We start from the raw sequence: 69,904 nt of genomic DNA, 5'->3' as shown, positions 1-69,904 counted from the left end.
TAACCTTGCCTGGTACAGTCTGGGGTTGTAAATTGGCATGGAAATTTAAAGCAGGTTTTGAAAGAACCTAGTGGGGAAACCCCCACTCAATTTCCATTCGGCATGTACCCAAGAATCACAAACAGATGACAATCTTGATGTAAAAGCATGAGGTAGTTTAATGACGGAGCTCCGGGGCCGACATATATCTATCTCCCACAGGAGACAGAGGTGTCGACCACATGGTGGAGCCATAATGGCGGAGCTCCGGGTCGAAATGTATCTCACGCAGGAGACAGTGGTTTTGGAGGCTTGGAAGCTAGGGACTTTTATAGAAAAGGGGTGGGGCTGGGGGAGGAATTGGTGCGGTTTCACATGATTGGTCCATTTAAACATCAACAGACTGTCAGAAGGGCGGGAGATATGGAGGCACCAGGCCAGTCAGGACATGTAAAGACGGGCCTGCCCAGGCATGTCCTGGCCTGTTCTGCTATGTTCTCAGCCCCAGGTTTCAAAGCTCACAAACAACGCTTTGGGCTATTTGACATAAATTACATGAATCACAGGTCTCAAGTTTTATTTCCTTTCAGTTCTTGTTGGTGCACAGCACAAATTAGTTATATATGGGGACAGTAGTTTGGTTTTTGTTTTTTCTTTTGGTTTTATTTTTGTTTGTTTGTTTTTTTCATTTTCAGTAGTCTCTCATGCAGCTTATATGAAGATAATTGTTCTGTTAACTGAATACCACTCTGTAATTGCAAAAAACAAAAACAAAACAAAACAACCAAACAAACAAAAAACCCCAAAACTGTGGCAGTTTGGTTAACATTCTGAATGCTTCTAAGAGTGAATACAATGTCTTTTTATTAAAAAAAAAAAAAAAAAAAAAGACACGTCTGCATTCCCAGCTGCAGATGGTCCTGCAGAGCCTGCACAGTGAGGGAACAACATGCTTTTTTTGAGCCTACCCAGCATCCCAGCTTTCTTGGGTCCCCAAAGATGTTGACACCCGGACAACAGGAAGCAGTCTAAAGACCACAGTAACCCTATTTATGCCTCACCAGTCACCCCTTCCTATTTTCTCACCTTATATAATAAATAAGTGGAAGGGATGTCTGTCAACCAACAACCACCCACATTCCAGAACCAGCCTGCTTTCAGCCTCTCAGTTCCAGAAGCCACATCATCACCAGCCACCAAATGTGACACATTTCTACTGTGGCCACAAGTTGTGTACCCTTATCCAGCTCAGGTCTCCACAGCTGCCTCTTTTTGTCTTCTATCCTCACTTCCCATCCCTGTAAACCTCTCACATGAAGTCTGCTGTGGTGTGTGATCTTTGCAAAACCCCATGGTTCTCTGATCCATGCAAGAACTCTAACAAGCCCCACAGGGTCAGCCCTGAATGTTTCCCCAGCTGGGCAGGTGTCTGTTGGAGCAGGATCTGAAATGGCCTGAAGTCTGAGTAAGAAGGGAAATTGTAAATGTCCAAAGAATAGAAGAGCACTTCTTCCTGTTCCTTTTTAATTCTATGTTTATCTGTCTGTCTGTATATCTATCAACTACCTACCTACCTCTCTACCTACCTCTCCTCAGTCTCTCCAAAGTCAGATTACCCTGCTCTGAGGTAAGAAACTGTCCCTATTTCTCTCCCCATCTCCTCCCTTGCCCTGACTTTATCAGTATCTCCCATGGTTATATCAATAGCATCCTAAAGACAGAGGAATAGGAATGGAGTTGGACCCCACTGTGCTCCCATTCAAACTGTTTTTCCATGGGGCCTCCATCCACAGGCTAGGTCCCTGGCTCAAGTCAGGGGGAGGAACTCACACATCCTTCTCCCTCAGCTCTCACTGAGTGACCCTGCACCAGGAGGCTGTGCTCTTTGCATTTTGTCAACTCCACACCAACTGAGACATATATAAAAAGAGGATCCTGAATTGGGAAAATGCCTCCATCCAGGATGCTTTTGGGAAAGACTATAAGGCATTTTTAAAATTATTATTAATAATCAATAAGGAAGGGCTCAGCCAAAGGAGGTGGTTTTGGCTGGTGATCATGGATTGTATAAGAAAGCAGGCTGAGAAAGCTACAAAGCTATTAGCACTGGTCCTCATGGTCTCTGCTTCAGTTCCTACTTCAATGATAGACTGTGATGTGGAAGTGTAAACTGAAATAAACCCTCTCTTCCTCAAGTTGCTGTTGGTCATGGGTCTTATCACAGCAATGGAAACCCTCACTAAGACACAGGTGCACAAGGGCCTCACTCTGCCCCCTGCAGACACCACCCTCTCCTGCAGCTCAGCTCCTGTCCCTCCCTTGCCCTAGAGCAGCACCACTTTATAGCTCCTGGGGATCTGATGTCCTCTCTGAACCCTGAGGTAGCAGGAATTATCTGACAGGACTCATCTCCATTGGGTGACAGGATCCTGGGGAACCAAGCAGTTCCTCCGCAGGCACTGGTTATAAAGTCCAAGCAGCCAGTGGGACTCAGGCGGGGGTGATGTTTCCGAGCATGCTGCTCCTGCTGCTGGCGGCCGCCCTGGCCCTGAAGGAGACCGGAGCCGGTGAGTGCAGGGTCGGGAGAGAAACAGAACTTTCCAAACAGTCTGCGGGGAGGGGCGGGCGCGGCACCGGGAAGCCGCGTGCCCGCGTCGCCCACCAGACCCTCCGTCTCTTCTCCACCCGCGTCCCGAGCCCCGCTCCCTGCTCCCTTCCTGGCCCCCGCACCCGGCCAGGGTCCCGGGAGGAGATCGGGGTCTCACCGCGCGCCGCCCCCAGGCTCACACTCGATGCGGTATTACCACACTGCCTTGTCCCGGCCCGGCCTCGGGGAGCCCCGGTTCATCTCTGTCGGCTACGTGGACGACACGCAGTTCCTGCGCTTCGACAGCGACACGAAGAATCCGAGATACGAGCCTCGAGTGTCGTGGATGGAGCAGGAGGGGCCGGAGTATTGGGAGCGGGAGACACAGAAAGCCAAGGGCAATGAGCAGAGATTCCGAGTGAGCCTGAGGACCGCGCTGAGCTACTACAACCAGAGCGCGGGCGGTGAGTGAACCCCGGGTCGGAGGTTACGACTCCTCCTCGTCCCCACACCAGGGCTGGAGACTTCACAGGTCCCAAGTCCCAAGCTCAGAAGCAGAACCGCCCAGAGACTTGTTTCCTTTTCCGTTTGGAGGAGTCTGCGGGAGGGCGGGGCGGGGCGGAAGGGCAGGGCTGACTGCTGGGTCCCGCAGGCTCTCACACCTTCCAGTGGTTGTCTGGCTGTGACGTGGGGTCGGACGGGAGCCTCCTCCGCGGGTATCTGCAGTTCGCCTACGACGGCCGCGATTACATCGCCCTGAATGAAGATCTGAAAACGTGGACAGCAGCGGACACGGCGGCGCTGAAAACCCGAAGCAAGTGGGAGAAGGATGGAGCTGCAGAGATGTACAGGGCCTACCTGGAGGGCGAGTGCATGGAGAGGCTCCGCAGATACCTGGAGCGCGGGAATGCGACGCTGCTGCGCACAGGTGCAGGGGCCGCGGGCAGCTCCTCCCTCTGCCCTCGGGCTGGGGCTCAGTCCTGGGGAAGAAGAAACCCTCAGCTGGGGTGATGCCCCTGTCTCAGAGGGGAGACAGTGTCCCTGGGTCTCCTGATCCCTCATCACAGGGACTGCACTGACTCTCCCAGGGCTCAGCCTTCTCCCTGGACAGTGCCCAGGCTGTCTCAGGAGGGAAGGAGAGAATTTCCCTGAGGTAACAACAGCTGCTCCCTTCAGTTCCCCTGCAGCATCTGTCAGCCATGGCCTGTCCCAGGCCGGGTTCTCTGCCGACACCCACTGTGTGTGGACCCTGACTCCTGTCCTGCTGAGTGTGTCAGCCCTTACACCTCAGGACAGGAAGTCGCCTTTACCTGATTGGAGACAGGGACTCCCCTACACTAGGCTTGTTCCTCCAGTTTCTAGAACTTTCCAAAGAATACATTCTCCCAGATCCCTTCCACAACCCAATTCTCTCTATTCCTACAGTGGTGAATGGACACATGAGGCCTTACAGGGTACTCTGGAGGAATATAAAGTATGGAATTTCTTTTTCTTTTTTTCTCTCTCTTGTCTTTTTCTTATTTTGTACTTTCTTTTTTCCTTTCCTTTTCTTTCTTTCTTTCTTTTTTTTTTTTTTTTGAATTATTTTGCTTCTAGTCAGGTTTGTCTGCACTGGAGTGATCCTGTTTCTCCATGCCCTTGTATTATCATTTGTATCAGTCTCCACAGGTGCCACAGTAGATTGCTAACTTGGATAATTATACAAGTTAAATCAGGGTTCTCTTTAAAGGAGAGATTCCTGCGAACTTAAGACTGTTTCCTGTCAGAACTAAACATCCAGAAGCCTCCTGCTCTCCCTCTGTCCCACAAGTTACAGTGCTCCCCCCAGTGAATCAGGACTTGGACTCTCTGAGAGACAGGGTCTTCTAAATTCCAGGGCTGAGTGAGAGGGAAGATCCACACATCCTGTGAGCCCACTGTGTTCCAGTGAGTACTGGATCCTGTGTAACACACCTGTACCTTGTTCTCTAGAGTCAAGGGCCAGGAGTCATTTTCTCTGGCTGAGTGTCAGAGGTTCACCACGTTTCTGCTACACACTTTGCGATGGCTGTTCACTTGGACTGACAGTTAATGTTGGTGAACAAGAGACCACAGTGGTTGCATCTCAGTGGTGGCATCCTTTCAGTAGCATATGGCTCTAATTTCTGATTTTGATATGAACTCAAACACATATTAAATTGCTTATTTTCCGAGAGTGGGTGGGTAGGGGAGTTGGGGGGAGGGTATGGAGGACTTTTGGGATAGCATTGGAAATGTAAATGAGGAAAATACCTAATAAAAATATTAAAAAAATAGTCTTCTTTAGGACACAGCAGCACATACCTGTAATCCTCTTTTTAGGAGGCTTAAGAATCAGGGTCAAACGTTCAGGATCATCCTTAACTACATAGCAAGTTAGAGACCACCCTGGGTCATATGAGAAACCTCTGTCAAAACAAATAATTCAGCAATAGAGCGGGCTTATAAGGAACCCCTCTGTAGGTGTAATTACCATGAGTGAGGAGTTTATTTAGGTAGTGATTAGGCAATTATTCTATACTAAGGTGCCAGAGTGTGAGTCAGTTAGGTTACCGTGTGGTTTTTGGGAGAATAACAACCTTCTGCTTCCTATCATGCATGGGAGAACAAGCACATAATCTTTCATGAAGTGTTCTGAGGTTTAAACATTGTGATGAACACCAGGTCCACACATGGCATCCTCAAAGTCACTTTTCCTAAATCTGTGAAGTTTATTATAGCTACCACCTAATCATTTGACCACAACTAAGTTATTTTTCTTGGTCTGATTTTTACTCTTATAGTGCACATACCAAGTGCAGAATGAAGGATATGAGAAAACCTTGAACTGTGGATGCATGTATGCAACATAGCTATTTAATTTGTTGTAGCCTCAGTAATCTAGCTATCCACATGTACATTTTATGAATCTTAGCACCACCTCCTCATCCTGACATAACTACCTGCGTGCATACATGTGTGTATCCTCATCTTTTCTTTATACTGTTAATCACTCAAGAAATGTAAAGAACAAAGTTCACTCTATACCACAGCATGCACAGTGACAAATGCTATAGGACCTCAAATCTGTTCATTGGTATCCACAAAAAGCAATAGTAGTTTAATTTTTAGAATGTTGGGCTACATTAAGTCTTACATTATGTCACCATAGCTTTACATCATTAATAATCAGAAAATATTTTCTAGTAATTCAAGCAATCAGTATTGTAATATTTTCTGTATTACATTGTTATTGGCAATGAAAGTTTGTGAAAATGGTAAATATTATAGTTGTAATTTGGTGATTTGCTTTTTCAAAAATATTATCAGCTCACTACCCCTTAGAACTCAAATTTGGGCCGGGTGGTGATGGTGCAAAAAAAAAAAAATTACTTATTTTCCATTCCCTCTTCCATTCTTTGACTACCTCTGTCATGCTATTGAACATCACATAAGGATAGCCATGTTTGACCCACTGGCTCATGTGAATTCCCTCTTAGCTTCTGAGTCCTCCAGGAAAATGTGCAGTTCTGTGTTGAAGAGACCAGCGTTGCCTGCAGGTCACTAGTGCCATGACAGTTGACGTGTTCATACAGACACATAGTTCAGTGTAATTACTGATTATCTTTGTCTTCTGTAGATTTCAGTTTGTCATGTTAATTGTGTGATTTCTTAAATCTTCCACACAGATCCCCCAAAGGCACATGTGACCCATCACCCCAGATCTCATGGTGATGTCACCCTGAGGTGCTGGGCCCTGGGCTTCTACCCTGCTGACATCACCCTGACCTGGCAGTTGAATGGGGAGGAGCTGACCCAGGACATGGAGTTTGTGGAGACCAGGCCTGCAGGGGATGGAACCTTCCAGAAGTGGGCAGCTGTGGTGGTGCCTGTTGGGAAGGAGCAGAATTACATATGCCATGTGGAACATGAGGGGCTGTCTGCGCCCCTCACCCTGAGATGGGGTAAGGAGGGTGTTGGTGCAGAGCTGGGGTCAGGGAAAGCTGGAGCCTTCTGCAGACCCTGAGCTGCTCAGGGCTGAGAGCTGGGATCATAGCCCTCACCTTCATTTCCTGTACCTGTCCTTCCCAGATCCTCCTCCACCCACAGACTCCCACATGGTAATCATTGCTGTTCTGGTTGTCCTTGGAGCTGTGATTATCATTGGAGCTGTGGTGGCTTTTGTGCTGAAGAGGAGGAGACACACAGGTAGGAAAGGGCAGGGTCTGAGTTTTCTCTCAGCCTCCTTTAGCAGTGTGCTCTGCTCATTATTGGGAAACACGGCCACACCCCTCATTGCTACTGTCTCCAACTGGGTCAGCTGTCAGTTCTGGGAACTTCCTCGTGTCAAGATCTTCCTTGAACTCTCACAGCTTTTCTTCTCACAGGTGGAAAAGTAAGAGACTACGCTCCGGATCCAAGTTAGTGTAGGGGACAGGATTGTCCTGAGGCCATTAAAGTGAAGCTGGAGATGTTAGGAGCTCTGGGAATCCATAATACTCCTCCAGAGAAATCTTCTGGGAACCTGAGTTGTACTGTGATATGAATACATACATTTACATATGCATATACATTTGTTTTGTTTTACCCTAGACAGGGACAGCCCCCAGAGCGCTCCCGCTCCATGCTGCCCTGAGCTGCAGCTCCTCACACACTGAGAATAAGAATCTGAATGTGACCTTGATTATTAACATCCTGACCTGAGGGTTTATTGCTTGTTGCATTGATGGATTGAGAATACTTGGAGGTTTTTTGTTTGTTTATTTGTTTGTTTATTTGTTTGTTTGTTTGTTTTAAGAAATAAATGGCAGATGAGGAATCTTCCAGAATCTGTGTCACTATGCTGTGTGTATCTGTTGGGAGAGGATGGGACTGTGGGACTAATTGATATTTTATATTGATTGTGTCACCTTTGGCCTCTGCTCTCTCCCTCACTACGAGGCACATGCTGAGAGTCTGTGGTCACAAGGACACAGGGAACACCAGAGCCTTGTCCTGTCCCCAGGATTATGAGCCCTCAGGGCTGGAGAGTCTAGATTCAACTGGGGAAACTTTAATGGGCCCAGTGCACAAGATAAGTCACACTACATTTCCTCCCACCCATTTGGTTTAGCTTCTAATGATGCAGTCATGAAGGTGCTGTTGGCACTCCCTGTAGCCATGCTACTGTTGTGATTTCTGCTTCTTTCTTTCCAGTGTCTGTCCCAGGGTTCTCAGGTGTCTGGTGTGGTCTGACTGCTCATCTCTCAGGAGCACATCCACAGCTGAGATAAGAACATAGCAATGTTGCTTCTCTCTCCTGTCAATGGGTACAGCTTCCTGAACCTGGACTATCTTATCTAAGCACCTTGTGTTCTGGAGTTAACTCCCTGAAGTCTCTTAATCTCCACCCCCAGCTTTGTGGACCTGGGACTTTCATCCCTGACCTGGGCATGCAGGGTGCAGTATTCAGCATAGGCTTTCTTAAAGTCTGCTCATAGGCCTGTTGTTGCTCTGCATTGTGCATAGCTCTGTATTGCGGGAGGGGAAAGTCCTGTTCATAGGCCTGTAACCATTTAAATCATCTAATATTTATAGTACTAGAGACACAGGAGGCAAGAGCTGGAGAGATGGCTGAGCGGTTAAGAGCATGGACTGCTCTTCTAGAGGTCCTGAGTTCAATTCCCAGCAACCACACTGGTTCACAACCATCTATAATGGTTAGATCCCTCTTCTCATGTGTCTGAAGACAGCTACAGTGTACTTATATACATAAATAAATAATTCTTTTTAAAAAAAAAAGACAAGGGAGGCATTTGCTTAGGTAAAACTTGCCAGCTCAGAAAGGAAAGATTATTTTCTAACTATACATGATACACATATTTACAAGCCTAAATCTACAACTAAACTGCCAGCTCTTTAGAAATCTCTTTCTATCTGTGTCATTCTCCTGAGCTAGTCTATCTTTCTCTTGAGCTCCTCCAATACCAAGAGGGCTCCTTAGCTCTCCTTCCTAGATTTCTGTTTTACCTGTGTACTGCCAGATGCTTCTCTGCTGTTCCTACAAACCAAGAAGCGTGGGGGGGGGGCTCTATCAAAGGTCCAACTTGCTTATAAAAGAATTCTAGTCCTCCCATCCACCCTTGGCAGGCTGAACCATGTCACTGTCATGGGATTTTTCTGCTCAGGGATTGCTAGGGTTTTTTCTTTTTTCACCCCCTTTCCCCTGATATCAGGCCCATGGGTTAGAGTGGGAAGTCCTTCCCAGATGCAGCTGACTTTTGCTAAGGTGGCATTTCTGTGGGGCTGCTGGGGATAGGAGGGGACAAGAGAGTTGTTGCCACTGTAGACAGCTCCTGTGGTGTTTCACCAAGGCTGCAGGCTGAAGGGGGAAAGAAGGTGTAACCACACTGGACAGCTCCTGTGAGACCTGTAGGCCAAGGAGATGTGGTGCAGCTGCCCTTTTGACAGGAGCCCCCATTTTGGACAGCTCTTGTGGGACATTTTACTGAGGTGGCCCCTAGACTGGAGCAGAAGGAAGGGCCTGCCGCCATTTTGACAGATTTAGAGTTAGGGACTACAATAAGCCAGGATATGCCCCTTCTCCCTAAGCTGTGTCTTGTCAAATATTAAGCCACAGTGATGGAAAAGGGAACTGTATTGGTTACTTTCCTGTTGCTGTGGTAAAACATTAAGTCCAAGGAAACTTCTAGAAGGTTTATCTGGGGATTAGGGTCCCAAAGAGTTAAGAGGCCTTCAACATAACAACAGCAAACCCCAGGCATAGCAGCAGGAACAGCTGAGAGCTCACACCTCCAACCATGCCCCTAGTGACATACTTCCCCCAGTAAGGCCACACCTCCTAAGCTTCCCCAAAGGGCACCAACCGGGGACTAAGTATTCAAATGACCAAGAATATGGGGCCATCTTATTCAGAGGACCACAGTAACTGACACAGACAGTGACACCCTAGCTCTCAGGGCAAAACGGGATCTTCCAGGTATAGTGCCAGGGAAATGTCATCGATCCCCCAAAACCAGACAGCAGCTGTTCTGATGTAGTCACAGTAGGGCCTTTTTATTTGAGCTAGCTCAGGCCCCGCAGAGTACCACCCTCATGCAGGACAGTTTTGGTGAGGAGGAGCCTGAATATCTATCAGGCAAGGCTTTATCATAAGCAGCAAGTGGGGCGGGGTGAGTGTGCAAGCATCTCATTGGAGAGCTACTGCGGTATTTGACATAATTGGCTGTTGCTGGGAGTCATATCATAAACTTAACTTCTGCTTCCCTCTGTATTGATGGTCATTAGACAGGTGATGGACTTGTAACCTGGAGATGAAGGTCTTCGGGGGGGGGCAGTAACCTGGAGTCACAGCTTTTCTTGGGGGTTAGCCTAGGGTTTGTTGGGAGGTAACTTAGAAACTAATTCTAGGTACAAGGCTGTTAGTTTGCCTGCATTCAAATTCTCTAAAATGGAATCTGAATGTAAAAGGTTTGTCCTCTCACAGGTGGCAGCTGGCACTGACACTGAAACAGGTGGGACCTGGGCAAGAAGGCTTGGTTCTCCAGAGTTGCCCAAGGCAATGCTGGTACCTATGTGGCCAGGAAATGCTTTTTCTGATGTCATGGTGGGCATCTCTTGTATGTGCCAAGTCCAGGAATTAAGGAACTTTCCAAAGGAAATGTTCAAGCCCGATGGTCTCCAAGGGGAGCATAGAGATGGCTCAGAGTGTAAAGGTTCTTGCCACCAAGCTTGGCTCCCTGAGTTTGATCCATGGAAGCCACATGGTGAATGGAGACACCTGACTCCTATAAGTTATCCTCTGAGCTTAACACGGGCATCATGACATGCATATCCCTACACATAATTATTAAATCAGTGGAACAAAATAAAAAAAGGAACCATGATCGTTTCATATTGAAGGACATGGAAACACATATTAATAAGGACACCCATGTATAAGGACATGTATATAAAAGTTGTGTCCAGTATTCCTCCAGACTTACCTATGTCCAAAACCCACATTGTGATGAGAAGCAGCCAGGAGGATAGAAGGGAATCCCATGCAAGGATAATCACGGAGATTTTAAACTCTTTTATGTGTTATGTATTTATATTATTGCTTTATGTGTACCATGTGTGAATGAGGGCCCTCCCCAGTGTGGTGTGTGTTGGGGGCAGGGGGAGTCAGAAGACAACATTGGATACCCAGTTCTGTCTTTCCACGTGGGTTCTAGAGAACTGAACTCAGGTGGTCAGACTTGGTGGCAAGCACCTCTACCTGACACACCTCACCATACCAGGTGGGTGCAACTGCCCTGTTTTTGGAGGTGTTGAGAAATCAAACCCGGAGCCTGCAGTATACAAGGTGGGCACTGAACTTACTGAGCCACATTCCCAATGTTTAAAATCCAGTCAGCTGACAACAGCTCTCTGTTATTGCAAAGGCCCTGTCTAAAACTTTAGGATAAAGATGGAATTAGAGACTATCTGTTGAAAAATACAGATGGGTGGAGTACAAGAAACCTTTTTGGAACACAGCCCTCTGATCTGAGGACCTAAATCTAGGAGACAGAGGCCTGAAGAGGAAATTTCTGGTTTCTTTGGGACTCAGTTGTGTCGTGTGATGTTTTTTTCTGGAAACTCTTACGACAGGATGTTTTTGCTGAAGCAGACTTGTGGTGCTTTTCTGCCTGGAAAAGGGACATGCGATGTTTTGTTAGGGCTTCAGAGATGCCCTCTTGAGAGAACACATGATGTTTGAAAAGGTTATGAATATAATCCAACAGACCACAGACGAAACTGTTCGGCATTGGTTCACCTTGTTACTCTTTGCTGGTCCTCGTTGGGCTTTGCTGATGCTGGTCTTCACAGACGATGCTGTGGCATTGGTTAACCTTGCCTTCTTTGCTGATCGTTTGTCATGACTTTGTAGAGAAACGAACCTAAGAACTTCTGATGCTGTTCTGGCAGCTTCTTCCTGATTCTGCAGACTCAGGCTGATTGGTACAACCTCAAATTGCTTCTGGATTAAACTGCCATTGTTGACTGGTGTGAACTCAATTGCTGATATCCTGACCGTGCAGATTAGACTCTCCCCAAACAACTATTTCTAAACAGGTCCACACCCTCCTTTGCCCTAAAAATCTTTCCTTTCTACTTCCTCTGGTTGGTGGGGAGCTAGAAGAGAGGTTAAAACATTAAGAAAGCTTATTAAAGTAGGTTTGGGAAAATATAAACCTACACAGGGCATCTGGAATGTTCCATGTGTGGGTTATGTTAGCAATGCTGCATTGGTGCTGGAGGACATCAGACGTTTTTGTAGACTGAGCACTGTGGGGACAGATTGGGAAGCTCCTTCTCGTGGACTCTGTGACCCTGAGGAACCCAGGGCTTCTCCTGTTCAAACCTTCTCTGCAGGGTAGTTAGGTGGCTCAGGCCTGAGTGAGGCCCTGTGCTGCAGAGAAAAGAATCACAGAGCGCCAAGGCATATAAATAACGATGTCGTCACTTCCGAGTAAAATTATGGAGCTGCAGAGATTGTTCAGAGGTGAAGAATGCTTACTGCTGTTCCAAAGGACCTGGGTTCAGTTCCCAGCTCTCACCCACTTGTAACTCCAGCCTTAGATGGGATAGGGCGCTCTCTTCTGGCCACCTGGGGCACTCCATGCTTGTGGGTCAAGACTTACTGGAGGCAAAAAACCCATATACATAAAAATATTTTTTAAAAGAATGAAAAGGAAATGATTGAAAGAAGATTTCTGTAAAGAAAGAAGTCTCTGAACAGTATTGGGGGTCAATACATCATGTAGGAACACCTCCAAACCCTACTGCAGGACCCTAGGGTCCCCTGCACTAGATGTACACATTGATCTTAGGGATTCAGCAAGGGAAGGGAGAAATCGACACAACTCCCCCTACAGAGTGGCCCCTGATGCTGCTGGTTTATGGAGCCTGTGTGTTTGTTCATTTATGCTGTTTGTGTTGTATGACTTGTTGTAGCTCAGGTTGACCTTGAATTTTTATTTTATTTTATTTTATTTAAGATTTATTATGTACAGTGTTCTGCCTTCATGTGTCCCTGTCCACCAGAAGAGGGCGCCAGATACTATTATAGATGGTTGTGAGCCATCAAGTGATTTCTGAGAATTCAACTCAGGACCTACAGAAGAGCAGTTAATGCTCTCAACCTCTGAGTCTTCTCTCCAGTCTAGACCTTGAATTCTTGATCCTCCTGCCTCACCTCAGTATGCCGTGGTGTGTATGTTGTGGGTATGTGTGTTTGTCTATGTGTGTCTATGTCACTGTGACTGGAGAATGTGGTGTTGAGTAAAAATGGGGTGAGGAGCCCAAGGTGTAATCTCGCTCAGAAGTTGAGTTTCAGCCCGAAGATCATAAGGACCCGTGAAAACCACAAACCAGAGGATTTGGGGCTGAAAGGAAAATCCCTGGCTGCTTCGGTATGAAGCGGGCATAGGCGACCACAACTCCCTGCCTTCCCCAGCATTCAAAGCTCACAGCCACTTAGGTGATCAGGAACTGGAGCCGCTCCTACTCCTGTGTCCTGCTGCCCCCTGGCGGCCATGAGCCGCATCGCAGCTCCCAAGAATCTTAGGGATGGACTGGGCTCTATGTCAAATGTCCCTCCAGACTGTAGACTGCAGAGTCCAGGAACTGCTGGGCAGCTTCACAAGCCCGCGAAGCTGTCCGGGTCACACTGAGGAAGGGCCACACTAAGAAACCAGGTATCCCCTGCGCAGCCCGCCACAGCACAGCATTAGTTGTTTTTCCTTTTGTGGTTGCTGTTGCCCAGGATTTAACCCAGGGCTTCCTGCCTGCTGACCATGTCCTCACTGAACTACACACCAGCTGAGCTTGATGTGACCACCCAAAGAAAGGGTCCTGGGTTTCTCTGGGAATGCCTTTAATCCCAGCCCTCAGGAGGACAGATCTCTGCATTCTTCAACCATATAGCAAGTTCCAGAACAACCGGGTCTATAAGGTAAAACCAGAAGACTGGGATCCCCAGGTCTGACACCTGGAAGCGGGTGGTGGAGTAGGTGGGAAAGTTGTAATAAGTGAGAAAGAAGCATGGATGCCCTGGGCCTGGTCGGGGTGGACTTAGGCTCCCCAGCCAAGGCCCTGGGAAGTGAATGGGGTAAAGGAAATAACCTCAAATTACTCTTTTTTTCCTTGACAGCATCTTTCATCTGGAATTTCCCCCACGCTGTACATAGGACCTAGGGACGGCTTCCTGCCACTGAGCTGTATCCAAACCTATACTTTTAAGACATGGTCCAGGCTGGCCTTGAACTTACTCTGTAACTGAAGCAGGCTTTCCATCCAGTGCTTCTGGCCCCTAATTAGACAGGGTTACAGGTCTACAAACAAGCCTAGCTTCTGTTCAAGACTTGGTCAAGGTTGCCAGGCTGTAGAAACACACACCTTCAGTCCCAGCACTTGGGAGGTAGAGGCAGGTGGGTCTCTAAGTTCAAGGACAGCCTGGTCTACAGAGTGAGTTCCAGGACAGCCAGGGCTGCACAGAGAAACCCTGTCTCAATACCAAACAACTTGGTCAAGCATGTACCTTCACTCTAGAACCGGTGGGTCATGACCCCTTTGGGGGTCAAACAACCCTTTCACAGGGTTGCTCAGTCCATCAGAGAACACAGATATTTATATTAGTATTCTTTTTTTTTAAAGATTTATTTATTTATTATATGTAAGTACACTGTAGCTGTCCTCAGACACTCCAGAAGAGGGTGCCAGATCTCATTATGGATGGTTGTGAGCCACCATGTGGTTGCTGGGATTTGAACTCTGGACCTCTGGAAGAGCAGTCGGGTGCTCTTACCCACTGAGCCATCTCACCAGCCCTATATTAGTATTCTTAACAGTAGCAAAATTACAATTATGAAGTAACACTGAAAATAACTTTAAGGTTGGGGTCAGCACAAGGAACTGTGTTAAAGCGTCACAGTATTAGGAAGGTTGAGAACCACTGCTCTGGAGTCTGCAAACTTCTTACAGAGGTGTGGCAGAGGGCAGTGGGAAGGGTCTGGGTCACATGAAAAAGACAGAATCTGTTTTGGAGCCAGGTCCACCCCACCTCGATGCATGGCTGCAGGTGTTATAGGCCCTCCATCCTCAAAGGAGCTGTGACAGCCACTTAGGGGCTGTAACAGACAACCTCAGAGTCTGTGTGGATTATTCCCATGGCAGCCCTCAGGACAGCACCCAAAGCTATCACATTCCCAGGCCTTGTGACTCGTGCCACCCTCCTGGAGAGCTACAGTCCCCTCCTGAGCAGCTCTGCCACCCATCAGCGAGAAGCAGCAACAGACCTCAGGGTACTATCCCACCCTCTTCCTGATGCCCACCAGGAACTGACTAGGTCTACAATAAAGACATGCTGGAGAATTCAAAGGCCCAGGGACAAAGGAGAGGACACAGTCCCAGCACTGTAAGTACTTATTATTGCCACAGTGTGAGCCCCGCCACGAGGTGATGTCACTGTTCCAGCAGAGCCTGCAGATCAGCTACAGGGTGGCCTGCACCGCTCTGTCCTAAGAGCTGAGGGTCAGTCATAGCCTGGGGTGGTGGAAGCTCACAGGCTGTGAGTGAACAGCAGAGGAGCTGACCAAACTGGAAATGAAGGTCACCTCACTCAGAAGCCCAGGTGGTGGCCTTGGGTGCACTCTGTTGAGGCAGAGTCCTGGCAATGGAGGCTGAGTGGGGTGTGTGGAAGCCGTGGAGACAAAAGGGATGGGAAAGGGTTCCCAGGTGACAGTGTGTGACCCAGAGAGTCCACGGGAGCTTAGGGCCCCGGCAGGTCTGAATCAGAAGTTCGGCTTGTGTTTCGTCAGCTCTACCATGAGATGATGGATGTTGATGAGTTTGGTCCTGGTCGGGAGTGCGCGGAGCAGGTGCTGAGACAGCACCTGGTGGAAGACATGGTTGAGCTGGGTCAGCTGGGTCAGCGCCCCCTGCACAGAGGAGAGTCAGGGTCAGACTCATGGTGACCTGAGCTGTCAGAGCGTCACCAGAATCTCAGGCACAGATGCTTGTTGGCCTTCAGGGCATTTGTGTGATGTGGAGCCCAGGGGAAAGAGCAAGGAAACAGACAGCCATGGGACACAGGCAAAGGATGGGAGTGGTCGGTCACCTGGATGATGCTGGTTCCATTTCGGAAGTTGGTAAAACTCCATATTACATCCTAACTCAGGGACTCCACTGATATCTTCCAGGAACTACCAAATCCACGGATCAGCTGAGTGACTTGGGCTGACTGCCAGAATGATCTCAGAGCAAGAAGCGAAGGCCTACACCTGCCTTCCTGGCAGACACAACCCCCAGCTGCCCCAGAAACTCCTGTTCCCAGTCAGGACAGGAGTTGTCTGCCTAAGTTGGCTCCTTCGGCAGTACCCAACCCACCACTCAGTGTGACCACAAGACCCTCTGGTTACCCTCGTCTGCCCTTACATAGTGGGGCAGAGTGTCCAGTCCCCCAAGGCGCTGGGGGTCAGTGCTGTGGACACTGTGGACATTCATCTCCAGGATCAGCTCAAACCGAGGCAACAGCAAGGCAAGCGCCTGCTCCCAGTACCTGCAGGCTTAATCAGAGTCAAAGGTCAGCTGACTGGGGTGCAGTCTGCCCAGGGAGCACAGCACCCTTCAGGGTGACGGTGAGTGGGTGTGCCCGACGCCAATGCTGCCCCTGGGACACAGGAATGGGAATAAGAGTGAAGGGCATCAGGTGAGGCAGAGCCCAGAGTCAGGATGGAGTTGTTTGCGTAACATAAAAAGCTGACCGCATCAGGACACCAAGGACCAGAGCTCAGTGACCTGTCCAGGGCAGGGACGTCCCTCTTCACTGCTATGTTGTGGAACCGGAGAACAATGTGGATACAGAGAAAAACCCGTGGTGCTGTCATCTCACTGGCTGAGCTTGGGTCCCCCATCCTGGTGTGTCAGAGCCAAGTAGGACTCCAGGTGTTTCTGTGGCAGACAAATGAATGTTACCTTGTTGTTCAAGTGGCTGTAGGCAAACAGATGCACATTTCTTTGGGGACAAGGCACTGGCCAGGGAGACAAGCTTCTTCCCTGTCCACAGTCACTTCAAGTGGCCTGACCTGCTCACAAGCCACACTTATGTAAGTTCCCCACAGCAAAAGCTGGGGCTGAGCTTGGGATGGGAGCTCCAGGGCCAAGGCTTAGAGAACACTCATTCTCCAGGAGTTGCTGTCTGCCTGTGCAAAGGCCCAGAATTTGGAAGCTCACCAGTGTCATGGAGAGCGGGCAGCCCATGACAGCGTGGAACAGGTCATGTGCAGCCAAGCCAGACAGGATGAAAAATTCACAAATGTAAAGATACTCACGGAAGAATTGCGAGAAGGGCATAGTGCTGGCTGCAGAAGAGGTCCTCGAATGGATACTACCGAGACAGAGAGAGACACGGATGGGTCTCGCACTGACCCCGTGGATGTGGAGACTCAGCACAGCTTAGTAATCAGAGCTCACAAGACCACACACCCAACCTCCAGGCAGGGAGGAGCACCCTGAACAGGCACTGAAGATGGGGCACAGGGCACAAGAAAAGCCCTCCCTACTGACTGCTGCCCCCACATCCACTTCAACTGTTGTCTCCTGACAGTCACGCCCCAGCCAGTCTCCTTCTGCTAACCTCTAAGTCCATGGCCCCAAACTAACACTTAGAGAACTGATCTCTGGCCACAGAGGGGATGCCTCTCATACCCTCTGCTCTCCACACTGGGCAGTATGGGGCACCAGGATGGGGACTCGAGCTCAGCCAGTGAGATGACAGTACCACAGGTGCTCAGGGTAAAGATGGTGTTCCTGCTTCCAAGGGACAGCTTCGAGAACAAGCGTGAACAGCATCGGAGTCAGGGAAAACAATGAGACCAACTGCACCAGGCCCAACAAGCCAAGGCCTGAGGATCCCAGGAAGCTAAATATGGCCGGGACAGTCCTTTCCAAAGCCAGGGCCTTGCTTTACCTGACACCTGTAACAGCCATCAAAGTTTTACAAACCCACTGAAATGAATGTGAAAATCTGTCAGAGTGATGTGTGCTTCTTGGAGAGGAAGCTCTCGCTTCAAAGGTTGAGAACCACACAGTGGGTAAGAAACACAGCCCTGGGCTGGAGAGATGGCTCAGAGGTTAAGAGCACTGACTGCTCTTCCAGAGGCCCTGAGTTCAATTCCCAGGAACCACATGGTGGCTCACAACCATCTATAATGGAATCTGATGCCCTCTTCTGGTGTGTCTGAAGATAACTACAGTGTACTCATATAAATAAAATATTTTAAAAAAATACTTAAAAAAAAAGAATCTGAATGTGAACTTCATTTTCCCATCCTTGACCTGAGGGTTGACTGGCAGGTAAATTTAAGGATTGAGAATTCTTAGACTTTGTGGAGGGCATAACTGGCAGATGGAGAACCTTCCAGAATCTGTGTCACTGTACTGTGTGCATCTGTTGGGACAGGATGAGGCTGTGGGACCTGAGTGTGAACAGGGCTGTACCCAGATGAGCTCTTTGTTGTCCAAGATGGGGTCACCCCCAGCTCTGTCACCTCCAGGCTCTGCTCTCTTCATCACTGTGAAGCACACGCTGAGAGTCTGTGATCACAGGGACACAGGATGGCCAGAGCCTTGTCCTGTCCTCGAGATTATGAGCAGCCCAGGCTGCTGTCTTGACTGTGGCTCTTTACTTTGTGTTCTATGTCTTTTCATTCATCTTTAGTTTGTAAGGAGGACTGGGCCTATTCTTGTTCCTGAGAGTTCTGTCTGTCTGTCTTGTTCTCCTCATGGATGCCCATGTGTGACAGCAATAGGAGGTGTTTTCCCATTCTTGTCTCAACAAGACACAACAAGGGCCCTACTCTCAGGACTCTATGGGCTAAGCAGATGAACTAAACACTCCTGAGCGCCTGCCTCCTTCCAGGGGCCTCTGTGAAGTTCTCCCCATCTTTCCCCAACTAACCCTGGATTGCAGGATCCACACAGAGGAGGGATCCACAGGCTCTCATCTCAGATCTGGTCCTATTGGGTCTGTGCTGTGCCATGTGGGGAAAGAGCAGCTTGCATCAGTCTGGGCTGACCTTTGAGTCAAATCCACCTTCCTCTGCCTCTGCTGGGATTAAAGGCGACCATCTCCGCAACCGCCCAGCATGACAGATTTAAAAGGGGGAATTCTAGAAGAAGAAAAGGGAAGGCAGTATGTGCAAAATGCTAAAGGAGGCCAGAGATCTTGTGATCTCCGAGGTTTCCATTGCTCGGCATAACCGAGAATTAGACATTGTTTTCCTAACCTGTCTGTGTGCAAGCTTACTGGCCTCTGTGTGAAACATTTTAGCGTGTTTATATATCTTTCTCCTAGGAGTTTGAAAATGGTTTGTGATCTGGAGGCGTTGTCTATGTCTGTGTGTCTGTGCCTCTGGTTGTGTGTCATTATCATACCTTACCAAGAAACTAACAGACTTTCAGCTCCTTGGCTGAGCCGTCCTTTCTGCTGGATCTAATAGTGGGGAACTGAAGCTGGATCAGTGGCTCATTCCTGTATTCCCAAGGCCTGGGAGGTTGAGGTGGGCGTTTGCTGGAGTTGAAGGCTGCCCGGGGCTAAAGTCTCAAAACAGAGGGGGAGGGTGGCAAAGCTGCAGTCCTTCTCTGCAGGACCCACAACACCCTTGTGCTACTCAAAATGCTCTGAGGGTTGGGATCAAGTCTGAGGCTGGGTTTGGTGTAGGAGCCTGCAGATTAGCTGGTTAGCCCCCCCCCCCCAATCATAAAATCAGAATCATCTGTACTTCTCCTTGGCTGTGCAGCACAGTGTCCTCTAGGGGGCTGTCTAGCCCCTCCCTTAGTTTTAGCTCCCTTTTCCCTCAGTATTTGTAACTATGTCTGAAAGCTTAATTGATATCAGTAAACCATTGTGAACAGGAGTGGAGTGCTCCTGTACGCATGTGTTAGCCATTGGGATTCAGGATTGAGAAGGGGAAGAGGTTTGCTGTCGAGTAAGGTTCCTGGTTATTTCTTTTTCTTTTTTTTTTTTTTTTTTTTTGGTTTTTCGAGACAGGGTTTCTCTGTATAGCCCTGGCTGTCCTGGAACTCACTTTGTAGACCAGGCTGGCCTCGAACTCAGAAATCCGCCTGCCTCTGCCTCCCGAGTGCTGGGATTAAAGGCGTGAGCCACCACGCCCGGCCCTAAATTTTTATCTGGTTTTTTTTTTTTTTTTTTTGGTTGGTTATTTCTTTCCCCTTGAAATTGGACAAGTCCACGTGTCACAGATCACACATCCAGCACTCACCTAGTGTCACAGCTCACACTCACCTGGTGTCTCAGCTCACACACTCACCTAGTGTCTCAGCTCACATTCACCTACTGTTACAGCTCACACTCAGCTGGTGTCTCAGCTCACACACTCACCTAGTGGGTTGCACATGGTTTGACTTTTATCTCAGGCACCGAGGAAGCAAAGGCTCCAGACCAGGGAGACTGTCTGACAGTTCAGTTAGGAAAGCTTGCTTGTGGTTTGATTGTTGGGTGGCGCCTCACACTTGCTGGCGGCTTTTTGCTTTCTTCATTTGTGTAAGGAAGCTGTGACTTTGGAGTCACACGTGCCTTGTTGTGTAGATCAGCTAGGGCTGTGCAGAGCGATCCTGTCTTAGAGTTTGAGTGGAGGCGGAGAAGCTGAGTGTCCATCCCTTCCTCCATCCCCCTCAGCCCCCTGGTGCTGAGGAGGTCGCTTTGTTTCTTATGGGAGGCACAGGAGTCACTGCAGGCCTGAAAGCTAATAGTTCGTTTACAGTCAACTACAGAATGGACACACTGGTATTGGCAAGGTGGCCCACTGCCTTTAATCTGCACTTGGGTGCCAGACAGGCTGATCTACAAAGTGAGTTCTAGGCCAGCCAGGGCTATACAGTGAGGCCTCGTCTCAAACAAAAGGGATGGGGGAGAATTCTGGGAGACTGGAACATTGTCCTTTCTCCTGGTTGGCAGGTGGCAGTGTTTTTTGGCGGTCTGTCTATCAAGAAGGACGAAGAGGTGCTGAAGAAAAACTGCCCACACATCGTCATGGGGACTCCTGGCCGAATTATAGCCCTGGATCAAATAAGAGCCTGAACCTCAAACACATTAAACACTTTATTTTGGATGAGTGTGACAAGATGCTTGAACAGCTCGGTGAGTGGTGGTGCCCAGGCCGCAGCTCAGGTGGTTTGGGGAGCAGCCCTTTGAGCCAAATGATGTATGTTTGACATAGGAGCACTTGTGTGCAAGGACGACCCTTATCTATCACCCATGACTGATGGCTCTGGGCCTCCTTCTCTTCCCCTGGTGCTCCTTTCTGTAGCAGGGAACAGAATGTGCTGATGCTACAAGTCCTCACCACCACCCTCTCCTTAGGGATGGACCATGTACTGGGTGTTACACAAGAGCAGCAGGTGCCTGCCCTTGTATCCCAGTATAGCATGCGTGATCAGGATTCTTAGGTGTGCAGGTTTCTGGAGTTATATTGTGTAGTTCATCTGGTAAATGTTCACAGGAGATGATGTCTTCTGGTGTTGTAGTGTTGCAAGTGGGGTTAAAAGAAAAATTTCATTAAGAGTTTCATTTGGGAGTGCTAGAGAAATGGCTCGTTAGTTAAGAGCACTTGGCTGCTCTTGCAGAGGACCTCGTTTCATTCCCAGCATCCATATGAAAGCATATAACCCCTATATATAGCTCCGGTTTCCAGGGCTGCCTGAAACCCTCCTTTGGCTTTTTTGAGCACTAGGTGCATTCATGTTGCTTAGATGTACATGGGATGAGTATAAATAATAAAATAATTAGCTCCAGGTGCTAGTTTTGGCACATGCCTTTAATCCAAGCACTTCAAGAGTCTAAGGCAGGCGAGTCTCTGAGTTGGAGGCCCATCTGGTCTACGGAGTCAGTTCAAGGATATCCAGGACTAGACAGAGAAATTTTTGAAAAATCTTTTTTTTTTTTTTTAAGGCTTAACCTGCCTTTAATCCCAAGGGCTACATAGTGAGCCCTTATCTTTAAAAGAGGTGGGGGAGAGAATTGATTTTGTTGGGAGAGTAGAAAAGAGTGTAGCTCTAGAGAAAAGTCTTTACAAATGGCCTTTGACTGTCCCAAGATGGCACACTGGTAGCATTAGATCGGCTGTATCTGTCTCATGGAACAGGGTATGTGAGGCGAGAGGTGAAGGTGGAAGGCACAGTGGACGGGTATAGAGATTAAGTTCTGAGACGGGCATAGGGAGAGCAGCGGGAAAGGGCCTTTAGTGGTGTTTTCTTGGAGACTGTATGTATGTATGTATGTATGTATGTATGTATGTATGTATAGGTCTTCTTGTGTAGCACTAGTTGGACTGGAAATTACATTAGAAACCAGGCTGGCCTCAAACTCAGAGATTTGCTTACCTCTACCTCCTGAGTTCTGGGATTACAGATGTAAGTTTATTATTTTTAAGTGTGTATGTGTGCATGCATGCTTGTGCCCATAGAGGACAGAGGCAGGGAACCACCCTGGAGCTAAGTTACAGGCAGTCGTGGGAGCTGGGAAGCTAATGTGGGTCTCTGTAAGAGCAGCAAGTACCCGGGGCTGCTGGACCTTTGTCCAGCCTCATACTCCATATTTAAGGGCTGCTGTCCCCTGAGCCTCTCGTGAACTTTGTCCCCATTTTGTGGATTCGGTCATATTTCTTGTCTAAACACAGGAGTGGAACTTGACCCCAAGTCTTTTTCTAAGCGCATTCTTTATTCCATGCTGTTACTAGTATACACAGCTCCTGGTCCTCCAGCCTGGGCCTCCTAAATGCTGGGATTACAGGCATGTGCCACGAAGCCTGGCTCATTCCTGAGATCATGGAACTGCCACATCTCTGCAGTGGCTCCCCTCAGAGTTTCATTGGCCTCACCAGACTTATGTCAGAGACTCACTTCTTCTGTGTGTGTGTGTGTGTGTGTGTGTGTGTGTGTGTGTGTGTGTGTGTGTTTTCTCCCCTGCAGACATGCGTCGGGATGTCCAGGAAATTTTTCGCATGACCCCCCAGGAGAAGCAGGTCATGATGTTCAGTGCTACCTTGAGCAAAGAGATCCGCCCAGTCTGCCGCAAGTTCATGCAAGATGTAAATACCCTTCTACCTTCTCTCCCTCCACTCCCCGCCCGCTGCCTCCTCCCCCTCCTCGCCCTCTTCCTCCAGACTCCCTTGTCCTTCAAGCACCAAGAAGGGAGCTTGTGCCCGCCTGGGAGCGACAACTCCTTGAAGAAAAACACAGAGGCAGAGACAGTTAGCGATAGGGTCTGCGCGTGCCAGGGAAACTCCGGAAGACTTGGTCGGGTTAACGTGAGAGCGGGTAGTGTTTGACATTTTTTAATCACGACATTTTGAACCTCTTCTCCCTTTGGGGGTAGGGCAAAATTTTGTGCCCTACCACCCTCCCATCGTCTCCTACACACCCCCTTCAGCCACGCAGCCTCCGGGTGGCACGGAGCGTTCAGCTGGAGCCTCTGCTCACCGAAACTCTACATGTCAGTGGCAGGAGAGCGAGAGAGGGACAGTCAGGTGCAGGGCCTGTCCAGAAGAAGAACAAACAAACAGCACCATGAATCGGCCCTTCCCAACCTCCAGGAGCGGGGGCCTTTGGCACCTCAGCCCCCAGTCCCCTCCTCCTCCCCGCCCATACCTCCTTGCGCCCATCGGAGCCTTGGTTGATGTGAGCTGGCAGCAGAGAAGCACTGAGGCACGATGGCAGAAGGCAGACCTGCGAGCAGCGGATGGCAGCCGCGGAGGCCACGGGAGCCTGACCAGATGCTGAGGACCAATCCAGCCTCTTTTTCTGTTCCCGGTTTTTTCCTGAACCTAATGTGCTGTACCCCATTTTCCCCATACTTGTTGGGGGAGGAAGTGTCCTGAGTGGGGTGGTGGATTTTTTTTCTCTCATTTTTTTTAAGTTGAGGGTTATGGGAACTGTCGAATGGGAAGCTGTACTGACAAGCGACCACATGGGTATCAGAGCCGAGACTGAGCAGTGGGTCCTTCCACCTCTCCTGGGCCCTTCCCTTGAGAAGATGATGGCTTTCTCTTGGGCTGGGCTTGGGGCAGAATTAGGCAGCTGTGGGACTTATTTGAGGAGCCTGTCTTCCAGAAGAGGTTTCTGTGACCCCACCTTGGTCCCTGGCTCTGTGTGGAGAGTGGGAAGTCCAGCCTGGGGTTAACTGTCGCAGTGTTTGCTCCTTCCTTCCCTTCAAGGGTTAGGGGTGGGGACGCTTATTTTTATCTTTTATGAAATGTAAGGCGGTTTCCTTTCCATTGCTTTTTCACCTTTGATGCTAAAAGATTGTTGTATTAGAACTGAAGAGAAAAACTGCAGCCAAGCTATAAATCTCACAGCAGCTGCCAGGAAGGAGATGGAGAGAGGAAGAGAAGCCATGCCCTTTAGTTAGGAGTTAGTTAGAAAGCAGGCAGGCTCAGTGATGGAGGTGTGAGGGCATCTGAGGGGTTGGGGACTCAGGGTCAGGTCAGGAGGAGCTGCTTAGGGTATTGCCTGGTACCAGGAGAGGTGAGGAGAGGGCAGGCTGTGCTGAGTTAGGGCTCAGAGAGGCGGCCTGGCCTGGCCTGGCCTGCCTGACCGTGGCAGCTGTGGGTGAGGGAGGCTGCAGTCTTGTTGTCTGGGACCATTGTCCCTGACCCCACAAATGTAGATGGTTTTGACTGAATTCAGAGGCCATTCTCTTCTAAAGCTGATCTGGTGGCTCAGAGCAGGGTGTCTCTCACCTTGAGCCGTGTTTGCTCCTCTTTGATGGCATTTTATAGAATGTACTACCTCAGCCACCTGGGAGCTGGGGTCAGTGAGCTGCTGATGCCTGGCTATTATAGTGTCCATTGCAACCTTCTGGTCTTGAGGACATTTGCTAAAGGACAGCTAAGTAGGGCAGTTGTCCCTGTCATGTTCTGGTGACATTGCTGCCTCTCCTGGGTGTTCTGGCATGCTCTCCCCTTGAGCACCATACCCTGTTATCTTTCCTCCATTTCCACCTGGCAACTGGCACCTTGCTCTGTGCAGAGCTCCCATCTCTAATCATTGTCAATTGGGCTTAAAAGTCAATTGATGTGGGTGCTACCAGATCTAGCTGGAAAGAGACCTCAGCACAGAGTCTTCTTTGTGGTGGGGAGGGGTTTTCAGTCTTCTCTCTCCTCCCCATCCTTCCATGGGGTGTTTTGGAGATCAGCGTCCTCCACCCCCCCCAGGTTTAACCCCCCCACTCTGCCCTCCTCCTGCCCCCACCCCTCCTCCCCCTCAGCCTATGGAGATCTTCGTGGATGACGAGACCAAGTTGACGCTGCACGGGTTGCAGCAATACTACGTGAAACTGAAGGACAACGAGAAGAACCGGAAGCTCTTTGATCTTCTCGATGTCCTCGAGTTCAACCAGGTCAGTATCGAGGGTCTGTGTAGGTGAGAGCACTGCAGCTGTGTCTCCAGCTGTGGCAGAAGCCTGTGTAGAAGTAGCCTGTGGTTGACGGGCCGTGTAGGTAAGGAGGTGAATCGGTGGATGGAGCAAGTCCCAAGTGGAAGATGAAGTTGGGTAAGAGCTGAGGTAGAGTACTTGATGACGTCAGTAAGTGGAGCAGAGCTCTGCAGGCACCTGGCACTTCCCTAAGAGCGTGGCAGCCTGTGCTAGGCCACTGTAGAGCTGTGGGGCTCTTGGTGTTGGAAGAGGATCGTTTGGTTCTCTAGACTGTAGTTCTCATTCTTAACATGTTGAGAGGTGGCCTCACCCTGTGTGCTGGTCTTATGGGTTTGAGGTCTTGTATCCATGCAGCTCAGAGGCCAGGATGTTCAGAAATTAAGGTCTAGGATGTACATGCAGTCAGGTTGAAGGGCAGAAAAAAAAAAACCATTTGTGAAGGGATATTTGGTCTCCTTTAGAAATTCTGCCAGGTCTGGGAGGTGGTAGCACATGCCTTTCAACCCAGCATTCAGGAGGCAGAGGCTGGCAGCTCTTTAGTCTACAGAGTGCGATGCAGGATGCCAGGACTACACGGAGAGGGGCTGCCTTGAAAAGCAAAAAAACCAAAGTTCTGCTAGATGTGTTAGCAGACATCTTTAATCCTGAGCAGTGGGCAGAGACTGGTGGATCTCTGTGAGTACAAGTGGGGTCAGCCTGGTCTCATGTTTCAGGACTAGGGCTAATAGAGAAACCCTGTCTCAAGCTTTCTGCTCTCCAGAGAATGCACATTGAGTTCATAGCACCTGTCCATGTAACTGGCCCCAGGTCATCAACAAACACTCCTGTAAGTGCACCTGGCAGACACCCACAAAACCACACACACAGAAATCTTCAGAACTCCAAAGGTCAGATTTCTGGGACTGGGGAAGTGGCTCAGAAGTTAAGAGAACTTTTGTTTTTCCAGCAGTTCCCAAGTTAATTTCTCAATACCTATGTCAGCTCCCAGTCATGTAGTTACAGTGGCGGAAGAAGATGGTCCAGTGTCCTCTGCTGGCCCTCCAGGCACCAGGTGCACATGCACAAGCGTGTGCAGGCAAAACCCACACAACTTGAACTTAAAAATCAAGACTGGTAAGCTGGTGCATACATCACGCCCGTGCTCCCTCAGGTGGTGATCTTTGTGAAGTCCGTGCAGCGCTGCATCGCCCTGGCCCAGCTTCTAGTGGAACAGAACTTCCCAGCCATTGCTATTCACCGTGGAATGCCCCAGGAGGAGAGGTGGGTTGGAGGCGTGCACGTGTGTGTTGTGTGTGTGTCCATCTGGGTCCTGTCCTGTGGAGGAGGCAGTGTGGAGAGAAGAGAGTCTCAACCCTCTCATTTACTCTCTCACAAAGGCTCTCTCGGTATCAGCAGTTCAAGGATTTTCAGCGGAGGATTCTTGTGGCTACCAACCTGTTTGGCCGAGGCATGGACATTGAGCGTGTGAACATTGCTTTCAACTATGACATGCCAGAGGACTCGGACACCTACCTGCACAGGGTAAGCTGCCCGCTCACCCCACTGCCCGTGTGTGCTGAGCACCCTCCTCTCCACTGTCTTCCCTGGGAGGCTTGCAGTCTAACCCTTCTCCTTCCAGGTGGCCAGAGCGGGCCGGTTTGGCACCAAGGGCTTGGCCATCACATTTGTGTCAGACGAGAACGATGCCAAGATCCTGAATGACGTTCAGGACCGTTTCGAGGTCAACATCAGTGAGCTGCCCGATGAGATTGACATTTCCTCCTACAGTGAGTACCACCTATACATGTGTGTGCGTGTGTGTGTGTGCATGTGTGTGCGTTTCCCATTTTGTATCTTACTGTGACTGTTTTTTCTCCAGTTGAGCAGACACGGTAGAGGACTCACCTGTTCAGTCTGCTGTAGAAGAGGTCACGGGTCAGGAGGAGACACTACCGCCCCACCCGACACCGACACCTCTGCCCACCCTATCTATGCTTCTCTCTGTGTCACCACCACTCCTAAACCTAGTCCTGATTTATCAGAGTTGTTTGTTTGTTTTTGTTTTTTAACAAAACTAAGAATGAAACAACTGTGTCTGTGGTGTCTGTAAGTGCTCAGTTTATGGCTTGAACCAGGGTCATTCTGAGGGCTGTGAGCCGGGTTGTGGGGCAGCGTCATTGTCTTCTTTCTAAGTTGGCTGTGGACAGGGAGGCTGGGACACTGCTGGGGCTGGGAGGTAACAAGCCCCACATCCTGGTACCTCAGCTCCTTCAGCTGAGTTTCTTGTACCTCCCGGGTATCTAAGCGGGGCCTGGCAGGCCCTGCCTGAGCATGTGCGCACACACACACACACACACCTGGCAGTTTAGCTGTGTAAAGAGCCTGGAGTCCCTAGCTGGGATTAAGTGTCAACCAGGGCAGGGGCTGGAAGCCTTGGGAAGCTGTGGAGAGGTCTGGCCTGCCTTCCCTTTCTGTTTTTGGTCTGAGGCTCAGAAGGTCATAGGTGAAGCCCAGGCAGCTTCTTTTTTTTTTTTTTAAGATTTATTTATTATATGTAAGTACACTGTAGCTGTCTTCAGACACTCCAGAAGAGGGCGCCAGATCTCGTTGTGGATGGTTGTGAGCCACCATGTGGTTGCTGGGATTTGAACTCTGGACCTTCGGAAGAGGAGTCGGGTGCTCTTACCCACTGAGCCATCTCACCAGCCCCCAGGCAGCTTCTTACCTCAGACGTGCATCTGAGGTAGAGCAGGCCTGTTGCAGGATTATCTTGGGGTTCTTGGCAGTGGAGGGGCAGAGGTGGGAGTAACAGACCTGAGCTGCTGCTCCCTGGAACCGCAACCGCCTCTCTGGAGACCTTGATTGCACTTCTGGGTCAGGCATTGCTAAGGCACCCGGCCCATGGGCCCCCTGCCCGCTCTGACCTGAGAGAGGCTGGAACTTGTGTTGCTGGCTTGAGATCTCAGATCCACACAACTGTAGTTGCACTGCCAGCCTCAGCACAATTGGGTGTTGTGAGGGAGGCCATGTGGGTGGGCGTGCCTCAGAAGGGGTGGGTGGTATTACTCCAGGTCACTTGGGGGGATACCCATTTCTTCAGAAAGACATGCCCCAGAGCACAGGCTTCTCTGGGGAAGAGCAGTTGCCTCTGCTCTAAGGTATGAGCAAAAGTCTCATTCATACCTTCTGTGCCCCTGCCTGTACCTCTCTATGCCTCCCTGGGTTAGCAAAGAGGAGGATGGTCTCTGCACCGAAGAGCTTCCCCACAGTCAGGGTCTCATCAGGCGGAACTATACATACAGCCAAATACATACAAATGCTTCAGTCTCCGTTTCGTTCTTTGTTTTTATTTTCAGAATAGTTTATTAAGTTTTGACAGTATCTATCTAAATGCACTAAGTGTGCATTGCCTATGGTGGCCAGCAGAGGGTGCTGGGTCCCGAGGAGCAGGTTACCAGGATCTGTGAGCAAGTGCTTCTGCCTCTTAGCCCTCTGCTCCTGAGATCCTCATTTCTGAAGAGATCTGGCCACCACATCCTGGTGGGAAGGGATGGATGTTCACAGAGAAAGCCAGAAGACTTGCTAGGTTTCCCTACTCAAGACAATTACCATTAGGGTTCCCTTTGCCCAGTCCCATGTGCTGGATGGTTTTATATGTCAACTTGACACAAACTATGTCCATCACAGGAGGGAGCCTTACTTAAGACAATTCCTCCATAGGACTGGGCTGCAGGCACACCTTTAATCCCAGCACTTGGGAGGCAGAGGCAGGTGGATCTCTGAGTTCAAAGCCAGCCTGGTCTGCCAGAGCTGTCAGACAGAGAAACTCAATCCTGTCTCACAGTGGTGGGGGTTGGGGGAGCAGGCTGAACAAGCCAGTAAGCAGCCCTCTTCCATGGCCTTCACATCAGATCCTGCCGCTAGTTTCCTGCCGCTAGGTTCCTTCCGTGTTTTGACTTCCTTCCATGAGGAACAGTGATGTGGGAGTATAAGCCAAATAAACTCTCTCGTCCCCAAGATTCCTTGGTCATGGTGTTTACCACAGCAACAGAAACCCTGTGACTTGTCACTGTGAGGTTGGTCCTCACACAGTACAGTCTCCTCTAGCAAGCAAGAGGCCGATGTCTAACAGGAGAGTCCAAGATTCAAATCCTATAATCGGTGCAACCCTTTAACTCTTCCAAAACACCAAAACAGCTGCTGCCCTCTTCCAACTATCTCTAGAAACGTTCTTGCAGGTGGCAGCTGCCGTAGGAGCTAATGAGCCCCCAGGTCTATCTAAAAAAGAACCAGATGGTGAGGCTGGAGAGGTCGCTCAGTGGTTAAGAGCACTGGCAGCTCTTGCAGAGGACATGAGTTTGGTTCATAGCACACACGTGGTAGCTCACAATCATCTGTAATTCCAGTTCCAGGGGAGGGATCTGTCACCTTGTTATGGCCTCCATGGGCACTCCACACACATGGTGCACAGACATATATACAGACAAAATGCTCATACATAAGGTGAGATTTAAAGTCTCAAAAAAAAAAAAAAAAGATTCAGTGTTTTCTGTGGGTAATGTTGCTCCGAGGATACAGCATGCATATGGTGCACAGATGTGCATGCAAGCAAAACACATACGTAGAAATAAATCAGAGGTTGGAGATGGCTCAGTAGTTAAGAGCACTGGCTGATCTTCTAGAGGAGCCAGGTTCAATCCCCAGCACCCACATAGCAGCTTACAACTGTCGGCAACTCCAGTTCCAGAGACTCCCACACCCTCACACAGACACACATGTAGGCAAAACCTCAATGCACATGAAATAAAAATAATTATAAAACATACTTATTGAGTACCACGTAGTAGATTGAGGCATCTAAGAGGCTGCATGTCTCCCTGGAGGCAAGAGCTAACAGTGCCGATGGGCTTTTATTCTTTTCATTTACACTCTTTTATTACACACTGGAAGGTCGGACAGACCTGCTCACTTCAGCACCCTGCCACTTAAACAGAACCCCCTTCTGGCAGAAGCCTGGTCCAAGTCTGGTGAACGTTTACAAGGAAAGCAGGCAGTCAGCAACTGAGCATTATTCACAAGCATTAACTCTCAGATACAAACTGACAGTCGCTTTATCCTGGGAGCCTCCCTGGGACCATCCAGTGACGTGTGTGTGTCTGTGTGTGTGTGATTGAGTGTGAGTGTGTGTGTGAGAGAGAAAAAGTGTGTGTGTGTGAGAGAGAAAAAGTGTGTGTGTGTGAGAGAGGGAGAGTGTGTGTGTGATTGAGTGTAAGTGTGTGTGAGAGAGAAAAAGTGTGTGTGAGTGTGTGTATGAGAGAGAGTGTGAGAGAGTATGTGTGTGACTGAGTGTGAGTGTGTATGAGAGAGAAAGAGTGTGTGTGAGTGTGTGTACGTGCACACCAGCTCTTGTCTCTGCTCTTTGGAACAGTCCTGAGTTGTCTTGTGTTCACAATGACCTGGGAAACGTGCTCAGAACCCTGGGCCACTGAGAAGAATCTAAGCCATGTTATTTGACAGCAACTGAGATGCAAGCAAGCTTTGCAGTAGTTTGTTAGCATGGCAGCTGGGTTTTCAATGCTCTGCCACATTAATTAGTTAATTAATTAACACATCAGCTCCTGCCACTAGGTTTCTTCCGTGTTTTGACTTCCTTCAATGAGGAACAGTGATGTGGAAGTATAAGCCAAATAAACTCTCTCGTCCCCAAGATTCCTTGGTCATGGTGTTTACCACAGCAATAGAAACCCTGTGACATGTCACTTAATCTGAGTTCAAGTCTCAGCAACCACATGGTGGCTCACAACCATCTATAATGCAATTTGATGCCCTCTTGTGGTGTGTCTGAAGATAGCTACAGTGTATTCATATGCATAAAATAAGTAAATAAATTTAAAAAGATGTAGAACTCTCTTTCTGCTCCTCCAGTGCCACGCCTGCCTGGATACTGCCTTGATGATAATGGACTGAACCTCTGAACCTGAAAGCCAGCCCCAATTAAATGTTGTTCTCATAAGAGTTTCCTTGGTCATAGTGTCTGTTCACAGCTGTAAAACCCTAAGTAAGACAGTTACTTACGGGAGTAGGGGGTAACTCAAAGGCAGCTGAAAAGCCAGCCCATTCAACCCAGGGACCCAGGAACTCTGAGAAACTCGTTTGGCCCGCTGGGCTGCTCAGAATCCTCCAGAGGTAACTCTGGGAGCCGACGCTTGTGGACCAGGCCAGTTTCTCTTTCTCAGAAACCTGCTTGTTTACATCCTGAGTCCAGCTTTCTCCCTCACCTCCTGGGGGAGGTCTCAATTCTCCGATGTCCAAAAAGCTGCAAGCTCTGGGAAGATGGTGCTTTAGAGGCAAGCTGGCCGCGCTTCCGTGCTTCACGGCCATTGTTACCCTCAAAGCTTGAGGGCGGCTGCAATACCGATCAGGATATGTGGTTGCAGTTCCACAGATAGCCTGCAGGCGGCTCTCCTGGTCTATGAAACTATGAGTACACCCACGTGATTTGAACAAGACAAGGAAAACAGGAAACCACACTGTTGTCAAAAAGTGTGCCTCTTTCACAACACTTTCGAAATTGTTACAAGCCATCTGGGAAATTCTAGGACAGCGATGACAGTCTTTAAAGAATTTTTAAAAAAAGATTTATGTATTTGTTATACACTGTAGCTGTCTTCAGACACACCAGAAGAGGACATCAGATCTCATTACAGATGGTTGTGAGCCACCATGTGGTTGCTGGGATTTGAACTCAGGACCTCTGGAAAAGCAGTCAGTCCAGAACAACTGGAGCTACACAAAACCTTGAAAATAAATAAATGTGTGTGTGTGTGTGTATAAAACCATATTCAAAAATTTATCAGTATGTGTGTTTGCTTAACTCAGATCCTCTGGAAGGGCAGTCAGTGCCCTTAACCGCTGAGCCATCTCTCTACAACTCTCTACACCTTCATTTGAAGACCGATAGGGGAAGACCTAGTGTGGTTAGGAGGAGGCTCTCATTGCCCATCCCCACCGTGACACACTTCCTCCAACAAAGCCACGCCCACTCCAGCAAAGCCGCACTTCCTCATAGTGCCACATCCTGGGTCGGCCTTATTCAAACTATCGCAGTTCTCATTACTTGTACTTCTGGTAACCCAGCAAAATCTCACTGGCTCACCAAGGTGGACTTTGGTGCCACTGTTACTTTTGTCTGCCGTGGGTTCACATTTTGAGGCGAGAAGAGGGGTGTCAAGTCTACCATGACAATCCCATCACAAGACACGGGTGCACAATCGAATTTAGCAAGTTGTAAGCAGGGAAAACAGCAGGAGGGGCTGGTGGGTTACAAGGGAGCTGTTCAGATCAGCCCTACCTTTGCTGATAGTTACTCTGATGCGGAAACACTCTAAAGGAGGTGCCGGATGCTCAGGGACCCTTACCGTACCACACCGGTGCCCACAAGACTCACCCTGCATCTGTAGATGCACACAGAAATGCCCCTCCACTTACAAGGATTCAGAGAACACCCCAGAAACAGTAGCTGTACTACTTTAAATTAAGCCTGGTGATTAGTGCAACCCGGCTTGTTGCCTGTAGACTGTGCCGACTGGACAGACTAGGATGAGTGAAGATGTCGGCCAGCATGAGGCAGACCCTCCGCATCCATTCATGAATATGCACTATTAATTGGCTTAGACATGGCTCCTTATATCAACCAGGCAATCACAGCCTCTGTTTGATTTACTTAAAGGTGGAAAGGATTCCTTCTCTCTTCTCTCCCAGCAGCCAGAGAGACCCTTTGTTCTATTAAACACCATGTTACATACACCTGCCTCGCTATGATCCACAACACCCAATCCAGGTCTTTATATTCAAATCTTGCCCCCACAGGGACCCTAGAATGACTCCATACACCAACAGGGAGAGCACCTCAACTACTAACAGGGGTTGACACTTTATCCACTATAATTAGGACAGGAAGAAAGCGCACCTTAAAAACTATAGGTAAAGAACCTGGTGTAGCTGTTTTGCCCTTCCCTCTCCCAGACATCCAGTGTCTCCTGGGAAACCACACCCCTTTTGCTAATAGTCTCATCGGCTTCCTGGGACAGACAGACAACCATTATTCCAAAGATAAATTCCTGCAGCCACACCAGTCTTTAGGTGCCCCCCCCTCCACTGTGTTTTTGGTCTGCTATCCCATGGCCCCCAGACTTTTCACGGATGGAGAGCGACAGGGTGGGTGCTGTCTACATAGTATACCAAAGAGACACCAGCTCTGAGTCACATTTTCCCCCCCTCACAGATAAATCTCCCAATTTAGAGAACTGTATTCCATCTTCCTGGTCTTAACAAACCTGAAAGAACCAGCTCATCTTTATCCAGACACCACTTATACAGTCAGCTTACTCCCATGGCTAGCCTGCTCCTAGGTCAGACTTGGTAGTGACCCTTTTCCCCAACGAATAAGATTTCAAAAATGCTTTAACCTAGAACATATCCTATTGTAATCATCCATGTGTAGTCACACTCAGCACAGCTCAGCAGACCCCTCTCTGATAGCAACACAACAGCCGGTAAGATTGCTACAGTGGGGCCTTTACTCTGTTACCCTCACTGCTAAAGAACTCCCCTCAGCTCACCCATATTAACCTGAAAGGCTACAGCTCAAATTCCCCAGTAACCCCACTAAATACCTCAAACACATCCTCGGAACTTTCTCCTCCTGTGCCTCCCTAATTTGCACCCCTGATACACAACAATTGGGCACCAAGGCCAGAGACCCTAAGGCTAATGCCATCTTGCAAGAGTGATGTAGAGAGTTCTCCTTGCCTCCTGGGATTGAAGGCATGTTATACCTTGCCTGGACCTAAGCTTTTCACAGCCACTATGCCTCAAGATCTCCATGCCAAGATCCAGATCAGAAGCCTGAGTCTTCCATCCTCAAAATCTAGATCACAGACCAGAAGCCCCTGCTCCCTCTGTCTCCAGTTCTCCTTTGCCAACTCCAGAGGTCCAACTCCAGAGTGCAGAGGTCAGTAAGGAACCTGAGCCTGGGGAGAGATCAGATGACAAAGAGTCAGCAGCTCTCTTGGCCTCTGCACCCATGAGCCCCACCAAACGCCGAGTCCTGAACCATTACCTTACCCTCCGAAGCTCTGGATGGGTCCCAGATGGACGAGGTCAATGGATAAAGGATGAAAATGTTGAGTTTGACTCTGATGAGGAAGAGCCCCCCCCCCGATCTCCCCTTGGACTAACAATAATAACCCCTTTCCCCATTTGTCCTACAAATAAACCACAGTGGGTCCTGGGAGCACAATTAAAAAAAAAAGAGTGATGTCACCCACATTCCATCCATTTGGTACACAGAAATTTGTAATCATTACCATTGATACCTATTCCTATAAAAAAAAAAACTAATTAATCGCATGTTCTCCACTTTTGCTTTTACAGGGGTCCTTCTCCATATCAAAGATGATACTGGACCACCATTCAACAGCCATCAATTCTAAAATTATTGTCCACCGTACTGGTATCCCTCACAACCCTCAGGGCCAAGCTGTTATTGAAAGTACAAACCAAATACTTAAAAAGTTAATTAAATACAAAGCTTCCTACCACCAACACTGAATTAAACCTGGCATTATTCACACTGAATGTGTTCAATGTCTATGCCACCCAAGACAAACCTCCCATTGTTGTCACTGGACTCAACCACCACCTATGCTACCCATCCTGGTCAGATGAAGGACCCACTTGACAGGTGCTGGAGTGGACAGATTTCCTATTAACAGTAGGAAGGAGATTTGTTCGTATCTTTCCAGAGGACCAACCTCATCCTGTCTGGGTACGACCGACGACACCCCTCCAGTCAGATGGCATGCCTGGGGATCACAGAGAAAGCAAAGAGGAGACCGTGCAGGCCCCCGAGGCCACACAAGCAGGTCACCTGGGCGGACATTCACTTCCTCATTGACACAGCTCCCTGTTGCTGTTCTCCCCACCCCCAGCCCCTCAAGGCTCCTTCTCTGTCATTCCCATCGCTGTTTTTACCCTTCCTGACGCCATGCTTCAGCTAACCCCACTCCTCCTAACACTATGCTCTGCCTGTTTAACGTCAGGGAAACATCTGGGAAGAACCAGGCATCCGGACTGGAGACTGCACACTAGCAGGACATCAGAAACCCGTTATGATTCCTATCCACCCAATCGCCTCTTCCAGTGCTCATTCCCTTGCTTGCTTTCCTTGGCAATCAGACCCATCATGCATTAAGGACGGTAATACCTATGGAGGATGTCCCTATTGGTCCTGTAAGTTAAAAATGGGGGTGCGTGGGACACCCCACACTACAGATATACACCACGTTTGGATAAACATTGGAGAACCTTGGAACGAACCATGGAGAATGGGCTGATTCATAAAATTTATGTTCCCTTTGATACCAAACCCTCTTCCCAGTGAACAAGGGGGTCTACAGTGCTGAGACAATGACCTAGGTCCACCGGGACAATCTCAGGACTGAGAATGAAGATCCTTCTACATAAAACACAGCCATCTGGAGCTACAAAGGCTTCATATGGGAAGAAACACGAGGAGTCTGAGACTAAGCCCGAGGCTGAGAAGACAGGTCCTGAGGGAAGAGGCAAAGTCTCCTCCTTACAGATGAGAGTCCTGCACTCAGGCTTGGCAGTGTGAGCCGCCCACTCAGGTGAACAGAGCCTGGTCTCTGTGGGGTCCCTGTGGGGCTTACAGCCAGCGCCTCTGCTTTAAAGAGAAGCCTCTCTACACTGCATCCCTAAGCGCTTGTACCGCCATTGTATTCCCGGAAGTGGCTTTTCTTCTAGAAGACTCTAGGGTGTGACTTCTGAAGAGAAGAAGGAAGAGGAAGGATGGAGGTTAGGAAACAGTGAGTCGGGCCTGTGGGTCTCTCCTGGTGTCCTGGCAGCTTCTGGGTCAGAACTCGGAGACACCATGACGAACTGCGCTCTGTCCCCAGCACAGGGTTCAGGCAAAGTCTTAGTCTCCAGGCAGTGAGGTCAGGGGTGGAGAAGCCCAGGTCTGGGGATTCCCCATCTCCTCAGTTTCACTTCTGCTCCTAACCTGGGTCAGGTCCTTCTGCAGGGACACTGATGACGCGCTGGCAGGTCTCACTATCATTGGGTGGCGAGATCCCAGGAGCCAATCAGCGTCACCGCGGACGCTGGTTATACGGTCCACGCAGCCCGCGGGACTCAGACACCAGGGATCCCAGATGGGGGCGATGGCGCCGCGCACGCTGCTCCTGCTGCTGGCGGCCGCCCTGGCCCCTACTCAGACCCGAGCGGGTGAGTGCGGGGTCGGGAGGGAAACGGCCTCTGAGGGGAGGGGGGCGGCACCGGGGAAGCCGCGTCCCCGCGTGGCCCACCGGACCCTCCGCCCCTTCTCCACCCGCGTCCCGAGCCCAGCTCCCCTCCCGGCCCGCGCAGCCGCCCGGGGTCTGGTGAGGAGATCGGGGTCTCACCGCGCGCCGCCCCCAGGCCCACACTCGCTGAGGTATTTCTACACCGCCGTGTCCCGGCCGGGCCTCCGGGAGCCCCGGTTCATCTCTGTCGGCTACGTGGACAACACGGAGTTCGTGCGCTTCGACAGCGACGCGGAGAATCCGAGGATGGAGCCGCGGGCGCGGTGGATGGAGCAGGAGGGGCCGGGGTATTGGGAGGAGCAGACACAGATCGCTAAGGGCAATGAGCAGAGTTTCCGAGTGAGCCTGAGGAACCTGCTCGGCTACTACAACCAGAGCGCGGGCGGTGAGTGACCCCGGTCGGAGGTCACGGCCCCTCCACGTCCCGACACAGGGACGCTGACGTCCCGGGTCCCAAGTCCGAGGTTCGGAAACAGAACCGACCCGGGACCGGTTTCCCTTTCAGTTTGAGGAGGCCGCGGGCGGGCGGGGCCGGGCCGGGTGGGCGGGGCTGACCGCGGGCTCCCGCAGGCTCTCACACGATCCAGGCGATGTATGGCTGTGAGGTGGGGTCCGACGGGCGCCTCCTCCGCGGGTATGAGCAGTCCGCATACGACGGCAGCGATTACATCGCCCTGAACGAAGACCTGAAAACGTGGACGGCGGCGGACACGGCGGCGCAGATCTCCCGACGCAAGTGGGAGCAGGCTGGTGAAGCAGAGAGACACAGGGCCTACCTGGAGGGCACGTGCGTGGAGTGGCTCCGCAGATACCTGGAGCGCGGGAATGCGACGCTGCTGCGCACAGGTGCAGGGGCCGCGGGCAGCTCCTCCCTCTGCCCTCGGGCTGGGGCTCAGTCCTGGGGAAGAAGAAACCCTCAGCTGGGGTGATGCCCCTGTCTCAGAGGGGAGAGAGTGTCCCTGGGTCTCCTGATCCCTCATCACAGGGACTGCACTGACTCTCCCAGGGCTCAGCCTTCTCCCTGGACAGTGCCCAGGCTGTCTCAGGAGGGAAGGAGAGAATTTCCCTGAGGTAACAACAGCTGCTCCTTCAGTTCCCCTGTAGCCTCTGTCAGCCATGGCCTCTCCCAGGCCGGGTTCTCTGCCCACACCCACTGAGTGTGGACACTGACTCCTGTCCTGCTGAGTGTGTCAGCCCTTACACCTCAGGACCGGAAGTTGCCTTTACCTGATAAGAGACATGGACTCCCCTACACCAGGCTGGTTGCCCCAGTTTCTAGAACTTTCCAAAGAATACATTCTCACAGATCCCTCCCTATCTGTGGGGTTTGCACCCTTTTGACAACCTAATTCTCTCTATTCCTACAGTGGTGAATGGTCACATGAGCCCTTATGGGGTACCCTGGAGGAATATAAATCATGGAATTTCATTTTTTTTCTCTCTCTCTCTTTCTCTTTTTTTTTTTTTTTCCGATTTTTTTGAGACAGGGTTTTTCTGTATAGCCCTGGCTGTCCTGGAACTCACTTTGTAGACCAGGTTGTCCTCAAATCTGCCTGCCTCTGCCTCCTGAGTGCTGGGATTATGGACTGCCCGGCCTTTCTTTTTTCTTTACTTTTTTTTTTTTTTTTTTTGAAGCCTTATTTTGTTTCTAGTCAGTTTTTGTCTGCCCTGGAGTGATCCTGTTTCTCCATGCCCTTGTATTATCATTTGTATCAGTCTCCACAGGTGCCAGAGGAGACTGCTAACCTGGATAATTAGGCAAGTTAAATCAGGGTTCTAATTAAAAGAGAGATTCTTGTGAACTTAGACTGTTTCCTGTCGGAACTAAACATCCAGAAGCCTCCTGCTCTTCCTCTGCCCCCACAAGTTACAGTGCTACCCCCTAGTGAATCAAGACTTGGACTCTCAGACAGACAGGGTCTTCTGCAACCCAGGGCTGGAGTGAGAGGGAAGATCCACACACCCTGTGAGCCCACTGTGTTCCAGTGAGTGCTGCACTGGGGTCCACAGCACACTCCAGGGATCCTGTGTGACACACCTGTACCTTGTCCTCCAGAGACAGGGGCAGGGAGTCATTTTCTCTGGCCACAGACTTTGTGATGGCTGTTCACTCGGACTGACAGTTAATGCTGGTCAGCAAGATGACCACAGTGGTTGAGTCTCAGTGGTGGAACCCTTCCAGTAGCATATGCCCCTAATTTTGATATGAACTCAAACACATATTAAATTACTTATTTTCCATTCCCTATTCCATTCTGTGACTATCTCTCTCATGCTATTGAACATCACATAAGGATGACCATGTTCACCCACTGGCTCATGTGGATTCCCTCTTAGCTTCTTAGTCCTAAAAGAAAATGTGCAGTTCTGTGCTGAGGGGACCAGCTCTGCTTTTGGTCACTAGTGCAATGACAGTGTAGTGTCAAACAGACACAGAGTTCACTGTCATCATTGATTTAATTGAGTCTTGTGTAGATTTCAGTTTGTCTTGTTAATTGTGGAATTTCTTAAATCTTCCACACAGATTCCCCAAAGGCACATGTGACCCATCACCCCAGATCTGAAGTTGAAATCACTCTGAGGTGCTGGGCCCTGGGCTTCTACCCTGCTGACATCACCCTGACCTGGCAGTTGAATGGGGAGGAGCTGACCCAGGACATGGAGCTTGTGGAGACCAGGCCTTCAGGAGATGGAACCTTCCAGAAGTGGGCATCTGTGGTGGTGCCTCTTGGGAAGGAGCAGAATTACACATGCCATGTGTACCATGAGGGGCTGCCAGAGCCCCTCACCCTGAGATGGGGTAAGGAGGGTGTGGGTGCAGAGCTGGGGTCAGGGAAAGCTGGAGCCTTCTGCAGACCCTGAGCTGGTCAGGGCTGAAAGCTGGGGTCATGACCCTCACCTTCATTTTCTGTCCTTGTCCTTCTCAGAGCCTCCTCCATCCACTGACTCTTACATGGTGATCATTGCTGTCCTTGGAGCTGTGATCATCATCATTGTTGCTGTGGTGGCTTTTATGATGAAGAGGAGGAGAAACACAGGTAGGAAAGGGCAGGGTCCGAGTTTTCTCTCAGCCTCCTTTAGAAGTGTGCTCTGCTCATTAATGGGGAACACAGCCACACCCCACATTGTTACTGTCTCTAACTGGGTCTGCTGTCAGTTCTGGGAACTTCCAGTGTCAAGATCTTCCTTGAACTCTCACAGCTTTTCTTCTCACAGGTGGAAAAGGAGGGAACTATGCTCTGGCTCCAGGTTAGTGTTGGGGACAGGATTGTCCTGGGGACATTGGAGTGAAGTTGGAGATGATGGGAGCTCTGGGAATCCATAATAGCTCCTCCAGAGAAATCTTCTAGGTGCCTGAGTTGTGCCATGAAATGAATACATACATGTACATATGCATATATATTTGTTTTGTTTTACCCTAGGCTCCCAGACCTCTGATGAGTCTCTCCCAGATTGTAAAGGTGACACTCTAGGGTCTGATTGGGAGGGGCAATGTGGACATGATTGGGTTTCAGGAACTCCTAGAATCTCCTGTGAGTGAGCTGTGGGTTATTGGAATGTTATCTTCACAGTGATGGTTCAAGACCCTCATTCTCTACCATGAAGACAGCTGCCTGGTGTGGACTTGGTGACAAACAATGTCTTCACATATCTCCTGTGACATCCAGAGCCCTCAGTTTTCTTTAGTCAAGTGTCTGATGTTCCCTGTGAGCCTATGGGCTCAATGTGAAGAATGGTGGAGCGCAGTCCACACCTGCACACCAGGACCCTGTCCCTGCACTGCCCTGTGTTCCCTTCCTTAGCCAACCTTGCTGGTTCAGCCAAACACTGGTGGACATCTGCATCCTGTCAGCTCCATGCTACCCTGACCTGCAACTCCTCACTTCCACACTGAGAATAATAATTTGAATGTGGGATGCTGGAGAGATGGCTCAGCGCTGACTGCTCTTCCAAAGGTCCCGAGTTCAAATCCCAGCAACCACATGGTGGCTCACAACCATCTGTAATGGGATCTAACACCCTCTTTTGGAGTGTCTGAACGCAGCTACAGTGTACTTACATATAATAATAAATAAATAAGTCTTTAAAAAATAATTTGAATGTGACCTTGATTTTTAACATCTTGAGCTAGGGCTGATTTCTTGTTAATTTCATGGATTGAGAATACTTAGAGGTTTTTTTGTTTGTTTGTTTGTTTGATTTGGTTTTTTGAAGAAATAAATGGCAGATGAAGAAACTTCCAGAATCTGGGTCACTATGCTGTGTGTATCTGTTGGGCCAGGATCTGACTGTGGCAGCTGAGCGTGAACAGGGCTGTGCCCAGGTGGGCTCAGTCTGTTTTGACCTGTGATGGGGCCACACCTCGGCTCTGTCACCTCTGGGCTCTGTTCTCTCCATCACTATGAGGCACATGCTGAGAGTTTGTGGTCACAAAGACACAGGGAAGGCCTGAGCCTTACCCTGTCCCCAGAATTATGATCCCCCAGGGCTACAGATCAGAGACTCAACTAGGGATCCTTTAATGTGCCAGTTGCAGAAGACAATTCAACCATTTCCTCTCACCCATTCGTTTTAGCTACAAATGATGCCATGTTGAAGCTTCCCTGGGCTCTCCCTGTCCTATGCTACTGTGGTGGTTTCTGCTGCTTCTCTCCAGCTTCTCTTCCAGGGTTCTCAGGTGTAGGATGTGATTTTTTTGTTAAACTCTCAGGTGCACATCCTCAGGTGAGATAATTGGCTTAGATTTTTCTAAACCCATTTTTAATAAGGGTTCTTAAATGCTTAACTTCATTTATAGCCCACCACCCACCAGAAGTAGAGAAAAAGGAAGAATATGAGGATATGGGATTAGTTCACCTGTTTAGAAATGGTTCTTTGAAGCAAATCCAATCTGCATTGCCTGATATCAGTTCACAAGAATCAGCAATAGCAGTTCGATGCAGAAGCAGCCAAGAGACTCAGCTCTTTGCTGTTTAGAAGTAGTTTCTTGGGACAATTTCAATCTCCAATTGTCAGGATACCAGCAGTCCAGGTCTGCAGTGTCAGGATAGCAAACCCAAATCATTGGCTGTGGCAGGACCCAGCAGAAACTGCCAGGCCTCCACAAAATCAGCCTGAGTCAGCAGGAATGACCAGGAGAAGTTCTCTGCCCTGACTCTCCACAAAGTGAAGATCAATGAAGATGAAGACTTGAGACCAAGTAGCATTGCAAAGCTAGCTATGCAAGCCCACCATTTTGTCCCATTTTACTCCCTCCAATGATCAAAGTGTCCTCACACGAGTCTTGCTTTCCACGGGACTTGCCTCAAGAAAACACCACGTAAGTCTGTCTTAGCAAAACTCCACTTGAGTCTGTATCAGCTCACATATCCAGAGACTTTCACTTCACTCTGCCAATCATCCTGCTGCAGAAGCAGCAAGAAGCCAAGAGCATCACCAGAAGGTTTTTGGTGCGTTTCTCTCTATGGAGTCACAAGCACTGATGACCAATAAATAATGGTAAAGCTTACTAATATCATGCAGCCTCCTCTACTGTCTGTTGTGACTTATTTATGCTCCTTCTAAACATCATGTGTCCTTTCTCATGTCCAGTTTAGCAAAACAGACTTTCACCTGTGTCTGCTTCAGCAAAACAGCATTTGACAGAACTGACTTTCCACAGAAACCAGAAGTTCCCGCTTCAAGAACAGCAATGTTTCTCTCCTCTGTAACTTGGGTACTGCCCCCTGAAACTTTTTAAAAAAAAAGATTTATTTATTATTTTATGTGTGTACATTGCTGTCTTTAGACACACCAGAAGAGGGCATCAGATCCTATTATAGATGATTGTGAGCCATGTGGGTGCTGAGAATTGAACTCAGGACCTCTGGAAGGGCAGTCAGTGTTCTTAACCACTGAGCCATCTCTCCAGCTCCCCCTGCCCCACTGAAACGTTTATACTCCTCCATTATCTTCTCTTTTAACAGCTGTGTTCTGGAGTTAACTCCCTGAACTCTCATAATCTCTGTTCCCAGCTCCGTGAACCTGTTTCCTGCAGCCCTGACTTGGGCATGCTGGATGCATATTCAACATAGTCTGTCTTAGAGCCCTGTTCATAGCCTGTTATTTCTCTGCATTGTGGATGGCTCTGTATTACAGGAGAGCAAAGTCCTGCTCAGAGGCCTGTAACCATTTAAATTATGCAATATTTATACCAATAAGGACACAGGAGGTATAAACTGAGGTATAAACCTGCCATCTCAACGAGGAAACTTTATTTTCCTAACTATATGGGAGATACCTATTACAAGCCTGATTCTCCACCTAAACTGCCAGCTCTTTAGAAATCTCTTTCTATCTGTGTCAATCTTATCATGCTACTCAACCTTCCTCTTGATCTCCTCCAAACCCAAGAGGGATCTTTAGCTCTGATTCCTAGATTTCTGTTTTACCTGTGTCCTGACAGATGCTTCTCTGTTGTTCCTGCAAAGCCAAAGAGGAAATGCCCATCACTTACCCGGAGCTCCTTCCATATTAGCTCTTCCAAGCTGAGAGAGACAGAGAAAGAGAGAGAGACAGACAGACAGAGACAGAAAGAGAGAGCTCTGTCAAAGGTCCAATTGCTTATAAAAGAAGTCTAGCTTCTCCCATCCACCCTTAGCAGGCTGAGCCATGTCACTGTCGTGGAGTTTTTCTAATCAGGGATTGCTAGTTTTTTTTCCACCACATTTTCTTTAGCATGGGTCCCTTGGGTTAGAGTGGGAAGTCCTTTCCATATGCAGCTGGCTTTTGCTGAGGTGCATTTGTGTGGGGCTGCTGGGGACAGGAGAGGTGTTGGCACTGTGGACAGCTCCTGCCCTGTTTCGCCAAGGCTGCAGGCTGCAGCCCAAAATAGGGGTCGCCACCATGGACAGCTCCTGTGAGCCCTGCTGAAGGAGATGTCCTACAGCCACCACTTTAAAAGGAACCTCCATTTTTCTGGCTCCCCTGGGATGTTTTACTGAGGTAGCTGCTAGGCTGGAGCAGGAAGCAAGGGTCTGCCGCCACTTTGACAGACTCAGTGTTAGGGGCTACAATAGCCAGGATAAGTCCCTTCTCCCTACGCTGTGTCTTGTCAGATATTAAGCCACAGTGATGGAAAAGGGAACTCCATTGGTTATTTTTCTGTTCCTGTGATGAAACAGGAAGTCCAAGGAAACTTCTAAAAGGTTTACCTGGGGATTAGGGTCCCAAAGAGTTAAGAGGCCATCAACATCACAACAGCAAACACCAGGCACGGCAGCAGGAACAGCTGAGCGCTCACACCTCCAACCATGCCCCCAGTGACATAAATCCTCCAGTAAGGACACACCACCTAAGCTTCCCCAAACAGCACCAACTAGGAACTAAATATTCAAGTGACCAAGAATATGGGGCCATCTTATTCAAAGGACCACAGTAACTAACACAGACCATGACACCCTAGCTCTCAGGGCAAAAACGGGATCTTCCAGGTATAGTGCCAGGGAAATGTCATCGATCCCCCAAAACCAGACAGCAGCTGATCTGATGTAATCACAGGAGGGCCTTTTTTTATTTGAGCTAGCTCAGCCCATTGTACATCGTCATGCAGGACAATTTTGGTGATGAGGAGTCCTGAATATCTATCAGGACAAGACCTTACAGTAAGCAGTGTGTGTGTGTGTTTGGGGTGGTGAGTGTGCAAGCATCTCGTTGGAGAGCTACTGTGGCATTTAACATCATTGGTTGGTGCTGGGAATCATATCGTTAACTTAATGTTTGCTGCCCAGTGTATTGGTGGTCGTTAGACTGAGGATGGGCTTGTAACCTCGAGATGCAGGTCTTCTGGGGGGTGTAACCTGGAGTCACAGCTTTTCTTGGGGGTTAGCACAGAGACTGGAGCTAGGCTCAGGTTTTGTTGGGAAGTAACTTTGAAACTAATTCTAGGTACCAGGCTGTTAGTTTGCCTGCATTCAAGTTCTCTAAAATGGAATCTGAATTTAAAAGATTTGGTCTCTCACAGGTGGCAGCTGGCTGGCACTGACACAGGTGGGACCTGAGCAAGAAGGCTTGGTTCTCCAGAGTTTGCCCAAGGCAATGCTGGTACCTATCTGGCCAGGAAATGCTTTTTCTAACGTCATGGTGGGCATCTCTTGTATGTGCCAAGTCCAGGAATGAAGGAACTTTCCAAAGGAAATGTTCAAACCTAAAGGTCCCCAAGGGGACCATAGAGATGACTCAGAGAGTAAAGGTTCTTGCCACCAAGCTTGGCTTCCTGAGTTTGATCCATGGAAGCCACATGGTAAATGGAGACACCTGACTCTGTAAGTTGTGCTCTGAGCTTCACATGGGCATCATGACATGCACATCCCTACACATAATTATTAAATCAGTACAATAAAGATAGAAATGAACCGTGGGGGGCTGGTGAGATGGCTCAGTGGGTAAGAGCACCCGACTGCTCTTCCGAAGGTCCAGAGTTCAAATCCCAGCAACCACATGGTGGCTCACAACCATCCGTAACGAGATCTGGCACCCTCTTCTGGAGTGTCTGAAGACAGCTGCAGTGTACTTACATATAATAAATAAATAAATCTTTAAAAAAAAAAAGAAATGAACCGTGAAGATTTCATATTGAAGGACATGGAAACACATATGTAATAAGGACACCTATGTATAAGGACACATATGTCGAAGTTGTGCCCAGTTTTCCTCCAGAATTACTTGTGTCTAAAACCCCCACTGTGATGAGAAGCAGCCAAGAGGACTGAAGGGCATCCCATGCAAGGATAATCACAGAGATTTTAAACTCTTTTATGTGTTATGTATTTATACTATTCCTTTATGTGTACAGTGTGTGAATGAGGCCACTCCCCAGCTGTGGTGTGTGTAGAGGGCAGGGGAAGTCAGAAGACAAACTTGGGTATCCAGTTCTCTCTCTACGTGGTTTCTGGGGGACTGAACTCAGGTGGTCAGACTCAGTGGCAAGCACCTCTACCTGAGTCACCTCAGCATCTCCAGTGGGTGCCACCACCCTGTTTTTGGAGGTGTTGAGAAACCAAACCCGGGACCTGAAGTATAAAAGGTGGGCACTCAAGTCACTGAGCCACATTCCCAATGTTTGAATACCAGCCAGCAGACAACAGCTCTCTGTTATTTCAAAGGCCCTGTCTAAAGCTTTAGGATAAAGATGGGATTAGAGACCATCTGTTAAAAAAATAGAGATGGGCTGCATACAAGAAGCACTTTTGGAACACAGCCCTCTGATCTGAGGGCCTAACTCTAGGAGAACCAGGCCTGAAGCGGAAACGTCTGCTTTCTTTGGCACTCAGTTGTGTCGTGTGATATTTTTTTCTGGAAACTGTCTTATGACAGGATGTTTTTGATGAAGCAGACTTGTGGTGCTTTTCTGTACTCTGCCTGGGAAATGAGCATGCAATGTTTTGCTAGAGCTTCAGAGATGCCGTCTTGAGAGAACACATGCTGTCTGAAAAGGGTATAAATAAAACCCATAGACTGCGGACTATGTGTGTGGCATTGGCTCACCTTGCCACTCTTTGCTGGTCTTCCTTGGTTGGGCTTTGCTGATGTTGGTCTTCACAGATGATGCTGTGACATTGGTTACACTTGCCTTCTTGCTGATCATTTGTCATGAGTTTGTAAGAGAAATGAACAAAAGAACTTTGGGTGGTTTTCTGGCAGGTTCTTCCTGCTTCTGCAGACTCAGGCTGATTGGTACAACCTCAAAGTTTCTTCTGGATTAAACTGCCATTGTTGACTGGTGTGAACTCAACTGCTGATATCCTGACAATGCAGATTTGACTCTCCTCAGAGAGCTGTTTCCAAACAGGTCCACACCCTCCTTTGCCCTATTAATCTTTCCTTTCTATTTTCTCTGGTTGGTGGTGAGCTACAAGAGAGGTTAAAACACTTAAGTAACCTTATTAATTTGGGTTTGGGAAAATATAAACCTAGACAGGGCACCTGGAATGTTCCATGTGTGGGTTATGTTAGCAATGCTGCATTGGTGCTGGAGGACAACAGACGTTTTTGTAGACTGTGCACTCTGGGGACACATTGGGAAGCTCCTTCTCTTGGACTCTGTGACCCTGAGGAACCCAGGGCTTCTCCTGTTCAAACTTTCTCTGCAGGGTAGTTAGGTGGCTCAGGCCTGAGTGAGGCCCTGTGGCTGCAGAGAAAAGAATCACCGAGAGCCAAGGCATATAAATAGCGATGGGGTCACTTCCGAGTAAAATTATGGAGCTGCAGAGATTGTTCAGAGGTGAAGAATGCTTACTGCTGTTCCACAGGACCTGGGTTCAGTTCCAGTTCTCACCCACTTGTAACTCCAGCCTTAGATAGGATAGCGTGCCCTCTTCTGGCCACCTGGGCCACTCCATGGATGTGGCACACAGATATACATGGAGGTAAAACACTCATCTACATAAAAATATTTTTTAAAAGAATGAAAAAGAAATGAAGGGAAATAAGGTTTCTGTAAAGAGATCCCTGCACAGTATTGGGGGTCACTACATCATGTAGGAACAGCTTCAAACCCTACTGCAGGACTGTAGGGACCTCTGCACTAGATATACACACTGATCTTAGGGATTCAGCAAGGGAAGGGAGAAATCGACACAACTCCCCCTACAGAGTGGCCCCTGATGCTATTGGTCTATGGACCCTGTGTGTTTGTTCATTTATGCTGTTTGTGTTGTATGCCTTGTTGTAGCTCAGGTTGACCCTGAATTCTTTATCTTATTTTATTTTATTTTATTTAAGATTTATTATGGGGGCTGGTGAGATGGCTCAGTGGGTAAGAGCACCCGACTGCTCTTCCGAAGGTCCAGAGTTCAAATCCCAGCAACCACATGGTGGCTCACAACCATCCGCAACGAGATCTGGCGCCCTCTTCTGGAGTGTCTGAAGACAGCTACAGTGTACTTACATATAATAAATAAATCTTTAAAAAAAAAAAAAGATTTATTATGTACACAGTGTTCTGCCTGCATGTGTCCTTGTCAACCAGAAGAGGGCGCCAGATATTATTATAGATGGTTGTGAGCCACCACGTGATTACTGAGAATTCAGTTTAGGTCGTAGGGAAGAGCAGTTAATGCTCTCAACCTGAGTCATCTCTCCAGTCCCGACATTGAATTCTTGATCCTCTTGCATCACCTCAGTGTGCCGTGGTGTGTGTTTGTGTGTGTGTGTGTGTGTGTGTTTCTTTGTGTGTCTATTTCACTGTGTCTGGAGACTGTGTTGTTGAGTAACACTCCTGTGAGGAGCCCGAGATGTAATCTCACTAGAAGTTGTGTTTTAGCCCGAAGATCATAAGGACCCGTGAAAACCACCAAACAGAGGATTCGGAGCTGATCGGAAAATACTTGGCTGCTTTGGTATGAAGATGGCATATGCGACCACAACTCCCTGCCTTCCCCAGCATTCAAAGCATTCAAAGTTCACAGCCACTTAGGTGATCAGGAACTGGAGCCACTCCTACTCCTGTGTCCTGCTGCCCCCTGGTGGCGCTAAGTCGGCATCGCAGCTCCGAAGAATCTTGGGGATGGACTGGGCTCTATGTCAAATGTCCCTCCAGATGCAGGCTGCAGAGTCCAGGAAGTGCAGGCCAACTTTACAAGCCCGCGAAGCTGTCCGGGTCACACTGAAGAAGGGCCACACTAAGAAACAGGGTATCCCCTGCAGTGTCCGCCGCAGCAGAGCATTAGTTGTTTTTCCTTTTGTGGTTGGTGTTGCCCAGGATTTACCCCAGGGCTTCCTGCCTGCTGACCATGTCCTCACTGAACTACACACTGGCTGAGCATAATGTGGCCACCCAAAGAAAGGGTCCTGGGTTTCTCTGGGAATGCCTTTAATCCCAGCCCTCAGGAGAACAGATCTCTGCATTCTTCAACCACATAGCAAGTTCCAGAACACCCGAGGCTATAAGGTAAAACCAGAAGACTGGGATCCCCAGGACTGACACCTGGAAGGGAGTGGTGGAGTAGCTGGGAAAGTTGTAACAAGTGAGAAAGGAGCATGGATGCCCGGGGCTGGGCCTGGGTGGACTTAGGCCCCCCAGCCAAGGCCCTGGGAAGTGAATGGGGTAAAGGAAATAACCTCAAATTACTCTTTTTTTCCTTGACAGTGTCTTTCACCTGGAATTTCCCCCATGCTGTAGATGGGACTTAGAGACAGCTTCCTGCCACTGAGCTGTATCCAAGCCTATACTTTTAAGACATGGTCCAGGCTGGCCTTGAACTTACTCTGTAACTGAAGCAGGCTTTCCATCCAGTACCTCAGGTCCCCAATTAGCCAGAGTTACAGGCCTACAAACCAGCCTAGCTTTTGTTCAAGACTTGGTCAAAGTTGCCAGGCTGTGGAGATAAACACCTTTAATCCCAGCACTTGGGAGGCAGAGGCAGGTGGGTCTCTAAGTTCGAGGCCAGCCTAGTCTACAGAGTGAGTTCCAGGACAACCAGGGTTGCACAGAGAAACCCTGTCTCAAAATACAAACAACTTGGTCAAGGTGTACCTTCACTCTAGAACCTGTGGGCAATGACCCCTTTGGGGGGTCAAACAACCCTTTCACAGGGGTTGCTTAAGTCTATCATAAAACACAGACATTTATTAGTTTTCTTAACAGTAGCAAAATCGCAGTTATGAAGTAACAATGAAAATAACTTTAAGGTTGGGGTCAGCACAAGGAACTGTGTTAAAGCATCACAGTATTAGGAAGGTTGAGAACCACTGATCTGCAAACTCCGAACAGAGGTGGGGCAGAGGGCATTGGGAAGGGACTGGGTCACATGAAAATGACAGAATCTGTTTTGTAGCCAGGTACACCCCTAACTCGATGCATGGCTGCAGGTGTTACAGGCCCTCCACCCTCAAAGAAGCTGTGACAGCCACTTAGAGGTTGACACAGACAATCTCAGAGTCTGTGTGGATTATTCTCATGGTATCCCTCAGGACAGCACCCAAAGCTACCACATTCCCAGGCCTAGCAGCAAGTGTAACCCTCCTGTAGAGCTACAGTCCCCTCCTGAGCAACTATGCCACCCTGGAGCCAGAAGCAGCAACAGACCTCGGGTACTATCCCATCATCTTCCTGATGCCCACCAGGAACTGACTAGGTCTACAATAAAGACATGCTGGAGAATTCAAAGGCCCAGGTACAAAGGAGAGGACACAGTCCCAGCACTGTAAGTACTTATTATTGCACAGAGTGAGCCCCACCAGTAGGTGCTGTCACTGTTCCAGCAGAGCCCACAGATCAGCTACAGGGTGGCCTGCACCGCTCTGTCCTAAGAGCTGAGGGTCAGTCAGAGCCTGGGGCGGTGGAAGCTCACAGGCTGTGAGTGAACAGCAGAGGAGCTGACCAGACTGGAAATGAAGGTCACCTCACTCAGAAGCAGGGAGTGGCCTTGGGTGCATTCTGTTGAGGCAGAGTCCTGGCAATGGAGGCTGAGAGGGGTGTGTGGAAGCCATGGAGATGAAAGAGATGGGAAAGGGGTCCCAGGTGACAGTGTGTGACCCAGAGAGTTCATGGGAGCTTAGGGCCCCAGCGGGTCTGAATCAGAAGTTCAACTTGTGTTTCTTCAGCTCCACCATGAGGTGATGGATGTTGATGAGTTTGCCCCTGGCCGGGAGCACAGGGAGCTGGGGCTGGGACAGCACCTGGTGGAAGCCATGGTTGAGCTGTATCAGCTAGGTCAGCACCCCCTGCACAGAGGAGAGTCAGGGTCAGACTCATGGTGACCTGAGCTGTCAGAGCTTCACCAGAATCTCAGGCACAGATGCTTGTTGGCCTTCAGGGTGATCCTGTGATGCGGAGCCCAGGGGAAAGAGCGAGGAAACTGACAACCATGGGACACAGGCAAACGGTAGGAGTGGCCAGTCACCTGGATGATGCTGGTTCCATTTCAGAAGTTGGTAAAACTCCTCATTACATCCTGACTTAGGGACTCTATTGACGCCTTCCAGGAACTACCAAAGCCACGGATCTACTGAGTGACTCGGAGAATCACCAGAGCAAAAGGTGTGTCAGAGAGCAATCAGGGTTGGTGACCCAGCAAGGCCTGCCCAGGGCCGCCCACCAAAATGATCTCAGAGCAAGAAGGGAAGGCCTACACCTGCCTGCCTGGCAGACACAACTCCCAGCTGTCCCTGAAACTCCTGTCCCCAGTCAAATCAGGAGTTGTCTGCCTAAGTTGACTCCTTTGGCAGTACCCAACCCACCACTCAGTGTGACCACAAGACACACATGTTACCCTCGCCTGCCCTTACATAGTGGGGCCGAGTGTCCAGTCCCCCAAGGCGCTGGGGGTCAGCGCTGCGGACACTCTGGACATTCATCTCCAGGATCAGCTCAAACCGAGGCCACAGCAAGGCAAGCGCCTGCTCCCAGTACCTGCAGGCTTAATCAGAATCAAAGGTCAGCTGGCTGGGGTGCAGTCTGCCCAGGGAGCACAGCACCCTTCAGGGTGACGGTGAGTGGGTGTGCCCGATGCCAATGCTGCCCCTGGGACACACAAATGGGAATAAGGGTGAAGGGCATCAGGTGAGGAAGAGCCCAGAGAAAGGATGGAGTTGTTTGCGTAAGATAAATAGCTGACCGCCTCTAGGCACTAAGGACCAGAGCTCAGTGACCTGTCCAGGGCAGGGACGTCCCTCTTTGCTGCAATGTTGCAGAACTGGAGAACAATGTGGATACAAAGTAAACAGCAATGGCATTGTAGCAGTACAAATCAATGTTACCTTGTTATTCAAGTAGCTATAGGCAAACAGATGTACATTTCTTTGGGGACAAAGCACAGGCCAGGGAGACCGGCTTCTTCCCTGTCCAGAGGCACTTCAAGTGGCCTGACCTGCTCATGAGCCACACTTATGTAAGTTCCCCACAGCAGAAGCTGGGGCTGAGCTTGGGATGGGAGCTCCAGAGCAAAGGCTTAGAGAACACTCATTCTCCAGGAGTTGCTGTCTACCTGTGCAAAGGCCCAGAATTCAGAAGCTCACCAGCGTCATGGAGACCACGAGGCCCATGACAGCATGGAACAGGTCATGTGCAACCCAGCCAGACACGATGAAAATTTCACAGGTGAAAAGATATTCACGGCAAGAATTGTCGAGGAGGGCATAGTGCTGGCTGCGGAAGAGCACTTTGAATGGATACTACTGAGACAGAGAGAGACACGGATGGGTCTCTCACTGACCCTGTGGATGTGAAGACTCAGCACAGCTTAGTAATCAGAGCTCAGAAGACCACACACCCAACCTACAGGCAGGGAGGAGAAACCTGAACAGGCACTGAAGATGGGGCACAGGTCATAAGAAAAGCCAACCCCACTGACTTCTACCCCACATCCACTGCAACTGTTGCCTCCCAACAGTCAAGCCCCAGCCAATCTCCATCTGCCTGTCTCTAAGTCCATGGCTCCTAACTTCCTGCACTCAGGCCAGGGACCTCCAAACTAACCCTCAGGGAACTGATGCCTGGCCACAGAGGTGTTGCCTCCTATACCCTCTGCTCTCCATGCTGGGCTGGCACAGGATGACCAGAGCTTTGTCCTGTCCACAGGATTATGAGCAGCCCAGGCTGCTGTCTTGACTGTGGCCCTTTACATTGTCTTCTGTGTCTATTTCTTTTATCTTTAGTTTGTATTGAGGATTGGGTCTATTTGAGTTCCTGTGAGTGCTTCCTGTCTGGTTCTCCTCAGGATGTCCATGTGTTACAGCACTAGGAGGTGATTTCCCATTCTTGTCCCCACCAGACACAACAAGGGCCCTGCTCTCAGGACACTGTGGTCTACACAGGTCAACTAAACTCTCCTGAGCTCCTGCCTCTTTCCAGGTGCCTCCATGGAGTTCTCCCCATCTTTCCCATCTTTCCCCAGCTAACCCTGGGTTGTAGGATCCACACAGAGGAGGGATCCACAGGCTCTCATCTCAGATCTGGTCCTGTTGGGTTTGTGCTGTGCTCATGGCCCCTCTCCTTTCCTGACTCTGAGGATCCTAGTGCTGCCTCCAGAGAAGATTCAAGGGTTGATGGGATGAGTCTACTTTAGACTTATGTTTATTGTAAAAGCTGGTCCAGGGACTGGAGAGATGGCCCAGGGCAGAGTCAAACTGTGCTGCCCTTTGACTCTTAAGAGGAGGTTTCTCTTTCCACACTGTTAGTGACATTGGCTAGCTGTGATCTGACAGTCACAAGGAAAACATGGTAGAAATAAACAACACATATTCTCTACATGTTTTCTCCTTCTTTCCATGGGATGAAGATCCTGTCTCACCTTGTGTGAGACCTTTGCTTCCTCTGTCCAGTGTCCACAGTGTTCACTATGCACAGGGCTGGGGTACTCAGGGGCAGACTCAGCTATCAGATGCACAGATTCACTGTCCTAATGCCTTGGTCTCTCATCCCCTCAGCTCAGCTCCTCTGTCATCTCTCACCAACACAGGGGTGAACGCAGGGCAGTGGGGAGAGGGAGAAACTAAATCACATCTATTACATTACCCTGTTCTCAGCGTTCTCCATGTAACTGTTGAATAATAGTTCATCTCTTACTGCAGTTGATGTAGCAACCTTTTCATAGGAGCGTGTACACAGTAACACACAGAGTGCAGACAGGGTTGACTGCTGTGCAGGGTTCAGATACAGGCTCCCAGAGGATTCTTTTTCCCAGCAGAGAAAGAAACAACTGTATAGAAGCAGTATGTGGAAGCACACATGTTTGTTCATATGTGGACTCAAGATTTAAATGTGTTAGACTGGAACAGCAAGGGGACCACTTCGGGAGGGGCCACAGGAGAGGCAAGACAGGGAGATTAGAGAAAGTGAAATGACCAGAGGGCCATGATTTACATGTGTGTATGTGCCACAATATAGCTGAGCATAGAGGTGTGTGCCTCTGACCCCAGAACTGCATAGGGGGATCCAGAATGTAAGGGGTTCAAACACAGCCTCAGCTATATAGTTAGTCTGAAGGCTGCCTGAGCTCATGAGACCCCATCCCAATCAAAGGGACTACAGAGGATGCCTGAACCTAGAGATGTGGGAGCTGGCATCCTTTGTCATGCTCTCTGTGTTGTGAAGATGCTGGAGGATATGAAGACAGTGTGGGCAGAGAAAGAGCACCGTGCTGCTGATGCACACATCACCATCATGGCCTTAAGGTGCCACACACCTGCTTGTGTCCTTGGCCTTGATGCTGATCTCCCTGCTGCTGCTGATAGGTGCTGGACATTTTGTGTGATTTCAATGATGATCTGAATTCAGCTTTCCACAGGAATTGTTGGGAGACACAGCATCCCAGGAAGGGGATCATGAGCCTTCAGGGTCTCAAACAGGAGAGCATCCTGCAGTCTCCAAACAGAATAGCATCCCATCACCTGCCAAGGACAGCTCGTGAGAAAGGACACTGAAGCCAGACAGAGCATCCTATCAGGAAACAGGATTAGGCCATTAAGGTCCTGTCTTTAATGACTTGACTCTAAAATATCCCAAGTCCCTGATGAATATTTATAATTAGATTTAGAATCAAATATTCACACAAAGGCCATATACACATAAATGGAATTAAAGTTAAAGTGGACCATTATTCATCTGAAATATTTGTGTTGTTTGGTCTTAGCCCACAATTCTGTAAGTTTGTAAATTTCTCAGACATGAATAAAATTTTATTAGTCGAAAAAAGATAGCCTTTTCCTTGACATTGTGATTTTTCAGGAATTGGATTGCAGCCCATTCCTGTCAACCAGGTGACACTCCTGTCATTGCCCCAGCTCATTTACATGTGAATTTGCATGTCAGGGTCTCATTAGGCCAACAACTGTTCACTGTCAGTGATAAGGTTTTTCTGCCATTAACAAAGTATCTTCAAGGGGCTGCAAATATGACCCCCAGGTAAGAACATTTGCTGTTCCTCCAGGGAGTGATGGTTGTGATCCAAGCACCCGGACTCCTTGAGGATGGGAGAGGGAGATCCACAACAGCCTGTAACTCCAACTCTACCTCTGACATCCCCTCCTGGTTTCCTAGGACACTGGACACTCATGGGGCTGCCTATCCAGTCCAAGCAGTGTGGCTGAAGGCACAAGATACCACCAAAGCAGCCCCTAAGGGTTGCTGAAAGAAATCAGAGCTGGTGAAACCATTCAAAGATGTGGTGCACTTTGCTGGAATTTGAACACTAGGAAGCCCAGTTACAAATGCACATCATGGGGCCTAGCAAAACACAGGAGTGGATGCTCACAGTCAGCTATTGGATGTATCACAGGGCTCCCAATGGAGAAGCTAGAGAAAGTACCCAAGGAGCTAAAGGGATCTGCAACCCTATAGTTGGAACAACATGATGAACTAACCAGTACCCCGGAGCTCTTGTCTCTAGCTGCATATGTATCGAAAGATGGCCTAGTCGGCCATCAATGGAAAGAGAGGCCCATTGGACTTGTAAACTTTATATGCCCCAATATAGGGGAATGCCAGGGCCAAAAGAATGGGAATGGGTGGGTAGGGAAGTGGGGGGCGCTATGGGGGAACTTTTGGGATAGCATTGGAAATGTAATTGAGGAAAATATGTAATAAAAAATATTAAAAATTAAAAAAAATAATAAAATTACTAGCACATCTTAAAAAAAAACAAATGCACATCATCCAGTTATTATAATTATTAGCTATTATTAGCCTAGATCGGGCAGATTTAGCACTATATTAACTTATTCCCTAGCTATAAGACCACTTGTTACTTGTACCTTCTCCTGGCCTCATGGTTCTCATGCATGATGACCTCCTCCTCCTCCCCCTCCTCCTCCTCTTTCTCCTCTTCCTCTTCCTTCTCCTCCTCCTCTTCCTTGTCTTCCTTCTCCTCCTCTTCCTCTTCCTCCTCCTCCTCCTCTCCTCCTCTCCTCCAACTTCTTCTCCTTCTCCTCCTCTTCAGTCTTCTCTCTTGAACCTTTCATTTTCTTCTGCCTCTGGGAGGTAGGATGCTCCCTACCTGCCACTATTTCAAACCTCCAGTCCCACCTTTCCCTTCCACTGCCCAACCGCAGGCTCCAGCCTTTACTGAGCAGTTAAACTGGGGAGCAGGATCACATGAGATCACCTGAGTACATGATGGACTGCTCACTGGCTGCAAACCCTCTTGAGGAAGCAGAATTAACATCAGAATACAAACAGCATCAGGACAGCCCACAGCAGGACACTAAGCTTGTTTTCTGCACAGTCCCTCTGCTGTTAGACAGAGGAGCTGGTGAGCACTCCTTCAGGAGAGGCTGCATCCCCACACTCCTGGGACACCTCTGGCCCTGCCTGGGGAATGCAGGCACATAGGACCACCATGGAGAAGTGTTGGGAAGAAGAGGACTGGCTCCTGAGCTCACACTCACAGCTAACCCAGCACATTCCACAGAAGCTGTGCATGTGCACTAGGCTTACAGGGCAGAGATCTTATGGATAAATGTTTGCCTGCTCCATCAGGGACCCATGCATCAAGGGATAAAGATACCTTAGGGTCTCATATTCTGCTTTCAGGTCACCCTGGGTCCACTCCTGCCACAGAGAAGGCTAGAAAATGATTCAGGCTTTGTCAGAGGAGTCCTGACACCAGCTGACATTACTGCCTTCCCAGGATGATCTGTGTCACTGAGCAAGAAGACCACTTCCCAGAGTCAGTTTGCAGGTAACGCAGTGGGGATCGGACTTCCACTCCAGCACAATCATGTCTATTATGTCCTATAATGGAGGGGCTGTCATGGCCATGAAGGGAAAGAACTGTGTGGCCATTGCTGCAGACAGGCGTTTCAGGATCCAGGCCCAGATGGTGGCCACAAACTTCCAGAAGATCTTTCCCATGGGTGACAGCCTCTACATTGGCCTGGCCGGCGTGGCCACTGATATCACAGTTACCCAGTGTCTCAAATTCCGACTGAACCTGTATGAGCTGAAAGAAGGTCGGCAGATCAAGCCTTACACCCTCGTGAGCATGGTGGCCAACCTCCTGTATGAGAAGCAGTTTGGTCCCTACTACACAGAGCCTGTCATTGCTGGCCTGGACCCGAAGAACTTCAAGCCCTTCATTTGCTCTCTGGACCTCATTGGCTGTCCCATGGTGACTGATGACTTTGTAGTCAGTGGTACCTGCTCTGAACAAATGTATGAGATGTGTGAGTCTCTCTGGGAACCCAACATGAATCCAGAACACCTGTTTGAAACCATTTCTCAGGCCATGCTGAACACAGTGAACTGGGATGCCGTGTCAGACATGTGTGTCATTGTCCACATAATTGAGAAAGAAAGATCACCACCAGGACGCTGAAGGCCTGGATGGACTAACCTGTGCTCTGGTCCCATCTCCCTTTCGTTGTTTTTCATTTAATGAAACTGCCTTTCTTTCATGGAAAAAAAAGAGCACTTCCTTCTGTGTACCACAAGATGGGGAGTCCCAAAGGACAGAGACATGGGACCCCCTCCACACTCTTCCACCTCAGTCTGGACTGATGGTGGCAGATGCTGCTGCTTAATTCTTGACATTCTGAGGTCTTTGAATAATAATGGCCCCTGTAGGCTCACATATTTGAAGACAGTTGCCAGGGAGTGTGGCACTTTGCAAGGATTAGAAGACCTGTGTGGAGTGGCCTTGATACAGGAAGTGTTTCACTGAAAACAGTCTTTGAGGTTTAAAATCCCATGCCATCCCAGGCTTGGTCTGTCTGCTGCCCATAGATCAGGATGAGCTCCCAGCTACTGCTCCAGCCCCATGCCTGCCTGCCTGCTTGCTGCCATGCTCTCCACTATGATGAGAAAGGATTAAGCCACTGAAACCTTAAGTAAGCCCCAATTAAAGGTTTTGTATTTAAGAACTGCCTTGGTCATGGTGGCCCTGAAAAGCAATAGAACAGTGTCTAAGACTCATCATTTCCTAGTCTCTGTCATCTATGTCCCCATCCATCCAGCAGTCACCTCACCTAGAAGCAAGATGGACCCTAATGCTCATTAAGACCAGACCCAAGGCACCATCCCTGTCCCTCTGCTGATGTCACTCTCCAGCTCAGCTCTGACTCCTCAGAGCAGACCAACCCTGTGGTAAACCTAGAACCACCCACATTCCAGAACCAGGGGTCTCCCAGCCTGCCCCCAGACACTCAGCACCATCAGCTTAGTCTTTACCAGCCACAAATGGGACACATTACCACTGTTGCCTGCACCCACTTTCTCTTCCATTCTGCTCAGAGGCAGCCTTTTTTATAGGACCCTCCATATACAGTAAATCTCACTCCTGAGGTCTGTTGGGGGGAGTGATCTTTGAGGCATTCCTTGGCTCTCTGATTGCCACAAAAATCCCAAAAGCTAACATTGGAGCCGTGGTTTGGTAGGCTGTCCTCAGGCCTGTGTACACTTATGAGGACCAAGCTACCTGTGACTCTATCCCTTATCTCCATTCCACCCACAGCAGACCCATCCACCTTCTGGCCCTCCATCATTCCCAGCACCTGGTGAGTGACCCCTCTCAGTTGGCCCCAGTGCTTCCCTGAGTCTTGGTACTCTAGGAGGTGGAGGTACCCATCCCTGCTCTGGACCTTTTCCCCTGGGTTGGGTTTTATTTTGAACTATATTTTTTCTGCTACCTGCTGTCTCTATTCTCCCTGAGCCTGTACATTGTGAGTTTCCATGGGGAATGTGAATGGTTCTAGGATTACCAACAAGGCTGGTCTGCTCTGAAGAGTCAGAGCAGAAGTAAAAAGATTTCTTAGACCTATAGAAATTCCCTCTACATGAAATTGGTTTTACAAACCATTCTCTCTACCTCTGTGGAACCAGGTTTTATTATCACATCTTGGCCTCATTGCAAATGAATGGGCAAAAATTTGGTGCAATTGATTTCCAACATTCCCCAAATAATAGCACCTGCCACTACACATAGAAGTGATCCCAAATATCTTACGTCTAAACTTTCTCCACTCTGTACTTTCTCTATTTTCCACTCCTAAAAATATTTTATCTCTACAATTTCTCTGTATTCTGATCTGAAAAAAAATCTCTTTAAGACTATGGTGTAAACTATATGTGAATTTGTAAAATCATTGGGTATAGTTTAAAACTGATAAATTATATAACAAAATTTGGCCTTAAACTTAAAACTGAAGGGTTATAATTAATATTCATAACAGGTAACCTTAATTTGCTGCAATGCAGTGTATTTGATTCAACTCTATGTGTTGAATCAAATAAATTGGACTCAACTTTTTCTATTGCCAAAAAATCTAGGAGAGATATCAATGGCCAAAATGGGGAGCCCCAAGGGATAGGGTTTGGGCAGGGTGTTGCTTTTCCCCTTCCAGGTGAATAAAAGCATCCAACTAAGGAATCTGGAGACCACTGGGCAAATGAAATGTCTGAAGGAAAAGATGGTTCATCAAGAGAAAATGTCCCAAGGAAAGGGGTCAACTGGCTAAGTGGTATCGCCTACCTCTATCTTGTCTCTTTGGCCCTCTACAAACAAAAGTGGCAAATTGTCTTTATATGATCTCAATTAAACATTAAACCTTGATTTTATAATTAGAGCTTGGGTCTCTCCTTCTCTAAACCCACACATGATTGTTAAAGGAAAAACCAATATCTCCATCTCATATCAGAAGAAGCACTTTGTATTGGATAGAGAAAAACAAAAAATAAGGGACTGTTCTATTGCCACCAATCTCATAATCTTTTGGTTTTCAGTTTCTCTCTAACACTTTTCTTAGGGTATGAATATTACATCAAAGTCTATAAAAACATTGTACATACACAAACTCTCTGTCATCATACCAGTAGTCATACAGGGTAGGAACTAATTTTAAAAATGACTTTCATTTTGCTTTCTGTGTGTGTTTCCAGGTTTCAGTCTGAAGCAAGTAACTAGAAACAAGGTTTGCGTACCACGAATGTACTTAAGCGATTGTGGTTCTAAAACCTTTCTGAGATGTGCTGACAATAGCATTTAAAATGAATAGAGTTTTAGAATTCCTAAAAGTAATCTTTTAGGTTTCCAAGAAGAAGGATGACACGGCCCACTGACTGCAAATTCACCTGGACTGTGCTAACACTAACTACTGGGTTTAACTGCCCCATGCCTCTTCTGCTGCCAGGTCCTGTGCAAACAGTGGACACCTTTGGGTTGACTGCTATGTTCTACATAGACAGGATTGCTGCTAAAGTGGCAAACACCACCCAATGATCAGCTTCAGACTACAAACTGCTCAGGATATTCAAATTCCTGAGTTCATAGGAAACTGACATGGACATTGTATAGAACCCTGAACTCAAAAATACAGAGTCCTGAGACTGCAAATTCAACCAAGCTGGACATTGTGGGAAGCTTGGCAGAAAGAGCTTCATTATTGAAAACAGTTTTACTGTGTTACACTTAAAATCTTTTTTAATATATAGACAAGAAAAGGGAGTTACTGGAATAATATATGGATAATAGGAAACAGGGGTAAATTATTCAATCTTTTCTTATATACAACTTTGTATATTGATACACAATTATTATATATTGCTACAAAATTATATTAGCTTACAATGGCTTAGATCTTTCTATATGGAAACAAAATTGAGGTTGTATTTGATTACATTGGGATAGATCTTTGTATATTGATACAAAATTAATGTTGTAGTTGCTCATATCCATATAGATCTTGTATATTGGTACAAAGTAAGGTTATATTTTGGTTACAACATACTATGTATCAACTACATAGTAGTAAGGTACCTATGTAATTCTTATACTGCATGGGAAGTACTCCTCCTTTTGAAAGCTCCCATTTCAAAGTGTTTTTCAAAAGTTTAAAATGCAAGTTAACATTCAGTTAATCAAATCTTGTTTGTTTGGTTTTGTAAGGTACTAGTCTTCAAAAACCTCAGATATCTACAAAATATAGCAATTAAAGATGTTTTATTTATTTAAGGCTTTCTTTTAGTCTTTCTTTCTTTCTTTCTTTCTTTCTCTCTCTCTCTTTCTTTCTTTCTCTTTCTTTCTTTCTTTCTTTCTTTCTTTCTTTCTTTCTTTCTTTCTTTCTTTCTTTCTTTCTTTCTTTCTTTCTTTCTTTCTTCCTTCCTTCCTTCCTTCCTTCCTTCCTTCCTTCCTTCCTTCCTTCCTTCCTTTTTTTCTTTCTTTAATGAGATGAGTCAGCTTCTGGCAGCACACCCATACTACTTCAAAGAAGTTGATGAAAATTGAAGAACTTCCTTATGGAGTTTGCTTCAAATATGGCAAGCTGCAACTGGGCAAGAAAATGCCCTTGCTTCAACTGCAGACAGAACACTGTCCAAACTGGACAAAGAAAGAACAGGAGGTCAAGTGCTGAACTCTGCCAGGACTACATAGAGATGAAGACCCTCATGCTTCCTGCTTTGAAGAACAATCTGTCAGATGTTCTGGGCCAGTAGCCTGGAAACATGGATGCCCCAAACTTCCAGAGGAAGCCTGGTGACTGTCCAGGCAGCCAGCAGTCTCTGTCATTTTTACAGTTTTAGAAGTTGCTTGTTCTGCACTTCCTGTCTATGTTGATAACATTCGTTCCCCTCAGGTCTCTGATGGGGTTCACTCTCACAGTTAAACCTAAATTGTTTAAGATTTAAGAAAATGTTTTAAGGTTTAAAAAGAGGTTTTTAGGTTGCTAAATATAAGTTATGACAGAAAGTGTTTTGAATTGCACTCAACAAGATTAGATAGATAGTGGAATACTTTCTCCAAACTTGCCAAATACAAAAGGACTGGACATGTGAATGTGATTCTTAGCAGATAGCAGGATTTAGTTTATTGATATTAGAGAAATAGTTATTATTCAGACAAAAGGGAAAAATGTGGCAGGATATTTAATTGCATTGTGTAGCCCAAGATTCTGAACTTGGAACAGGAAAATCTGTTTCTGCTTGTGGAGTTGCACAGCCCTAACAGACACCTTTAAGCCAAGAGTTTTCTGTAAACAATATTAATTAAACTCAACCATAGGTCAAGAGGCACAGCATGCAACCAGTTGACAGGGTGAACATAGGAAACACAGGAAATAGAAAGGAGGAAGATTGAGTTGGAGGGAATTGAAAACAGTGTGGAGGAGAAAAAAGTGGAGGAGGAGGAGGATGAGGAGGAAGAGGAGGAGGAGGAGGAGGAGGAGGAGGAGGAAAAAGAAGAGGCCTTCTGAGACCTTGGTGGAGTAGAAAGGACTTTTCTCTGCCTCACTGAGCCAGCAGGTTTTCACCCCAGCATGTGGCCCATTCGTCTTCATTGGTAAAACTGAGTGACTGGGATTTTGTTTTTAAAACAACAGACCATAAAAAGAGATGTTTCAAGACAGCGACTATGTGTCTCTCCTTCATCTTGGCTGAAGACATCATCAGTATGTAAGTTGCCATAGGACTGGCAGCCGTCCTTACTAAGGTTAAAGAGTAGATGCCGTGTGAGTTCATTAACATCATCACTTCACCACATGTCACCAAATAATAACCAACACATGTCACCAAGTAAAACGTTTTTGTCCTCATGAGATTTCTGTATGTCATTCTATCTCTTTGAAGACTAAAGAAGTACCCACAACTCTCAAGTATTTCTGATTGGTATAAATTTTATATGAAGATATAAATTTAAGGTTACATTTGTTACAACAAACTGCATATGTGATCCAACTCTGGTTTAGAATATACTGTATGCGATAATAAAAATTTAATTTTATAAGGATCTTCTTGAATTAGCACACACTGATATAAGATGGATGCCTATCCCCCTATGTCTTTGCTAACTGCTCAACACCCAGGTGCTATAAAATGTAGATAAGCACAACACATGTTTGATGAATAAGGAGTGCATTTTATTCTAAAATCTTATATTATGAGCATATGAGCATTGTATGCATTCATGTCTTTGTGATTGTGTCAGATCCCTGGAACTATAGTTACAGACCATTGTGAGCTGCAGTGTGGTTGCTGGGAATTGAACCTGGATCCTCTGGAAGAGCAGGCAGTGCTCTTCACTTCTGAGCCATCTCCCCAGCCAGTTATGTTTCAATAAGTAATACTGATTATTAAATTCTATATTTATAAGACATAATCAACTTCACAGCAATAATTGTCTAGCTTTTTGTCCTTGCTCATCTTGTTAAGGTTTGTATATTTTGAGAAACTGAGTTATACAAAAACTTGTTATTCTATAATGGTAAACTATAAAAGACACCAGTCTCTTATGGCTAAAGTTTAAGGCATTTATGTTTAATTTAGATGATAAAGGATATTCAACTGAAAATACTAAGGCTCAAACTTAACAGAGATAAAGTTATAAAATATTGGGGCTGGAGAGATGGCTCACTGGTTAAGAGCACTGATTGGTCTTTCAGAGGTCCTGAGTTCAATTCTCAGCAACCACATGGTGGCTCACAACTATCAGTAATGGAATCTGATGCCCTCTTCTGGTGTGTCTGGACAGCTACAGTATATTCATATGAATAAAATAAAAAAATCCTTTTAAAAAATCTTAATCTTATGTAAGTTACTGACTTACTGTACACTGTGGAGGACAATTAAAACATGCAAGTTAAGATCAGGAACAAGGTTTGTTTAACCTCCGGTGTGTTTCCTAAGTTAAGCCTAAAACAAGTTACTAGAAACAAGGAAAGTTTGTTCAGTGTAGCTATCCTTAGCAGCTAACAGTCCTCAAAACTTTTCAGAGATCTGCTGAATATGGCATTTAAAATGATGGAAAAAGCTTACTATGACAGAAACCCCAGCTACTGAAGTGACCCCCAGGTCTTCACAGATGATGATGGGGTAGAGAAGAACTGCACTTTCAGCTTGCTTTAAAGGTGACAAAGCCAGCCACTGGGTGAAAACCTGCCCTTCATCTTGTCTGTCAACAGGACCCTGGACAAACTGTGGACAACTGGGGAGTTGATTGTCTTGCTTTGCTTAGACAAGGTAGGCTGGTCCCCTAGGGTCCTCCTCCACTCTTTGGAACTTCTGAATTGGGCAGGGAAAACTGATGCTGCCTTGGGTCCTCTGTCCCCAGTGAAATCAAGACTACCACAGTGGAACCTTCAGTGGTTGTCTAGGTAACAAATAAGTCTGTCATTTTTAATAGATTTAGAAGCTGCTTGGTACTTCCTGCTTAGTCAGGTGAAATTCATCGTTCCCAGATCTCTGGTGGTGTGGACTAGGGAGAGCTTTGTCAGTTTCTCAGCAAGCAACAGCACAGGCTTCAGGTGCTTCTCAGTTCTCTGCATGTGTAAAACTCATGGACACTTTCCTAGAGTTGCTACTGGGTCTCCACACTGATCACATTGTTACCAGATTCTAAGAAGAGATGAACTCCCAACAAAGATCTCAATGTAACTTTTTACTATTTGTTTATGTAAAGGAAGTTGTTTTACAGTGTCTGCTCTCAGGAACCAACCACCTGTGTCTTGTGGTGAATAACTGGATGGAAAAAACTGTAAACTGTATGTAACTTCTAAGGATATGAGAGGTTAAGTACGTTGCAATAATCTTGAAAGTGAGCTTTGAGATCTGTGAATGTGACTTATAAAGGCCATAAAAAGTGCTTTAAATGCAATTTATAAAGGTCTAAGGAGTCTCTTTCCTTTCTGCCTCTGCCATGCCATCCAAACTGAGGAAGACCTGGAAACTCCGGGGCCACCTGAGCTGAGGCCATGGTTGCATCTGGAAAACACATTGAGCACCCAGGAGGCCACAGGAACGCTGGAGGCATGCATCTCCTCAGGATGAACTTCCACAAGTGTCACCCAGGTCACTCAGGCAAAGTTGGTGTGAGGCATTACCACCTGAAGAGGAACCAGAGCTTCTGCCCAACTGTCAGCTTGGATAAATTGTGGACGTTGGTCAGCGAGCAGACATGGTTCAATGCAGCTAAAACCAAGCCTGGAGCTGCTCCCATCACTGATGTTGTGTGATCAGGCTACCACACAGTTCTGGGGAAGGGAAAGCTCCCAAAGCAATCCTTCTCCTCCCTTGCCCTGACTTTATCAGTCTCTCCCATGGTTATGTCAACAGCATCAACCAACAGGCAAGGGAACAACAGGTCCTTAGGATGGAGAGGCAGGAATGGAGTTGGCTCCCATTCCTTGCATTCCAACTGTTTTACCATGGGGCCTCCATCCACAGGGTAGGTCCCTGGCTCAGCTCAGGGGGAAGAACTCACTCATCCTCCTCCCTCAGCTCTCACTGAGTGACCCTGCACCAGGAGGCTGTGCTGTTTGCATTTTGTCAACTCCACACAAACTGAGACATATATAAGAAGAGGATCCTGAATTGAAAAATTACATCCATCCAGGACGCTTTTGGGAAACTCTATAAGGCATTTTAAAAATTATTATTAATGATCAGTATGGAAGGGCTCAGCCCACTCTAGGTGTTCTTGGCTGGTGATCAGGGATTGTATAAGAAAGCAGGCTGAGCAAGCCATGAGCTACAAAGCTATTAGCACTGGTCCCCAAGGTCTCTTCTTCACTTCCTCCTTTAGAATCCTCTCAAGGTCCTGCTGTGAATCTCTTCAATGATAGACTGTGATGTGGAAGTGTAAACTGAAAGAAATCCTTTCTTCCTCAAGTTGCTGTTGGTCATGGGGTCTTATCACAGCAATGGAAACCCTCACAGGTGCACAAGGGCCTCACTCTGCTCCCTGCAGACACCACCCTCTCCTGCAGCTCAGCTCCTGCCCCTCCCTTGCCCTGGAGCAGCACCACTTTATAGCTCCTGGGGATCTGATGCCCTCTCTGACCCCCTGAGATAGCAGGAATTATCTGGCAGGACTCATTTCCATTGGGTGGCAGAATCCTGGGAAACCAACCAGCTCTGCTGTCCCTGGTTGTAAAGTCCGCGCAGCCCGAGGGCCTCAGATGCCTTGTGTTTCAGATGGAGAAATGACGCTGCGAATGCTGCTCCTGCTGCTGGCAGCCTCCCTGAAACTGACTGAGACCAGCTCGGGTCAGTGCCGGGTCGGGAGGGAAACAGCGTCTGCGGGGAGGGGCGGGGGTGGCAACGGGGAAGTCGCGTCTCCGCGTCGCCCACCAGACCCTCCGCCCCTTCTCCACCGGGTCTTGAGCCCCGCGTCCTGCTCCCCTCCCGGCCCGCGCACCCGGCCGGGGCCCGGGGAGGAGATCGGGGTCTCACCGCGCGCCATCCCCAGGCTCACACACGCTGCGGTATTTCCACACCGCCGTGTCCCGGCCCGGCCTCAGGGAGCCCCGGTTCATTATCGTCGGCTACGTGGACGACATGCAGTTCGTGCGCTTCGACAGCGACGCGAAGAATCCGAGGATGGAGCCGCGGGCACCGTGGATGGAGCAGGAGGGGCCGGAGTATTGGGAGCGGAACACGCACAGCCAAGGGCAACGAGCAGAGTTTCCGAGTGAGCCTGAGGAACCTGCTCAGCTACTACAACCAGAGCGCGGGCGGTGAGTGACCCCGGGTCGGAGGTCACGACCCCTCCACGTCCCGACACAGGGCCGGGAGATGTCCCTGGTCCAAGGTCCGAAGTTCGGTTTCGGAACCAATCCGGGACTGGTTTCCCTTTCCGTTTGGAGGAGTCTGCGAGTGGGCGGAACCGGGGCGGGGGCGGGGGCAGGTGGACAGGGCTGACGGCGGGATCCCGCAGGCTCTCACACTTTCCAGTGGTTGTTGGGCTGTGACATGGGGTCAGATGGGAGCCTCCTCCGCGGGTATGAGCAGACCGCCTATGACGGCCGCGATTACCTAGCCCTGAACGAAGACCTGAAAACGTGGACAGCGGCGGACCTAGCAGCGCTGATCACCCGACGCAAGTTGGAGCAGGATGGTCTTGCAGAGAGGCGTAGGGCCTACCTGGAGGGCGCGTGCGTGGAGTGGCTCCGCAGATACCTGGAGCTCGGGAAGGAGACGCTGCTACGCAAAGGTGCAGGGGCCGCGGGCAGCTCCTCCCTCTGCCCTCGGGCTGGGGCTCAGTCCTGGGGAAGAAGAAACCCTCAGCTGGGGTGATGCCCCTGTCTCAGAGGGGAGACAGTGTCCCTGGGTCTCCTGATCCCTCATCACAGTGACTGCACTGACTCTCCCAGGGCTCAGCCTTCTCCCTGGACAGTGCCCAGGCTGTCTCAGGAGGGAAGGAGAGAATTTCCCTGAGGTAAACAACAGCTGCTCCCTTCAGTTCCCCTGTAACCTCTGTCAGCCATGGCTTCTCCCAGGCTGGGTTCTCTGTCCACACCCACTGTGTGTGGACACTGACTCCTGTCCTGCTGAGTGTGTCAGCCCTTACACCTCAGGACCGGAAGTCTCCTTTACCTGATAAGAGACATGGACTCCCCTACACTAGGTTGCTTCCCCCAGTTTCTAGAACTTTCCAAAGAATACATTCTCCCAGATCCCTCCCTGTGTGTCAATTGCATCCCTTCCACAATCTAATTCTCTCTATCTCTTTTCTTTTTCTTCTTTCTTTTTTCTTTACTTTTTTTTTTTTTTTGAGGCCTTATTTTGTTTCTAGTGAGTTTTTGTCTGCACTGGAGTAATCCTGTTTCTCCATGCCCTTGTATTATCATTTGTATCAGTCTCCACAGGTTGCAGGGGAGACTGCTAGCCTGGATAATTAGGCAAGTTAAATCAGGGTTCTCTTTAAAGGAGAGATTCTTGTGAACTGAGACTGTTTCCTGTCAGAACTAAACATCCAGAAGCCTCCTGCTCTTCCTCTGCCCCCACAAATTACAGTGCTCCCCCCAGTGAATCAGGACTTGGACTCTGAGAGACAGGGTCTTCTGCAATCCAGGGCTGGAGTGAGAGGGAAGATCACACACCCTGTGAGCCCACTGTGTTCCAGTGAGTGCTGCACTGCGGTCCACAGCTCACTCCAGGGATCCTGTGTGACACACCTCTACCTTGTCCTCCGGAGTCAGGGGCAGGGAGTCATTTTATCTGGCTACACACTTAGTGATGGCTGTTCACTTGGACTGACAGTTAATATTGGTCAGCAAGATGACCACAGTGGCAGTCTCAGTGGTGACATCCTTCCAGTGGCATATGGCCCTAATTTCTGATTTTGAGATGAACTCAAACACATAATAAATTACTTATTTTCCATTCCCTCTTTCATTCTGTGACTACGTCTCTCATGCTATAGAACATCACATAAGGATGGCCATGTTGACCCACTGGCTTATGTGGATTCCCTCTTGGCTTCTGAGTCCCAACAGAAAATATGCAGTTCTGTGCTGAGGGGACCAGCTCTACCTGCAGGTCACTAGTGCCATGACAGTTGAAGTGTCAGACACATAGTTCACTGTCATCATTGATTTAACTGAGTCTTGTGTAGATTTCAGTTTGTCTTGTTAATCCTGTGATTTCTTAAATCTTCCACACAGATCCCCCAAAGGCACATGTGACCCATCACCCCAGATCTCATGGTGATGTCACCCTGAGGTGCTGGGCCCTGGGCTTCTACCCTGCTGACATCACCCTGACCTGGCAGTTGAATGGGGAGGAGCTGACCCAGGACATGGAGCTTGTGGAGACCAGGCCTGCAGGGGATGGAACCTTCCAGAAGTGGGCATCTGTGGTGGTGCCTCTTGGGAAGGAGCAGAATTACACATGTTATGTGTACCATGAGGGGCTGCCTGAGCCCCTCACCCTGAGATGGGGTAAGGAGGGTGTGGGTGCAGAGCTTGGGTCAGGGAAATCTGGAGCCTTCTGCAGACCCTGAGCTGGTCAGGGCTGAGAGCTGGGGTCATGACCCTCACCTTCATTTGCTGTACCTGTCCTTCCCAGAGCCTCCTCCATTCACTGTCTCAAACATGGTGACCATTGCTGTTCTGGTTGTCCTTGGAGCTGTGATAGTCACTGGAGCTGTGGTGGCTTTTGTGATGAAGAGGAGAAGAAACACAGGTAGGAAAGGGCAGGGTCTGAGTTTTCTCTCAGCCTCCTTTAGAGTGTGCTCTGCTCATCAATGGTGAACACAGCCACACCCGCATTGCTACTGTCTCTAAATGGGTGTACTGTCAGTTCTGGGAACTTCTTAGTGTCAAGATCTTCCTTGAACTCTCACAGCTTTTCTTCTCACAGGTGGAAAAGGAGGGGCCTATGCTCCAGCTCCAGGTTAGTGTGGGGACAGGATTGTCCTGGGGGACATTGGAGTGAAGCTGGAGATGTTGGGAGCTCTGGGAATCCATAATATCTCCTCCAGAGAAATCTTCTGGGTGCCTCAGTTGTACCATGATATGAATACACACATGTACATATGCATATACATTTGTTTTGTTTTATCCTAGGCAGAGAAGGCTCCCAGAGCTCTGATACGTCTCTCCCAGATTGTAAAGGTAGCACTCTAGGGTCTGATTTGAGAGGGGCAATGTGGACATGATTGGGTTTCAGGGACTCCCAGAATCCCCTGTGAGCTGTGGGTTGTTGGGATGTTGTCTTCACAGTGATGGGTCATGACTCTCATTCCCTAGCATGAAGACAGCTGCCTGGAGTGGACTGAGTGACAGACGATGTGTTCAGGTCTCTCCTGTGACATCCAGAGCCCTCAGTTTTCTTTACACAACGTTGTCAGATGTTCCCTGTGAGCGTATGGGTTCAGTGTGAAGAATTGTGGAGCCCAGCCTGCCCTGCACACAGGACCCTGTCCCTGCACTGCCCCATGTTCCCTTCCACAGCCAACCTTGCTGCTCCAGCCAAACACTGGAAGACATCTGCATCCTGTCAGCTCCATGCTGCCCTGAGCTGCAGCTCCTCACTTCCACACTGAGATTTAGAATCTGAATGGGACCTTGATTGTTCACATCCTGACCTAGGGTTGATTTCTTGTTAATTTCATGGATTGAGAATACTTAGAGTTTTGGTTTGGTTTGATTTTTTTTTCAAGAAATAAATGGCAGATGGAGAACCTTCCAGAATCTGGGTCACTATGCTGTGTGTATCTGTTGGGCCAGGATGAGGCTGTGGCAGCTGAGTGTGAACAGGGCTGTGCCAGGTGTGCTCAGTCCGTTCTGATCTGTGATAAGGTCATTCCTAGGCTGTGTCACCTCTGTGTTCTGCTCTCCATCACTATGAGGCGCATGCTGAGAGTCTGTGATCACAAGGACACAGGGAAGACCTGAGCCTTGCCCTGTCCCCAGGATTATGAGCCCCCAGGGCTAAAGATCAGAGACGCATCTAGACATCCTTTGATGTGCCAAGTGTACAAGACACTTCACCCATTTCCTCCCACACATTTGTTGTAGCTACTAATGATGCCGTGTTGAAGCTCCCCTGGGCTCTCCCTGTCCCTGCTACTGTGGTGGTTTCTGCTTCTCCTTCTCTCCAGCTTCTCTCCCAGGGTCTCCGGTGTAGGATGGGAGTTTGTGTTGAACTCCCAGGTGCACATCCTCAGCTTAGGTAATTGGCTTAGATTTTTCTAAACCCATTTTTAAAAAGGGTTCTTAAATGCTTAACCTCATTTATAGCCCACCACCCACCAGAAGTAGAGAAAAAGAAAGGATATGAGGATATGGGATTAGTTCACCTGTTTAGAAATG

At 48.5% G+C, this 69,904-nt stretch overlaps 2 protein-coding genes, 1 non-coding gene and 4 pseudogenes across 6 annotated transcripts; 6 read left to right on the top strand and 1 right to left on the bottom strand.

The window, feature by feature from the left end:
* The first annotated feature begins 2,791 nt into the window (after nucleotides 1-2,791).
* Nucleotides 2,792-7,325, top strand: LOC110312424 (H-2 class I histocompatibility antigen, D-B alpha chain-like). 2 transcript variants are annotated; one of them, XM_021185998.3, is made up of 5 exons: nucleotides 2,795-3,030; nucleotides 3,219-3,494; nucleotides 6,253-6,528; nucleotides 6,656-6,772; nucleotides 6,952-7,323. In XM_021185998.3, exons 1-5 carry the CDS (start codon nucleotides 2,913-2,915, stop codon nucleotides 6,987-6,989), a joined length of 825 nt encoding a protein of 274 aa, XP_021041657.2. In that variant the 5' UTR covers nucleotides 2,795-2,912; the 3' UTR covers nucleotides 6,990-7,323. The 2 variants fall into 2 exon arrangements, with proteins under 2 accessions (XP_029326985.2, XP_021041657.2); XM_029471125.2 differs by having other exon boundaries at nucleotides 2,792-3,030; nucleotides 6,656-7,325.
* An 8,056-nt stretch (nucleotides 7,326-15,381) lies between these two features.
* On the bottom strand, nucleotides 15,382-17,433 carry LOC115029740 (vacuolar protein sorting-associated protein 52 homolog; annotated as a pseudogene).
* A 3,228-nt stretch (nucleotides 17,434-20,661) lies between these two features.
* LOC147000436 (spliceosome RNA helicase DDX39B-like) lies at nucleotides 20,662-27,111 on the top strand. Its single transcript, XM_085833356.1, has 7 exons — nucleotides 20,662-20,750; nucleotides 22,580-22,698; nucleotides 24,876-25,007; nucleotides 26,194-26,303; nucleotides 26,420-26,564; nucleotides 26,662-26,809; nucleotides 26,902-27,111. Exons 1-7 carry the CDS (start codon nucleotides 20,735-20,737, stop codon nucleotides 26,916-26,918), a joined length of 687 nt encoding a protein of 228 aa, XP_085689482.1. The 5' UTR covers nucleotides 20,662-20,734; the 3' UTR covers nucleotides 26,919-27,111.
* On the top strand, nucleotides 20,805-20,880 carry LOC115029841 (small nucleolar RNA SNORD83). The gene has a single exon (XR_003835397.1). It is a non-coding gene; the product is annotated as a small nucleolar RNA SNORD83 (small nucleolar RNA).
* Nucleotides 27,112-36,214: 9,103 nt separating the features above from the next.
* On the top strand, nucleotides 36,215-39,910 carry LOC110287649 (H-2 class I histocompatibility antigen, D-K alpha chain-like; annotated as a pseudogene). Its single transcript, XR_015046006.1, has 7 exons — nucleotides 36,215-36,329; nucleotides 36,522-36,791; nucleotides 36,977-37,252; nucleotides 38,931-39,206; nucleotides 39,334-39,444; nucleotides 39,623-39,655; nucleotides 39,829-39,910. The product of XR_015046006.1 is annotated as an H-2 class I histocompatibility antigen, D-K alpha chain-like (transcript).
* Nucleotides 39,911-56,090: 16,180 nt separating this feature from the next.
* On the top strand, nucleotides 56,091-56,717 carry LOC147000435 (proteasome subunit beta type-3 pseudogene; annotated as a pseudogene).
* An 8,533-nt stretch (nucleotides 56,718-65,250) lies between these two features.
* On the top strand, nucleotides 65,251-68,763 carry LOC110288724 (H-2 class I histocompatibility antigen, Q7 alpha chain-like; annotated as a pseudogene). The gene is made up of 7 exons (XR_015046005.1): nucleotides 65,251-65,354; nucleotides 65,557-65,824; nucleotides 66,025-66,300; nucleotides 67,754-68,029; nucleotides 68,157-68,273; nucleotides 68,451-68,483; nucleotides 68,657-68,763. The product of XR_015046005.1 is annotated as an H-2 class I histocompatibility antigen, Q7 alpha chain-like (transcript).
* The last annotated feature ends 1,141 nt before the right edge of the window (nucleotides 68,764-69,904 follow it).

This window comes from Mus caroli, unplaced genomic scaffold, assembly GCF_978045245.1.
Source record: "Mus caroli unplaced genomic scaffold, Mus_caroli_1 scaffold_18, whole genome shotgun sequence".
Lineage (NCBI taxonomy): Eukaryota > Metazoa > Chordata > Mammalia > Rodentia > Muridae > Mus > Mus caroli.
The sequence above is the reverse complement of the archived record's forward strand: the minus strand, read 5'-3'. Positions and strand labels throughout refer to the sequence as shown.

Excerpts from the sequence above, each read along its gene's own strand:
- LOC147000436 (XM_085833356.1), top strand. Across the intron at positions 22,699-24,875 it reads GCCGCAAGTTCATGCAAGAT|CCTATGGAGATCTTCGTGGA; the intron begins GTAAATACCCTT and ends CCTCCCCCTCAG. Across the intron at positions 26,565-26,661 it reads CGGACACCTACCTGCACAGG|GTGGCCAGAGCGGGCCGGTT; the intron begins GTAAGCTGCCCG and ends TTCTCCTTCCAG.
- LOC110312424 (XM_029471125.2), top strand. The coding sequence starts at position 2,913 with ATGGAGCAGGAGGGGCCGGAGTATTGGGAGCGGGAGACACAGAAAGCC. Across the intron at positions 3,495-6,252 it reads TGCGACGCTGCTGCGCACAG|ATCCCCCAAAGGCACATGTG; the intron begins GTGCAGGGGCCG and ends TCTTCCACACAG. Across the intron at positions 6,529-6,655 it reads GCCCCTCACCCTGAGATGGG|ATCCTCCTCCACCCACAGAC; the intron begins GTAAGGAGGGTG and ends TGTCCTTCCCAG.